General features: G+C 35.4%; 2 protein-coding genes across 25 annotated transcripts; one reads left to right on the top strand and one right to left on the bottom strand.

The window, feature by feature from the left end:
* The first annotated feature begins 15,062 nt into the window (after positions 1-15,062).
* On the top strand, positions 15,063-47,522 carry LOC105233740 (microtubule-associated protein tau). 21 transcript variants are annotated; one of them, XR_007421857.1, is made up of 11 exons: positions 15,063-15,191; positions 18,802-19,621; positions 19,821-19,864; positions 23,579-23,765; positions 25,494-25,696; positions 26,440-26,625; positions 30,619-30,657; positions 31,176-31,331; positions 36,156-36,218; positions 40,596-40,739; positions 41,389-41,899. XR_007421857.1 is itself a non-coding variant. In XM_049449752.1 (10 exons), exons 1-10 carry the CDS (start codon positions 15,174-15,176, stop codon positions 47,100-47,102), a joined length of 1,902 nt encoding a protein of 633 aa, XP_049305709.1. In that variant the 5' UTR covers positions 15,063-15,173; the 3' UTR covers positions 47,103-47,522. The 21 variants fall into 21 exon arrangements, 15 of the variants coding, with proteins under 15 accessions (XP_049305709.1, XP_049305711.1, XP_049305710.1 ...); XR_007421860.1 differs by lacking the exons at positions 36,156-36,218; positions 40,596-40,739; positions 41,389-41,899 and adding exons at positions 44,986-45,217; positions 46,917-47,137; XR_007421859.1 differs by lacking the exons at positions 36,156-36,218; positions 40,596-40,739; positions 41,389-41,899 and adding exons at positions 44,986-45,214; positions 46,917-47,137.
* Positions 47,523-47,864: 342 nt separating this feature from the next.
* On the bottom strand, positions 47,865-52,331 carry LOC105233741 (ras-related C3 botulinum toxin substrate 1). Of its 4 annotated transcripts, none has more exons than XM_011215895.4 (5): positions 52,034-52,331; positions 50,327-50,442; positions 50,032-50,264; positions 49,803-49,963; positions 47,865-49,748 (listed from the first exon to the last, which is right to left on the bottom strand). In XM_011215895.4, the coding sequence occupies exons 2-5, from the start codon at positions 50,440-50,442 to the stop codon at positions 49,671-49,673; spliced, it is 588 nt and encodes a 195-aa protein (XP_011214197.1). In that variant the 5' UTR covers positions 52,034-52,331; the 3' UTR covers positions 47,865-49,670. The 4 variants fall into 4 exon arrangements, with proteins under 4 accessions (XP_011214197.1, XP_011214196.1, XP_011214199.1 ...); XM_011215894.4 differs by having other exon boundaries at positions 52,029-52,330; XM_011215897.4 differs by lacking the exon at positions 52,034-52,331 and adding an exon at positions 51,059-51,571.
* Positions 52,332-72,089: the final 19,758 nt, after the last annotated feature.

Here is a 72,089-nt window from a genome sequence, read left to right on the forward strand (position 1 = left end):
GTTTTTGCGCAAAATTTAAATTAATGTAAATTAAGTCTTACTATTTTTTCTCATGGTTGTATTTTGCGTAGTATGTTTTAGCATTCAGTTGTAGGTAAATAAAAGTGTATGTGTACATATGTATGTATAATGAAAATGAATACTCTAAACTTGAATCTATTTGCAGCAGCCGTAAATACATATTTAAATAACTTCATGTTGATTATGCCGCATATATTTAAATTGTTAAAATGCTGAGATCATAATTGGAAATTACTAAAAATATAAAATATAAATATACCGATATATATACATATGTATATGTATTTTTGTTTACAACTTCTAAGCGCTATTTATTTAAAAATGTTGTATATTACATTGGATTTTGAATAGATTTTAAAATATGTCAGTGTGTATTGTCAATAGAGGTGACTCATACTCAAACTTGTATGTACATATGTATGTATTAATGTGATTATAAGCAAACCGTAGTGGATTTCTGAATGAAATCACATTTTATTAAAGCGGTAATTAATCAAAAATGATAAATTACAAAACTAAATTGACTTAATAAATATTCTCGTATTCGTCATTGTCTAACGAGCTTACCGATGTGGTTATTAATAATAGATCTCACTATTATGAGCAAAAGATAGTAAGACTTTGTTCATAATTTTGGAATTCTTAAAGGGTTATGTATAGTTAGAAGGGCGAAAAAAGCGAATTTTCCAGAACTGTAACTGTATTTAAAACTTTGTATTAGTAAAAATATTTATTTGGAAAGGAACTACAGCTGATCTCCAGAAGCTATCTCTGAACTGGATCCTTTAAAATTAAAAAATCAAACAGCTTTCGTTGAAGTAATGTTAAATGTAGTAATTAATCGAAGGCATAAACGAAATAAAATTTTTTGATAAAATGTTGGATTCTCAAAAAAAAAAAAAACCATTTTTGACCAAACTTTCGACCTTGAATTGTTATAAAAAATATTTATCTTCGATTTATTACTAAGAAATATATTAAAGAAGCTCGAGTTAAAATTTGAGACTAAGATTAGAGACAGTTTTAAAAATGAACAAGTTAAGATAAATGTCATTTCTGTAATCTTTAAAAATTGTGGCAAGACTTGGTCCATATTTCTTTCTAATGAAATAATGCAAGATACTATTGTAGGTATATCATAATCTAAAAATAGAAAGAAAGATTCATGAATCATCAAGTGTTCGAAAAAATTATACCAATGGAGGGTTGATTCCATTATCCTTCTTAAAGTTGTTACAAGTTGTCCCAGTTTCAGGGATATCACACTTAAAACAAAATATTTTATTTTGAAATGTCAGAAAAAGTCAAAATAACACTAAAATGATTTTCTCTTAGAAATGTTGTTTCAATAATAGTACCAATGTGAAACACCTGCGTATTGAACCAAACCTAAGTAAACAAGTAATTTCTTCACTTTTTCCTTGAAACCTTAAAACAACAGAAATATTAGCTTGACCAAAAAATTTTGTATATTTTTGAAATGAGAAGAAATCGTGGATGGTGCTCCTATTTTTCATTTTTAGGAAGACAATTGAGTAAATATTATGTTCAAAAAATGAAAAATTGAACACACGTCCTAAGAAAAAAATATACGGAGGATTTTTCCAAGTGCTATGATGAGTGGAAAATTCGTTAACATAAGTTTATTGCAGCGGGAGGGGATTACTTTGAAGGAAATAGATTGGATAAAATTCACCTTTCAATTTGAGTACAGTAGTATGCCAGCGCTTCTTTCAATCGTCGAAACACTCCTCAAACTCGATTTGTTGTCCGGCGAATATGGAGGCTGTGCTATCGTTACAGTATTGTTTTTGTCCAAGAGTTCGCGAACAAATTCTTTGAATCAATTGTTTTAACAAACGAAAATCGTCAGTATATAAAAACGCATCTAACTTTAGTGACTCCAACAGTCAAAGTAAGCAACTAATATAACTGAAAATTTTATCGTTCCTCAGGGGCTGACATACATGTCATACATAATAAAAATAAATTTAACAATTGGATTCTCCATCCCCCAGGGCCCCAAAGCCTTTTAGCTGGAATGAAAAAAACGCAAGTTAGAAAGAAAATTTTTTGAATTTTTTGCTTTTTGGTGATAGCTATTCACCAGTTCAACCTACGTGCTCGTGTGCGGCCACCTGATTTAAAGGGTGATTTTTTAAGAGTTGATAACTTTTTAAAAAACGCATAAAATTTGCAAAATCTCATGTTTCTTTATTTGAAACGTTAGATTGGTTCATGTATAGTTTTCCTCAATCCAGTGTACCCTGTTTAGGCCAAATGGTGACACGAAAAAAGGCAAAGTGCTTTTTATGCGGTTGCCACGTCCCTAGTAGTGCAAGACGGATGGTTTTGCCAATGAAAGCCCTGCGTTTCCTCTAGACGGTGCAATATGCTTAACCCACCTAACTCATATACTCTGCCCGCTAAATATCGTAGAAGGGTGCTACGGTAAACGGCCATTTTGCGTTCTGATGATTGCCGCGCTCCTGAAGGGGGTAGACGGGAGTTTGATGGTAATAATGGAATCCCTGAGTGTCCTCCAGGGAAAATTTTAATTTTAAAACTGCCGTTATTTTTGAACACACCTCGTGAAAATTGGTTTGGTCCATTACTCAGAAAACGTTGATTTTATTATATAGTGTATTACAAACAAATAAAAATACATACAGACTCTTGTAGGTCAATGCACCAATAAGACTGGTCAGCTTTTGTTTCATTGAGGTAGGTCCAAGTATGGCGCTGGCTTTAATTTATCATGGCAAACATCTGTCTGCAGTCTTCTCGCATGTTAACTTTGTGTTAGGTATAAACATATATACATACATATGTATGTATATAAGTATGTGGCTATACTTGTATATGAGCCCTGCAGTAAACAGTAAAAGTTTTTTGATGTGCAAAAAACAGCGGGTGAGCGCAGCGCAGTGTTTAGCGGGTGTTTGAAAGGTGCAAATTGAACGTCTCAATTACCGGCTAATTAAAAGTTCGATGAATTTAGTATGCGTTTTTCCACAGTTAGCACATGCAGTCAATATGGTGACGGTATGGAATACATACAAACACACAACAAAACTAAAAACACAAACACTTGTGACTTTAGCGCGATGTTGTTGCTTTCGTTTTTCAATATTGCACTGCTACACTAAAATATAATGTATGTATGCATCTGTAAGTGAGAGTGCTAATTGTATTTTTTATAGTTTTTGTATACATATGTATATGTATGCGTACATATTTAGTGTTAGTTAAAGTATAATATACGAGCCGCAGCTAGGGCATTATGAGCTTATAAGCTTAATTGCGCACTGCGCCAGCGCATTCAGCCGTCAAACAAGGTGGCAGTGATGACATCGCAGTGCATACGGTTTATAGTGTCATGCATACGTACATACATACTATATACATATGCCTGCATACTCTTACATATGTAATCAATGGCTTTAGTCGCCTAAGACCATCGTATGGGTCCACCCCATTTAGACAGCACCCTTAACTACATTGCATTCCCCCAAGAGTTGTTTGTGTTGTTGTTACACTATACATGTACTAGTGGGCTTGTAAGTATATACATATAAATGTAAGTACATATAAGCCTGCTGGCACACCCCGCTCACGCCGCGCGACGTCAGTGTGATTAGTCATGTAAATGGGGCAAGGAGCGCTTTAGGGAAGACATCAAGACCGAACTGAATAAGGAAGAACTTGAATAAAAAACGGAAGAGAGTGAAAATATTGTAATTAATTTAAACAAAAATTTACAGTATAACTGTACTTTGCTTCAAAAAGTACCTGCAACATAATTATAGTGTTTAGAAAGAAACCACAACAACAAAAGGGCTGCTGATGACATATAAAAGTTGGGCAAAGAAAAAAAAAAAAAAAAAAACAAAAACAAAACAAAGCCATATGTCTGCTACGGCTCTGAGGGTGACCACTGGCCACTCATTGTTGACATTTTCTAATATTCGCGTGTTCGGTTTATTCAATGGGGTTCGTGCTGGCTTGCACGTGTATGTGTGTGCGGTTAGCTGAAAAGAGTCAATTCGCTGAGAGATAACAGATAGACAATTAATTAACAGCGCCACTGTAATATTGAGCTTTCGCTTTTTGCTGACAGCTTTTTTAGTACATTCTTACAAAGCTGTGCTGCGGTGGCACTCTAGCGGTAAATGCGCAGATGTGTGTGAAAAGTTGTATATGAATATGAAAGCACTTCCGGTTTGCAGTACCGTTAGTTTTAATAAGTTTAAAGTTGATATATTACATATATTGAATGGATTATGTTAAAGTTTTCAACATTTTATTAATCTTTATTTTCTGTTATTTTCAGGTAAGTCTCATGATCTTCAAAACGCGGCTTCAATACTTGCACGACAATTATTTTGAGGTAAAGAGAGATTCATTGTTAATTGATAGTTACAAAATAAATAAATATATATGTATATTTTATAATTGAAATTACTATCTATAACTAATTATTTTAACAGCAATGAAAGTGAAAAGCTTATATAATGGATATAATGGAGAGTGTATATAAAAAATTAAGAGCTCTTTGCTACGCATACAAAGAGAGAAGAGACGAAATTTGAGCGATACTTTTTTTATAAAACTGATATAGGCGACGGTGTCTACGCCAATAAAGAATAAGAAGTATTTATAGGTCGCGAATCATAGCCGCTTTGTTGCTCATCAGACGGGAAATTGCTATTCGAACTTCTTCATGATCGGGCAATGGAACGACCACTCCATCGTCATCTAAAGGAGATCTCTCATCCGGGCTATTTTCTTATTTTCATTGGGGGTGTTTTTTATATGGCGGTTCCCAAACTTAGCGCACAACAATAAGGAGATATGTTTCGTCTTCTTACTTTAGCTCGCATTCAAACGACTTTTTTTTGGGTATCCAGAGGATATTTGGTCTATGAATATGAAGGATTCATAATTTAAATTTTTTCTTTAATATAAATTTTTGATAACATCTGAAAATATGCTCCCAACTTTGATCTAAAATTGTGTGATGTTAAAATATTTGGTTACAGACGAATTTAGTCCTTCTTACTTTTACCTTTAATTTCTGGCTCTTAGAGCAATCATCAAGTTATACAGTGAAACTTGAATAAAAATAACAACATTTGTTCATTAATTCACCGGCCAAAGACGATACAAGTTTTTTCTTTAACTTAGCTTTTTTTAAGACTATAGATCATACCATAATAAGATGTTAAATATATTTTTCAAAATTTATAAAAAATTGCCTATGACTTTCTTACCCTGATTAAGCAACCGCAGGTGGATTTCCTTTTCCCCAAACAAATTCATTTTCATATTTAAACTTTGCTTTTTTAGAGATGAAGCAAAGGAAATTTTTCAATTTCACAACTGTGCGAAACAAGGAATCGAACAATATCGGAATTTAAATGCTTTTAACATTGGTTTTGAAATTCCAACATAAAAATATTATTTTTCCGACTGCGGAGTTGCCTTTAAATAAAAAAAAAATAAATTTAAATCGCTCTATCTCCAAAATTATTTCTTTACCATTTCATTCCACACAAATTATGACTCTGCTGCCCAGACGTCCGCACAATAATCCCACACTTTACTGTGAAAACTTTGCCGACTCGATTTAATGACTTCACCAACAAAGAGTCAACCCAATAACGCCTCACCGCCAATACGACTTAACTCTTATATGTATATGTACAGCTATAAAATACACCGGTACCACCTGCCGCCATCCCTTCACAACTATTTCACTACGAGAGCTAAGCTATTTCGCCTTTCGGCTTTTCTCAAAGCGGCCCGTTGCACAAGTGTTCGTTTTGTTATGATTTAGTCACCTAGTTTACCTCCAACTACGATGGTTTACCGTTGTGGGGGCGTTTAAGGATGCATGTGCACGCATTGAAACTAATGCGCTACACTTGTATATCAATAGATATCCTCAACTATTCGTGGATATGCCATACAATTGTACAATGGCAATGCGGTGGGTTGGTCGGGTGTGTGTTCGATTGCATGAATTCGCCACTAATAACCAACAAACTGCGCAAGGACATTTTTACTTTACGAGCGCAGTCACTACTATGCCACTACGTCCTGCCTTTATAACGGTATGCGATGCGACCTATTTTGTTTGGGGTGAAGTGAGGTGTCTTAGTCGTTTATGTTTGCCTATTTCTTTTTCCAACAGTCTGCGAGTGGCGAAGAACCGCAAACGAAAAAATCAAAACAAATTTCTAAGAAATTCCATTCCTTTGGCAAATCGAACGAATAGTCGTGTCTGAGCGTTCGCGTTTAACGGTTGATTGTTTGTCTGCCGAAATTATTAAACTTCTAGAAGTGAAGGCAACTGATTGCAAGCCACTGTTTTTAGTAAAATTTCGTGTGTTTTGCGTAGCTTTTGGTGAATAGTGAATACAAATTAAAAAATACTTCGCGATATTCTAAAATTTTACGAAAGGACTCTCCAATATACAAGTGTAGCTGGTGCAGCTGTAATAAGAAATATACAAATAAATAAAAAAATATTTTTTGTTAAATCGCGTGCCGCTAAAAATAGGTCTGTTGTAGAAAATAGTTTGTGGCAAACGCAAACTGACCCTTCAGTGGGTTAAAGTGCATTATCCTGACTGACGTCGTGTGTTATTGCCCTGCCGTGGACGCATGAAAAATCGATAAATTGCATTTTAAGTTATTCATTGCTAATATTTTACACCTGCCGGCCTTAAAAATAGCGTTGACTTCGCTGATTGTTTAAACTATTATTTACTATGACTCAGTGCTTGATGCAGATATTTTAAGGAGTGTGGCAGGAAAAATATTAATAGCTTTTCTAATTGCCATTAACAATTACAGTAAAGTTCAAAGTTTGTTTTTTCAATAATATTTTATTTCGCCAATATTATTCATTGGCGCGCATTGCCACCAAATACCGCAGCAGTGGGAATACCAAAGTAGCACAGTGTTTATAATTGCGATTTTCACAAGCATTTTGTTTTTTATATGAGTATGTGAGTGAGTTTATTCTAAGCGATTGTGGAAAAAATATTTGCTTCATTTAATATTTTTTTGATGACATTTAAGGGGTTATATAGGTTCGTGGGGTGAAAAGCACCCTTTTCAACAATTGTTCTCATATAAAAAATTAAATACCTATTTTTATTGTCACAAACATACATTATTAAATTCTGAAATTTTGGAAAAAAAATATTTTAAACTCGGCCTTTGCTACGCAATTTCCGACGATCCCTCGAAAAAAATGCACTCGCGTTGACAGGATTACTCCTTAAAGGATCATCAAAAGTGAAAAAACTGTAAACTGGATTTTGGCAAACAGTTAAAAAAATGATAGTTTCAGTGAAAATTTTGCGACATTCGACAAGTCTTTAAGAATTGTATCTCAAAGAACTGTGTAAAATTCATCAAGATCGGCTGAGTGTTTCTCGAGAAATCTTGCCAATCGATTTCAAAGACACAGTTTCGAGAAAAACGCGTTAAAAGATGGCGCCCTTAGCCTAGCTAGTCTCGAGCTCACAAGTTCTCAAAGTTGTATCTCCGAAACTATTACTCGGATCAACTTGAAAATTTAGGAAAATATTTTAGAAGTGTTATAGAATTTAATACGGCAAAAAAATCGAGGTTTTGAAACCCGTAAACCTCGTAAAAATAATTATTTTTTATATTCGTTGTTGCTAACTAGTCTCCGTTAAGTATGGTTCAGACCATCGAAAAACAAATGACATGCAAAAAGGTGGTTAGTCATAGGACCACCCGTTGTATGCTGGATATATATTTGGTCGGGATCGATTCTGAATAAATAGGAGTTTAACCTTCTACAGTATCCAAAACGAAGTTTCTTTTGGTTACCTTCTACATATTGGATAGCTTTACTTTCAAAACATCTTTCAAATAAACAAATAGAATATTCCCTTATTCCAATAGGCTGATCTTAAACTATGTAAATCCAGAGAAGGTTTCACCACTCTACATACTATCAGGTAAATTTTGTTGTTCATTGTCGACTTTAATAAAAGAGTGATAGCATACTCGTACTAGTGATTCCGACAACCAGAAGCTTCTACAAGTTGCATGTTAATGGCACAGAGATGAAGGTCTTAAAAAAAGTAGGTCGAAAACTTAAGACCTTGAGAGTTGTAGAAACTCATTTCCAACGATTAAAGCAAACTTCTGTCAATATACTTTAAACAATTTTCTAATCGCCTTAAAGAAGACGAACATTTTGAATGCCAATTTGATATTTTGAAAGCTGAAAAGTTTTACTTCGAATTCAAGTTCCCTTTGGAGATGCAATCTTCGATGAGGCTAAAATAGATTTTCACTGCTGGAATGATTTGGTCTTCTCCACACTCTTTACTAGAAGATATTCAGTATACAATGACCTATTGTCGTAAAAAAACATAAATTGAAAAATTGACAAAATGGCGCCATTGAAGAACAGGTGAAATTTGTAAGGCAAACTATATATGAAACATGCGGCATCACTCAAGCAAACTTGAACGTTTAGTGATAAACTGATTGAGCTAATTAAACTGAGCGGCTACACTTTATAAGACTCTAACCCAGAAACTATTTGAGACATCGATTTAAAATTTTAATATGTAAAAAATCGATTTTTGTATTAATAATATTATTGTATACGATTTTTCTTACTCATATTCACCTACACAACGCCACTGTGCGACAGCAGCGCCGCGCCGCGCTGCCGATAACAATCAAAAGTCGATTGCCGCAACAATGGCGTCGAAAACTTTACCGCAAACTGAAATTATTCGTGCAATTCGTACCCGTCAGCCATTTGCGGTTGTAGTATTAGATATCCCTATGAAATACGTACATACACACATACATATAAATATGTTTACAAATAGAAGCCTGTTAGTTGCTCATATGTATGTATGCCTAATGTGTGTGGTATTGAAAGGGTATTTATGGCGCGCGTCTAACTCAGCTTTAGCTGCGAAGCATTCGGCTGTGAATGCGCATTCTTGTTCAATCGCCTCAAATAGAAAATCGCATGCAAATTAGCAATAGCAAAGTTTTTTCAAGTTTCAATAGTTCCAACTTTCAACTTTATTGTCAACATGAAATGCAGCCAAGCTACTCCTAACTCGTAATTCTCTTGCTGGTGAACATCCAGCCACATGTGTGGGTCGTAAAAGTCGTAAAAAAGGAAATGTTTTGCATACAAGTTTGTAGGTCAAAAGGCGAATGGCAAAACAATGCAGAAGGTGTTATCCAACGCATTAGAATATGCTAAGTAGCGAATGACTTGACTGCGCGCCTGCTCAATGAGCATTAATGGTCAACGTCCAGTGTGTTTTACGTGGGTACCTGTTGTCGACAACCTTACTCCACGGCGCTCAAAAGCACAGCGGATCAAATCAATGCGTTGATCAGCGCCCTGAGAATGCTAAGCATTTTCAGTACCAATTGGCAGTGTGGAATGGACACACTAACCACCTTGGTAGGGTTCGAGGCCCATCTAAAACCTCTGCCGTGCTTTGGGTCCGGCACCCGGTTGCAATGCAACTCCACATTCAACTGACAAAGTCAGTTCTTCCCGCGATTTGGGTTTCAACCACAACCACCACGATACTCCCCGAGGGGCCAGTCCGCATGAGCAGGTTGGAGTTACCTCCAAGGGCTCCTGCTCCCCGTGGTACCAGAATTAAGTCTCCGGTCAGACGTCGTAGCCGAAGCTATTACCAGTTGAGCTTCCATACTGCTCCGGACTGGTGGCCAGCAAAGAAGGTGAGGTTGGACCCCACTAACACATAAAATACCCCCAACGCAAACACCTAACACTCATACAAAACTAAAACCCTAATTTCCAGCTAACCGCCTTCGCCGCTTAAATAACTCACGCGCAAACAACCCTAACTGTTCGGTATTCCGACTAGTGGAGATCACACCACTAACATCTAATCGTCCATCAGTCCAGCTAATCCCCATACCACCCAGATCCCTAATGTCCGAGTACATCGGGCACTCCGCAATTAAATGCGACCAACTCTCAAACTCCGCCCCACAAAAACACCCTGACGTATCTGATAGGTGCCTCTGATGCAAAAATGCATTCAGAGGCCCATGCCCCGTAAACAAGAAACCCAGACTTAGACAGAATCTAAAATCTGGGTTATCCTCAACGAACCCCACGTCCCGAATGTACTCGTACGTCACTCGGCCGTTAGGACTATTGTCCCAACGTTGTTGCCACCTACACCTAACCCTATCATCTAGGAGCCTCTTGCTCCCTAGATATCCCTCCCTCTCCACATCATCGTCGGAAATCCAATCGTTCCGCAGCAATGACACACTCAAACCCCTTCTTAACCTGAATGCAACAGCTCTCTGTATGACAATCAGGTCAAGAGGGGGTGCACCTAACAAAACCTGCATCGCATCCGTTGAGACGGTGCGACATACAGGCAAGCAAGCAAGCATCATACAACGCTGTATTGAGAGGAGTTTTTGAGACCCCATGACAGTCGTGGCTGCCTCCCACCATACAGGGGCTCCATATGTGGCACAGGCCACAAACAAGCCACGATATATGGTGCGGACAGCACGACGTCCGAGACCCCAATCGCTCCTCAAAATACGTCGTATTTTGCCTACGGTTGCCTGCAGTCGCTCCTTCACGCTCGCAAAGTGTGGAGTAAAACACAACCTTTCACTTATGGTCAGCCCCAGATATTTGACTTGCGTCACATATCTGATGCTGACCCCGTTCACACGGACAATCGGTGGACGAGACGGCGACAATCTACCCTTCAGCAGCATTGCCACCGTCTTTTCCATCGATATGTCAACCCCCACACCTAAGCCCCAAGAATTAACGATCTCTAAGAGATCTCCTCCCGCCCGTTCTAAATCCAACCTCGAGCGACCTTCAACCATAAGAAGAAGGTCGTCCGCATACGCGCAACATTTACAGAGTGGCTCGAGCTGCCCAAGCAGAGTGTCCATCATAAGGTTCCAAATATATGGACCACAGATGGAACCCTGCGGGCAGCCTCGAACAACTCCAATCTCCACACTCCCATTCATGCCGACCAGAGAGGCCTTTCTGTCCGAAAAATAACTCCGCCAAAGAGTAATTTCCGGACAGCCAAGCTCCTCCAGCCGTTGCAACACTCGATCCCAGCTTAGGTAGTCAAATGCCCCCTTGAAGTCAACAAATATGCCAAGGACATACTTGTTGACATTCTCCCTAACGACATTCTGAACAAAAAACCACGCATCCTCTATACTGCGTCCTTTCCTGAACCCAAACTGCCTATCCGACCACATACCCCGCGTTAGCTCCTGAAGCCGTTCCACCATGACCCTTTCCAGCACTTTTCCAAGTACTGGAAGGAGACTGATGCCCCGATAAGATCGAGGATCGCTCCTGACCCTATCAGGGGACTTCAGGAGAGGAACAACCCTAGCACTTTTCCACTCGCGTGGAAAGTATCCCTCCCAGACGCACTTATTATAAATGGCCTCCAGGTATTCCGGAATGAACTTCCATAAGCTTTTACACATCTCTCCGTTCAAACCATCAAAACCTGGGGACCGTTTAGACCTAACCAGGCCAAAGGCGTACCCCAACTCCCCATCATCTAATGGAGGGACAGGCACCTCTTGTGCGTGAGGAACCTGCACCTCCGACCTAGGAAAGAACGCACCTAACAAAACCCCCGCACACTCTCTCCACGACGATAACAGAGTGTCACCGACGCGAAGAGAGGTGATATCCTCCCTCCTACGACCCCTGCAGATCCTATAGACCTGACCCCAGGGGTCGTTCCTATTTTCCCTAACGAAGCTCCTCCACTCATCTTCCTTAACTTTAACTAACATCTCCTTGTATTCCCTATCCGCACAACTAAATTCCCGCCTAAGCTGGGACAGCCTATCCGAATTGGACCGTCGAGCACGTTGAAACTTTCGCCTCAAACGCCTGACAGTCCTCCTCTTCAAGGTTAACTCATGCGTCCACCATTTAATTTTACTAATCTTGGAACACTCATACCTACCAAAGACCCTATCATTTGTCCCCCAAACAACCTCATAGAGACGAGCAATTTGCTCGTCGACCCCCAGCTCCTCAAACACGCTAAGCGGTATACTAAGTACCGCTTCCCTAACCGAGAGCCCATATTGGTTCCAGTCAGTACCAGCGGTACGCCATCGCCGCAATGGACTCTCATAAGGTGAGGGAGGAGATCGAGGGGTAACCACAATTTGAAGCAAATTATGGTCACTCAATCCCCACCCTCCCCTAACCGCCCAACTAACACTAAAAGCCCTACTTGCTGCCTCGTTCATAAGCGTCACGTCAATGTCGCTCACGCCCCCAGGCCCATCGAACGTATACCACTCGCTCGGCTCATTCAAGACGTGGAGGCTATTAGCCACCACCCATTCGCTTAGTGCCTCGCCTCGACTGTGGCTTTGGTATCCAGACGAATGCCGGGATACCTTACTAAACCACATCGAGGACGAGGCATTCGCATCCAACCCTAGGATAAATGGGCTACTACTCGCAAGTAGTAGTAGCTTATCCATGTAGCCCAGGTAGGGCTCTAGGGGCTCGCTATATTTACAGTATAAACTAGCGACAATCATCCTACCGAACTCCCCATCTATCGCTACACATATACCTAGTTGTGAAGAATCCACAACTACGCAATCATAGCGTGGATTATTCACAACTATTGCGGCGTTAGCTCTAAGGTCGGTGAAGACCCTAAAACCCCCAGGAAGACCCCGAACCACACCATTGGTGGCGTAGGGCTCCTGGAGTAGAGCAATACCGCACCCACCCTCTACCATACAACCCCCCAACTCACACATTACGGCATAAGAGCCCTGACAGTTGAGCTGGATAATACCCCCCATCAGTGTCTGGCGAGGGCGCGCTCAACAATGCCACAGTAGATAGGGCAGACAGCTGACATCATCAGATGCCCAGCTGGCCTACCCTTAAACTCACAGTTGCGACAATGCGGAGCATTGACGCAACCGGCAGCTTTGTGGCCTTCTTGACCGCACCTCCGGCAGACATCTGACCTAGCCCTACACTCAGCCACCCTATGATCAAATCCCATACACCGGAAGCATCCAGCGACGGGGCTGTCCGGCCGCACCCTGAAAGAAAACCACTTAATGTAGCACCGACCTGCCTCCAAGAGGGCGGACATCAATTTGTCCGTACCCTCAAGGACAACATTGGTGCTACCATCAGCGGCCACCTTCCAGGGACGACTGACCATCCTCACATCAGTCCTCTGGGATGCCGGGCTGAAATCCTGGAGGTTCAGCCGGAGTAGTTCCTCCATGAATTCTTCATGGGGGATCTCCGTATGGACCCCCTGGACCACCACCCGACGACCCAACTTCCGGTTGACAGAGACGTCCAACCCCACCTCCCCGAATTTCTTGTTACTCGCCACTCTCTCCCTCTCAAGGACGGAGGGAGTGCGAATAACCGCCCCACCACCCTTGATAGGCCTAACCTCGTGGACCCTCACTCCAAGTGAGGGGCCCACCTCCTTCACCACCTTCTGAATAACTTCCTTAGAGGAAGTTGCGGGCCCCTTACTCCTGACCACAACCGACCAGGTCTCCACAGGCTTCGGCGTCACCGGTGCAATTGCCTCAAGCACAGGTGCTGGAGGCGCAGGCATCGGTGCCGACGGAGCCGGCATTAACCTGCTCGGCGCCGAAGAGGAGGATCTCCCACAACTCCCCCTAAGGGCATCTACCTGACCGCGAAGATGGGCATTCTCGGTTATCACCGTCATTAGGAGCGCCTCATACTTTGAGGCAAGCTCCAACAGCCCCTTCGCAGTCCCTACCTCAAAATTCTTCGACTCGAAAACGAGCTCGTTGAGCTCCCCCGTAATTCGTTTTGCAGCCGCGACATGGCTGACTGCCCCACCCCCAACAACAACTGCCCCCCGCGAGCACTCCCGCTTTTTTGCGGCCTCTTTGGCACGCCCGGAACCCGATTCTTTGCCAACCGTCTTTGACGGTTGGGCAACCGTTTTCGCAGTGGTGGCCACGCTGGCCTTTCCACCACGACTTCCCTCGCCTTCCCCCTCACGCGCTACCGCCTTCTCGGTGGAGGCCACGATGGCACTCCCGCTCCCTCCCGCATTTCCCCCAACGTTACGCGGCGACCCCGCACGCGTAACCGCCTTCTCAGCGGAGGCCACGTTGGCACTCCCGCCACAACTCCCGCTCCCTCCCTCGCTTACGTCGTCTTTACGCGGCGACCCCAACCGCGCCTTGCTCCTCGGTGGAGACCTTACCACTCCCGTCGCTCCCGCTACTTCGCTCTCGCCGCCCGACGTGGAGTCATCCACGACAGTTGAAGCGGCGGATTCTCCGCTTCCAGCGAGGGCCTTCGTCCTCCTCTTCCGTCCTGGAGGCATCCTGCTTCCCGACTAACCCTCAGTCGAAACTGATCCGCTGGCGTACCACTAGCGTAGAAGGCTCACGGACAAAACAGATACTGGAGCAGCCGCTCTCCAGATACGTACGTCTGAACGCGCTGAAAAGTGCGACCCACGCAAAGGCCCGCTCAATAGCAGCGACCACCCAAACGGTCGATTAAAGCATTAATGGACATTAATGATGGCAGCGCTTCGTTGATGTGTAATTGATATTAGTGGGCCTTAGCGCAAGGGTAGAGAAGCGCCGTGTATTTATAAATACAACGAGGGTTTTATATGCTACCTTCATAATGCCTAACTTGTTGGTGTGTTGAAGTTTGAGCGTGCTTTAGAGAAGCGGAAGTGAAATCATTTCATTGACTGACCTAGTTCCAATTATAGATATTAATGTTTATAACAAACCAATGGTAATATATTTTTTAGTTTTTATTTTTTTATTGTAAAAATGGATATATCAATATACAAGTTTATATACAGAGATCGCTATCTTAATACGCCCATGAATTTCAAAAAATAAATAATAATTATACAGTAGCATCGAAAATACTTAAAAATAAATACTTAATAAACAGTGAATTAAAGAGAATTAAAAAGTGCAAAGTTTTTGTGTGAATTTAAATTAAAAATAGAATAGTAAAATTTGAAAGAAAAGTCGAATTCATTTGAATTCTAGCAATAATGGGGGACGCAGAGGCGGTAAGTTGTGAAACGTTATTTAAATTAGTCAATAATATGTACAGTAACATATGTATGTATGTGCGTTTACTAAAGGACATACTAAGTTTTCAAAGTTTTTACTGAAACTGTTACAAATACTATTGAGAATATGTGAATTAGTTCAATATTTCACTCCAATATTTCACTAAACGCGATATACTTGTAGTCACTCAGTTGTTGAGATATCGAACTGAAATCTAGCACACCTCCTTATCCCCTTAAGAAACTGCTGATTTTTCAGAATCGCGTTTAACGGATCACGATAGCATATATATATATATCGAAAGATCTTTTTATATCCCTTTATTCAATAAGAAATGCATCTGCATAGTCTTGGAACGATTGTAAGTGAATATTCTGACCCTAAACTTTTGTAAAACTCATGTAGTCAGAGAAAAGTATTCTTTATCTATAGATCTAAGCGATCTTCTGAAAAAATAAATCCTAAAAATTACAAATCACAGTTAAAATGGGTTTAGAAAGGTACAGATTTATGAATTAGCGATAATTAAGCTATAAAACTCAGTGGAGGTCGGAGTATCTCTAACCTCTAATAAGTTGAACTATGTACCAATTAGGATAAATTTCATGGTTATTAAATATTTAACTGAATTGGATCTAAATAATCGTATTATGTTTTTATGTTATAACACAAATAGTGGCTTGGCTAAAAATATGAAACAGTTCATAACATTTTTAGTCCTTAACTACTATATATTACATAAAGGGTGATAAAAAAGTACCCGGTAATAGTTAATAAAACAATAAAAAAATTTAATTATTCATCACTATTTATTTTGGCGCAATCAAATAAATCCCCACCATATGTAGCATAAGCATTTATGCCAACGATTTTTTCAGTCCTCAAAACACTTTTCATAAGCACTTTTTGGAATGGTTTTCAGCTCCTTCAGCGAATTGTGTTTGATTTCGTTCCATTCCGATGATTGTTTACTTGTTTCCATGTCAAACTAATGAACTATTTAAACCCATGTCTTATGACTTGAAGAGTTTTTGTTGGATTTGAACAAATTATGGTGCATAAGATAGAACACACTGAATTTTTTTGAATTTTTATTTCGTTATATTAATTGCTTCTTCATCTGTACACTGGAAAGGAAAGAGTCAGATGAAATATAAAATTGTGTTATATGGGAAGTTGACATATTTATAGTCCGATTTCGCGCTGTGAGATAAGAATGTGTGAAGAATGCCACGTACCAAATTTGATTGAAATCAGTCGAGCAGGTGCTGAGAAATGTAATTTTTGCTAAATGTGAGCGGCGCCACGTCCATGGTCCAATATTTACATCAGTCCATTAGAGGGCTGGGTCACACCCACTTTTTCAAAATTTTCAGGGCACAGGTGCCCATAGTCATTGCGACCCCATGTGCCAAATCAGAATTCTATATCTTATTCTAGTGCTTAGTTATGGAACTGTATAAGTTTTCGGGTAATGTCCTTTTGTGGGCGTGGCAGTGGTCCGATTATACCCATCTTAAAACTGCGATTTACTTTTTTGAAAAAGAACATGTGTAGTTTCATCATCATATCCTAATTTTTACTTAAGGCACAGCTTGCACGAACAGACAGACAGTCACTCGATTTCAATTCGTCACGTCATCCTGATCATTTATATATAGTATATGCATTAGGGTGTTGTTTTTTTTAACTACATATTAATTTTTTTCAGTCCCGTCGCGAAATTTCTTTGGAAATACCCTAAAACAAGTTCTCTGAAAATTTTAGCCCTTAATATTAACGTTAAGAACTGGACCTAGGCCTGCAAAAGTTGTCCATAGAAAATACACTACAATTGTGAGTTTTTATCTTTAAATTCCTACAGATCAGAGGTAGTTTATAGCATCGCTATGACTTTAGACGCATATTTCTCAGAATTGTTCACTCTACAAAAGTGCCCAGTGCAACAAAGTCGAGGCGAGGTAGTACGGAACTCTAATCCCGATTTTTACAAAAAATTCGCATTTTTTTGTATTTATCTCGTAAATGACAGGAGCTATAGAAAAAATGTAGATCACAAATTTGTTGGAAATTTTATTTGCTATAAGGTTTCGAGATAAAAATCGCTATCTTTAATACTTCTCGAGATATTCGGCTTTTGAAGTAAGGTTTGTAGAATTTTTATAGATGGTATGTAAAAAAAAATCAATGAAAATAGACCTAAACTGATGAAGTAATTCAAAGCACAATTCAGAAAATTTTTGGTTTCATGATAGAAACACTCACATATCTATGTTCAACTCATTCCTTAAGGGATCGTATCAGTGTGACCCTCCCAAAAATCACTGTCGCTATCGCGCCATAGAGAGTTTTCTTTTTTTTATTTAAAATTAGGTTCATGTAGAAAATCCAAATATCAAAACATGTGTCATTGAAATTTCTATACTCGTAACTACATAACAAATTATCCGATAGCTGTGCAATTTACAGACGTGTCTGTTGAAGGTTTACTTTAACCACACAACACGTGCCTTCAATTTGAGTGCCTTCCACACATATATACGGCACTTTCAGTTAGCCTGATAAGATCAGAAGATAGCAATCATAATTGTAATCGATTTACAATTACATCTAATAATGAGTTTTCACGCCTTTGCTGCTTCTTTACTGCTTTTATTAGCAATAAGAAGACACAGAGAACACAGAGCAATAGTTCTTTGCAATATGTAACATTCTGCGGTTGTCAGTTCCGTAATACACAAAGGTGACATGTATTGAAGCCTGTATCGAAGCTTTCCACCGTTTCGCCATATTCCGCAGAGCTTTTAACCCTTTTTTGTCGCTTGATTTGTATACAGATTTGTGTCACCGCCATGCAAATTTTGTGCACAAGAATTTGTTATTCAAATGAGGCCGTAAAATTGTACGAAAATAAAAATCGTACTTTCGATATTCATTGTAATAATGACCTTGTTGCAGCCGACGTTGATTTATGGTGGCATAGGGTTAAGAAACACAACAGGCAATGTTGTTACAAAATCATTTTGCAGGACTTGCTCGGTTGTAATGCAAATATATTCTAATTTTTTATTGAGCAATACATTGAAAATGCAACAAATAAGAATATTTTGGTATACATTTCCGTGTGTATGTGTGTGTGTTGTTAGGTAGGAATATAAAAGTCAACATTTGTTGAATCAATAAGCGATTTGTAGTCATTCGTTCAGCTCTGATTACAAGCGCAATTCATTATTCAGGTCAAATCTCCCACTCTTCACCAAAATGTCACTGGATGAAACACGAAATACGATACCATTAAAATATAAACAAATTCGGTTAAATCGTGCGACAAATGCCAGTAGACAGCCAAGCAAGATTTACATATTTATAACAAGCTCAACATACTCTATATAACTACCTACAGCTATGAAGAGTGGGGCACTATGTAGCTTGACATGCCTAAACAACGGAACTGTTATGCGCTTTCGTAGCTTAGAAACATAAAGTTGAGGTTTCCCGAGATTTTATTATACCTTTTGTCCTTCGCACATACAAACATATGTTCAGAGCATTTATTTATATATATTTATCTCGTAAACCTAACGAACACAAATTGAAATCATGTAGATGCGACCACCCATAAGTGGACCACGGCCACCGTTCCCCGGCGGTGGCATGCCGCCACGTCCGATGGCTGCGCCACCACGCGCTCCCATGAATATGCCTGGAGCACCCGGTGGACCGCCGCCCAGAGCAATGCCACCACCATTGCGTAATACAGACAGCAGAGGAAATCTGTTGATGGGCCCTGGACCGGGTGGCCAACGTCTACCACCACCACCATTACAAAATATACAAATGCGTCCGCCGAGCGGTAATGGCGGGCCGATGAGTCCACCTGGACAAGGTCAACCACGACCGCCCGGCGCATATCCATGGTCCGGCGGAGCACCAGGACAACAAATGCCTACCGGTCGTCCACCAAATCCCTATCCGGGCAATCCACCCACACGCCCGCCATTTGCACGTCCACCTGGCGCACAACAACCACCGCCACGTCCGCCTTACCAACAACACGCACAGCCGCAGTCACAGCCGTCGCAGCAACCGCAACAACAGCAACAGCAGCCATACCAGCAATCACCCACACAACAACAACCATCACCACGTCCGCCCTCAGCCGGTTCAAACAATAATGAAGATGACGATGATGTGGTCATGGGTCAGGCGATAACACCACGTAAAACGCCGAATCTGAACGAAGATCCAATGGGTCCAGCGCTGTCGGAAGATAGAGTGGACACGCTCAAAGATACCTACGGCATGGGCGAGACACTTGCACCCATAGCCGAGGTGAATGCGAATGGTGTGAAAAAATTGTCGAGCATACAGGAAATGCTCAGCGGTGGCGCGGAGAACGAAAAGCAACAAAGAGACGGTGTACACAGTAAGAATTTGAAATATTGCTAAGGCGTTAGTTAAAATTAATTTTATAAATTGCCCATACATCATAAATTAAGCACGTATAAATAGAAGCGCTTACCTTTCGAGACGTTGTTGTGCAAGTATTGGGGCATCTTCTTATTTGCTTTTATTTTCTCCTCTCACTCTTTCAATTAAATACTAATAAAACCATTTCGTTGCAGAGGGCGACAATGACAGCGGTGTTGATGAGTCTACTCAAGAGAAGGTGAGTGCATTTACGAGCATAAAAGCGTTTCCGTTATTTTATATTTCGACGTGCATATGTATGTATTTATGTATCCGGGATGTTTCGAAACACCAAATACTTTTTTGGCGAATTTCAGACAAATTGACCAAACAGCAATTAAACGATTATTATATATAAGCAGATTAGGTCTAACCCAGTAAGCATTTTTCTATATTAAACCTCGAGTCAGAAATATTCATATAATTCCGAACTTTAAAGTTGTAGATATTTGGTGATGTTCTTTTGTTAGCTATAACAAAATATATATATATATATACATGCTCTACGTAAGTGGTAAATGTTTTTTTTTTCGATGAGTTTTCTTACTTTTTCTACCAATCAAAAATTCTCTCAAAGTCCATCAAAAGGAGTGTGTTTCAGTAGCATCAGAGATTCATACTATTGTAAGATTTGTATGAATATTTGTTACGCAAGATCAGTGTCAAAATTTTGCAAAACCAAAAGACCACCTTATGGGCCAGACTTGACACCATGAGGAATAATTTTGCTGCGGAAGCTTGTGAAAATTGACTCTCTCCAATATTTGTCAATAGGACCCTCGCTACGAAAGTGGCATTATGAAATACCTTCAAAATGCCACCAAAGAGTATGCGTAATTGAACAAAACGGTTCAGATTTGACTTAAATCGACTTGACTTAAACTATGCCTTGCCCTAGGCAAAGGCACACTGAAATTCTCCACTGCTTAGATTGCATTTCTTCCAACCTACATAACGGCATCACATAACTTTCCTTCGCGGCTTACACACATGCGACGTATTAGTGAACGGGCGAAGAAGTTGGAGGAGGGGTGCAGTGAGCATGTTAACGGAGACATCGAAGTTGATAGGGACAGTACGTGGAGTTTTCTGTCGTGAGCTTTCCATCAACTCTTGTTTTAGATCATCAAACCACTATAGCGCATTCCTGTGTTGGACCATTAGAACTCAAGTGAACAACCAGAATTTGTGCAACTGGGCGATCATTCTCGCACGGATTGAACCGTATGAGGTCATCCGAACTACTGGCTCTTAGCAAAGTCAATCTCGTCACAATTATACACAGGTGTTCTGGCTGGGCACTGCGCAGTAAGTTTACACGCGATTAGTATTCTGTCGAACGCTCTTTGCCAAAGCTGAAAAAAGGAAATCGAGGTGGTCTTGTCACTTTTTCCTCGATTGCTCAGCTGTTGATGGACTGAGACTGCAATACCGAAGTTAAAAGGATCGATATTTGCTGCCTTAATAAGTTTATTGTAAGCACAAAACGGTTCGCCGATCGTTAAATAGCTGATGATCTATCTTTTAGGAGTTTTAGGGTAACACAATAGACAAAGATGAGGGTGATCCTTTTTGAGATCGCCTACTTTTTTATAGAAAAAATACAGACATTTCAAATTTAAGGAGGAATGTTTATTATCATTCGAAAGAACATTCTTTGGCAACAAAATGTTTTGAAGATCTCTTTCAAATGTTGGCCGTAACTACATCTGAGATGGTCCATCCGTTGATTCCAATTTTCGATTATTAGTTCGACTGGTAACTGACGAAAGACACGCCTGATGTTTTGCTCATCACAGAAAAAGGTCTCACGGTGTGATATCCCACGATTTTCGTGGCCAATCGACCGGCCAAAAACGTGAAATTTGCTTCCATTTTTGCATAAACTGTATTCGATACGCTTTAAATTTAAGATCTCGGCGTAAAATTAACCGAGTCGTTTCATACGTCAATCTGAGTTGCCGCGAACGGCGCCGAATTGACTCTGCACAGTCTTCGAGTACGCTCTTGACGCTCTTGAACTTGACAAGGCTATTAAAACAAGTACCTATTTGGATCAGCCGTTAATATACATAGAGGAACTTATTCCCAGTAGCACCTTATCTTATTAAACCAGATTTCTAACATAAACCAAGCTTTAAGAAATGTTGAAGATCGTAAAGTTCAGTCGCCTTCAAAATTTAAGTTTTCTGTTAATTGCTTACTGGGTAACTTCACTAAGGAAACGCAAACGATTTTCAATTAATTTCTTTGCCTTTTTAAACACAACCTTAAAAGGTAAGCGGAATAATCATGAAAATGTGACATATATGTTCATATATATAATTGAGACAACGAAATGAAAGAAAAGCGATTGAGATACCCAACTACAAACACACACAGCACATATCATACTAGCGGCCCACACATACACGCATCCGTCCTAAGGCCAGACGCACGAAAGTTATGCTCATCTATACGTTTGTACAAATGTACTATAGGTGGCTGTGGTGAACAACGGTGATTCTTGAATGATGTTGCTCAACGCTGAAATGGCGCCACGCTTCAATAGCTCACCCGCCCACATGCGACACATACCAAAAACCAACGGAGCTGTAACACACGCGCACAAGTAGATATGTCTGGTTGACCTGCCTTCATTGAGGTGGCTGCCTCGCTGCTTTGGCCTGAGAAACGGTAGTTGAAAAATTTCCTCCATTCCATTCTAAAACTCAGTGTCGAACGAGCGATCTCAGCGCTATAACTAAACAGTTATTTTTGCAAACCAATTTTTAACTGCTGTGCAGTAATAAAATATTAATAAATTTATTTTGCATTTTATTGTGCGCTATTGTGCCCTAACAATATTATTGAAGGCTTATCGACATACCGTTAAAGGGCAACGCCAGAACAGGTGTGTAAATTTCAACAGCTGTTCATGGTGATACGAACTGTCGTCGCGATAACTGTTTGTCTGTTTGCAACGAGAGCGGGAGAGAGAGAGAGGAGGCAGGCAGCTTGTAACGGTTTTTACCTTGCCAATGACACGACAAGGATGTTTGCGTTGTGTGCGAGCAACTTGAGTTTGGAGTCAAGAAACTTTTCGCTGAACTAAATAAAAGTATAGTAAAACTAACGGCAAAGAATCACTTGGTAGAAACAAAAATAAAAAGCGAAGACGGAGAAAAAAACTCGCATAAAAAAAACAAGTAATCAAACAAGTCGACATAAGCCATGAAGGATAATTCGAAACAAATGTTTATTGATGAGTAGAGAATGTAACGGCACATCGTTAATGGACGCGGTGAGGGGCACCAACGTAGCTGTGCGCGAAACTATCATCCTCGTGAGGCGCGCGAAGGGTGTGGGCTTATTATTTATGTTTTTCGCATTTTTGCTACAGTTTTTGCTGTTGTTGTGCTGTGTATATTTATACGTTTTTCTTCTGTTTTGCATGATATTTTATTTAACTGTCTTTTGCACCAAAAAAATAAGAAAAAACCAAAAGTGGTACACTTTGCGTCGAGTTGAATCGATAAAACAATGTGGAATTCCTGCAAAATCACATTCGTCCTTTGAAGTCATAATGCTCGATTTAGTCGAAATGTCGAAGTGTACACAAGCGGTGTAGCAAAATAAGTTGAATAAATCTGCTTAGCGCACGATAAAAACTGCATTTAATAAAAATATATATATTTTAGCGAATTTTCGTGGAATTTCGCGGAATTTGAAATGCGCGAGAAAATGCATTTGGTGATTACAGCCGATTCGAGTTTTGTAGTTGTAGAACGGGGTTTGCGCATCGAACTGGAAATATCACGCAAACAAATTTATATATATTTACTTATATATATGAAGAGACGACGGATTTATGCACTCCAAGCGCTTCGAAAACTTGTAATTTTCTACTTTTTTCTTTTCGTTTAATTTTTAGGAACGCAACGGCCCAGGTTCGCCCAGCTCTCCGGCTAAGACACCGACGTCTACCACTTCAAAGGGCGAGAAGACAGGCGCTTCACGTCCGCCGAGCGCAACACCATCGAACAAATCGTCCAAATCACGTTCGACATCACGAAATCGCTTGTCATTGAAGACTCCCGAACCGGAGCCAGTTAAAAAAGGTGAGCGAAAGCTTTTCAACTATTTATTTTTTTATGTGCAAAGTAAATTTTCTGAAATGGTGTGCAGACAAGGTAGTACATTAATTATAGATCTCTTACTGAGTGCTTTCACAGAACCTCATTAGAAAGGTTAAGAAGCTTTCATTCAAAGTTTACGAACCTGTCGTCTATATCACTCATGAACTGTAGTCTACAAATTCCTGTTATATTATGTATATATATACTTATATATATATTTATACAGATATATGCTATAGTGGTCCGAACTGAAGTATTTGTTCAGACCTTGTAGCTTTGACTTAGACCATAACAACAGTTTAAAGTAATTTTGCAACTGTGATGTTGAAGACTGTTTCTTGGTAATTTTGGGTTACTAAAATCGAGAATGATAGCAAAATTTTCTTACACGTAGGATTTTTTGTGGTATAGTTAAGGTGGATGTAGGGGTCAAACCTTCACCACTGATAAAAATGACAAAAATAGCTGGATGTATTAGAAAACTCGGCAATAACGCGTAAGTGGTGTCTACGCCAATAAAAAATAATAGAAAATGTTTAAACTCAAATTCGTAATCAGGACTCCTCAAAGACCCCACAGACCTCTTAGCACATTAGTCGCATATTTTTCCTTCAGATTTTTTAAGTAATGTAAGTTATGCCGAATTTCATAGAGATATTCTTGTTCAATGTTTTTATACAAAGTCTTGATTTTGAACATATTGTGTACCAGATATATCATAGAGTGATGTCGGTCCGATTTCGGTTATTCCGATACGAGCAGCTACGTGGGGGAAAATATGTCGAGCGAACATGGTTAAATGATATGACTAAAAATTATATAATAAACTTCTACTTTAGACCCATGAACTCTATAGTTCGCTCTAGAGATCAAGCTTGCCTTCTTTTACCAGACAAAAGTAAAAGAGAGCATAACACCAATTTCAAACTTTCTTTAAACAATTTCTTATATACCCATGGTATATTAAGTTTGCCATGAAGTGGAGTCGAAGATCCAGCTCTTTCAGCTAATTTGGTTATATCTCTTCGATTGACTGAAAACGAGTTCCAAGGAGCGGCAATTTCAGTTTAGGAAACACAGAGCCAAGTCTGGTGAATACATTGGTTGATCGATGGTATTCATTGCGACTATGGCTTTTAATTCGGTCGAAATCGTATTCTTTTTGAAAAAAGTTCAGGTTTATCGGGACGAGTCGAGCAAGAACCCAAAATATTCACTAAAATCATTTCAACGAACTCACGAGAAATATCGAGGTCTCTTGTCATCTCTCTGCCTGACGAGTTTCGAACACCATATTCTTCACTTTTCTAATATTTTGGTCAGTTGAAGAAGTCGAAGGACGTCCAGAAGGAGGCATATCTTCAACGATCTCTCGACCGTCTTTGAATTTCCGTAAGCCTTTTCCAACATTCGCAACGGATCCGCACACCAAATTTGGTTAGAAATACAAGATTTGAGACAAATTCTTTCTCACACAGCTTATTCTCCCCTCTATTATTCATCTGTCAGAACCTTGAGATATCGGACCACTATACCTATATACTATAGCTGCTATAAAAACTGGCCGATCAAAAGCAAGTTCTTAAATGATCTCTAGTGTATCATAGCTTGCAATCGAAGTAAAGCTTTTTACTTGTTCTTGAAATATATTTACAAATCTTATAAAACATAATTAATAAGAAAACTATTCAAAAATTTATTTTTCCACAGTACCAATGAATAAAATACAAGTCGGTCACGCTCCTTCACCCAATCTCAAAGCCGTGCGTTCCAAAATTGGCTCGCTGGATAATGCTGGCTACAAACCAGGCGGTGGGAATGTCAAAATCGAGAGCAAGAAGATCGAAATAAAAGCCGCGCCCAGAATTGAGGCGAAAAATGACAAGTACACGCCACGTGGCGGTGAAAAGAAGGTAAGATGCAGAGATCTAATATAAAAGCATACATATAGTTATAAATAATAAAATCAAGTAAGCGATTTAGCAACAAGTAGGTGAAAGAAGATTTTGCAATTTTTTTAAGTCTTCTAAAAATCTATTTTTTTTATACATTTAAGTTGAAAAGACACGAAAATTTATTTCTAATTGTAGTTTAGCGAATTGCAACTTTTGTGTCTTCAATATACTTGTAGTTTTGAATACACTTAAAAAAAATCACCGATTTACACATTTACTTATATATATAGTATATATATAGTATACGTATGATTTCAACTATTGGCTTGAGAATTCTCACCTTTTAAGAATTGTAGTCTCTTTTTTCTTTTATCATTCATCTTATATACATTTACTACTCGCATAAACATACATACATACAATGTTGTGGTGAAGTAATTTCACACTTGATTGATTTACCGATTAGCGCTTTATGATTTGAGACACCATTGAACATATGTTGTACTTTAACGGTCGATTAGTTTGCGGCGCTCGATATAAAAAAGATTGTCTACAGATATAGTATGTAAGAGAATTGGAAAAGCTTACATAAAAATTCTTTGAAGAATTTTTTTTTCTTGAAATCATATATCGTTGATGAGCTTAAGCTCAACTTTCTATACTCTAATACTCCCTCATAGCCTTATATATGTATTTAGCAGTTTTAAACCATACAAAAATGCCACTTTATACTTTAATTTGTAATATTATGGGCAACACAGATCATTTCGACAAAGCTACAGTGGAACGCCAAGTCGAAAATTGGCTCCTTGGAGAATGCCAATCATAAGCCGGGTGGTGGCGATAAGAAGATCGAAACAATTAAAACGGACTTCAAAGACAAAGCCAAACCGAAAGTCGGTTCGAAGGATAATGTTAAGCACGCTCCGGGCGGTGGTGATATTAAGGTAAGGTGTTCGCAACAGCGCAAACAAGATTTGAAAAAATTTTAATATCGATACAGTCAGGCGATTACAAACATACATAAGTACAATTGTATTTGTTGAATGGTTCGGCAGCATGCTCGAGTTACATTTTCTAATCTACTACATACGATTTATCTGTATTAAAATGGAATGCTCTGCTATGTACATACATACATATGCTCGTTTTGAAGTTGGTCAAGCAATTTCTGTATTTAAGCATATTTTTGAAAAATTTGCATGCCCAAAGCGAATTGGCTCTGCGTTGAAATTTGAATGTGTTTGGTTTGATAACTTCTTACTCAGTTTTGGCTGCGTACTTAGCTTAATTGGTTTTATAGCGTTGCTGGCATGTAATTCAACTTGAATGAAAATTAACTGTAAATATACTTGTATAAGCTGTATTATATACATATGCATAAGTAGATTTAGTATTGCTTTTAGATAATTTAGGTATTTACCATACTTGGATAATCATTCATATTGTATTTGTAAGAAGAAAAGTTTCAGTAAAAATCATTTGTATTTTTTAATGAAAGAAAGCGAAGTTTTAGGAGCAAAAAATATCGAGATATTCAATAGAATTAAATTGTTTCAAATTACAAAATTTATTTATATTAATCTATTCCGAAACAAGTTAGAATCTTTAAAACTGTGTGAGTTTGGCTTCAAACATAGGGTCCGGCATGTAACAATAGAGTTGGGCATAATTGAAACAGCGAATTCCTCATTTCCTTTTCAATTTATTATGGGTCAGTTTCTTCTTTTAATTACCCACAAGTAGGAACATTAATATTTGGTAACTTCTTCCGCTCATTAAAATCTTTTTCGAATAATTCGAAATACTAGCCGACCAAGGGTATATTTTTCATACAATATGAAGAATTTATAAAAATTTTGAAAGACCGCTTTTAAGCAATTAGAAAAAGTTTCGATGTCAAATAATTTTGGAACAGAAATTGCAATTTTTGAAATGCCTCGTTCCCATTGTTACCTGTCGGAAAGTGTTGACTACTTTCAAATTACTTTAAAGACAAATTAAATTATAAGTTTAAGCTCTATACTTATACAATATATTTATTAATAGTACTTTGTGACAAAAAAGGACTCGGAAATTTTGTAAATAAAACGCATAACATTTAATTTTTCATCAATATTTATTTTGTCACCTTCAATGTAGTCTCCACCAGATGTAATGTCAACAATTTTTCCATTCTTCGAAACACTTTTCATAAGCGCTTTATGGGGTGGACTTCAGCTCCTTCAGCGAATTTTGTTTTATTTAAGACGGATGTTCTCACGGAAAGGCCTAAATTTGGCCAAATAGAACTCTTATTGACCGTCTGTTCCTCCGGAATAAATTCATGATGCACCAAACCACGAAAAAACAACGAGCATCACCTTGATTTTTGAGCAGCTTTTGTGTGGCCTTTTTGGTTTCGGTTCGTTTTTTCACTACATTTCAATGGTTGTTGACTTGTTTGCTTTCCGTGAGTGTGGGGTCGGGATTCGCCTTGTCTAAAGAAACCTGTTTACGGTACTCTTTTTCGCGGCGTATCTGATCAAAAATGTCCGCCAAAAACATTCTCTTGCCATACCTGCCTGACGATTTTCAAACACCATATTCCTCACTTTTTTAATATTTTCATCAGTTGAAGAGGTCGAAGGTCGTCTCGAGGCATGTCTTCATCTCTATATCATATTTGAAGGCTTTTTACCACTCGTAGGCTTGTGTTTTTGATAAAACTGAATCTCGGTAAGCCTTTTCCAATATTCCCAACCATTCCGCACACGAAATTTGGTTAGAAATACAAAATTTGAGACAAATTACATTTTTCATTGTAAAAATCACAACGGACTACTGAAGTGTACCAACTTAAACTGCTGCTATAAAGAAACTGCCTGACAGATCTCGTTCATATATGACATAGTTAATAAGGAAACTCCTACCAACTTAGCAACTCAGGGTACTTTTTTGTCACAATATAATATGTCTAAGAAAATTATTGGTCTTCGTCAGACTTTAACACATTTTTTTTCAAACTTCTTGTTATTATATATTATTCATGTTGTTATATTGTTGATAAAACTTTTAGTTAAATGTAGGAGTCCTTGGGTCGCAGTCGGTTAAAATAATGCAAGAGTCTCCCGAAATGAGAATAAATATACTGTGAAGCTTGTTTTATGAAGTTTCGAATATTTTCTTTTATTACCACGTAGATATCGCTATAGGGATTTATAATAAACATTTTAACATACATAAGCTCATTGTAAATTGTAGTATATTGAGGTTTTAATATAAATTAAGTTTGTTAATTTATAAACAATTAATTATAAAATTGCGACGGATTTACTCAACTCCTTAAAGATAACAACGTTGCAAATTTGATGGAACTGGATTAATAATGAACTTACGATTTCCACATAATGAGACCAAAATCAACCAAAAATTTTAACAAATGAGACCAAAATCAACTAAAATGCCGAAATAAGAATTTCACACTTCAAAATCAATAAATTACTGACTAATTAAAATTTGAAAATTCCTATTTGTGCTTTGATGATGATCATACAATAAACCCAAATAATAATGCTGGGTATTATCGCTTATAAAAGTCATGTATATGGAATCTTATGGTAGTTGTGGAATCACTTTCATTTGGAGTCAAATGGATTATACTTCCTAATGTGTTGTTTTTTAGTTTAGGATCTTCATTATATATCTAACTACAAGCTCGATCTTTTGAACATCATAGTAATTGGAAAGTCCGTTAAAGTTTATCTTTCACTGTCAAGAGAAAACTTATTGTTAAAATTACATATTCCATCTATATAACCAAAGCAAAGGAAAAGAGCGGATGACGTTCGACGATCTGGTTATTTATTGATTTTAGACGTCAGTGATTATCACCAAAAAAAGAAATATGTATATAATTACTAGATAAATAATATTCTACGCTTATTAACTATCAGTTATATTTGAGGTAATATAGATTAAAATATAATATCTAGTGCTAGTATCTGAATAACAAAAAATATAAAAAATTACTATCAAGTGACAATCATATAAAGTGTATTATAAATATATTTTAAGACTTAAATATGTCTATGTCCAAAACTATATTCCTGCTGCTTTTTTCTTCAAAATTGAATATTTATTGAAAAAAAACACATACAATAAAAATATTCAAAGTATTGCAAATTCGAAACTAAAACATTTTGCCATCATTTTGGCAATTTGTGGACTCCATCTCAAAAGCACTCCGCCAGGCTTGTGACCAAACATTAATGAAGCAAATTTTTGATACCCTGTTCGGTCCTAGTGTGGACACATACGAGTATGGTAGAGCGTTGTCATCATGGTAAATTCGGCAATTGATCTCTCATTAAACTGATGAGTTGTTGTTTCTTGGCACACCGCAGGAATAGAGTTATAGGGCCACTATAATAATAACTGTCTTCGATTCGCCAAGTGTTGTTCTCCAGTGAATTGAACAAACTATAGTATACCAGATCAAGCAAATGAGGTATCCGCAATTAAATTAAATTCGATAACATTTTTGTCGCATTTACATACATGAAAATTTTTTGACAGGACAGCGGTAGCGAGTAAAAAAATGGCGAATCGAAGACTGCTAATATAATAGGCGCATTAAAAATATTTAGTTACACATGTACTTATGTCATTGTATATATATTCATAAATATGAATTTAATTTATAATTATGAGCTGTAGCGTTTTTCGGCATTCGTTTTATTTAACACTTCCTTAGTATTTGATTTATGGTACTTCATTTGTTTCTTCTCTTTTTCTGCATTTTATGTTCCGAAACTAAACAAACTTTGATTGATTGATACTGGCAAACTAAAATCACAATAAAAAACGACAATAATTATGATTACTTGAAAAAAAAAACAAAAACAAAATAATTATACTTACGAACTCGTAAAACTTAACAAACATAAAATTAATGTAAGAAATCGCAAATCTTGAAGGAAAGCACAACCGCCAAGGATGTAAGTAGTTTGTGTGAATTTCATAAATATGTAAAAAAAATGAAAAACAAAACTTTATTTTTTTGTGTGTACTGTCCTTAGCGTATTATTATTATTTCATAAATTTGGCATACAAATGTAAAGCTAACGGCACAACACGTTGCAACAGCTCACAAGCAGGCGCTGTAGATGAGTAGCAAAGTGTGTTGCGGATTTTTTTCAATATTTTACAACAAATTTTTATTAAATTTTCTCTACCACAATTTTTGAATCATTCTGCGCTTAGAATTTTAGTATTTCGTACTCGTAAAATTCGCACTTTCTTTGCACCATTTGGCCGTTTTAGGTGTTTTTTCTGCGTAACTTTGAAATCTCACTCTTTTTCATGTTTCGTTTAATTTTTTAGTGTCTCTTTTTCAACCCATACAAAAGAAAAAAACAAAAATAAAACAAATATTTGTGTCCACATTACACTGCTGTGTGTTAAAATTTTGCAAATTATAGATTTTCAATACAAAACCAAATCGGGTACTTTTCAGATACAAACTCAAAAGATAGAACTTAAGGCACAAAGCAAAGTGGGCTCTTTGGATAACATTAAGCACAAGCCCGGTGGTGGGGAGCGAAAAATTTTCGATGATAAGGACTATCTGAAAAATGTTGAGCATACAGTTGCACTGACACCACCGACACAGGTAAACACCATGTGATTAACATTTCTGATACTTGCAAATTATTTTGGAATTGGAATTGTAGCAAATACGAGTTTTTAGTTATAATTCTCGTTTCGTTTTTGGCATTAAGTTTCACCTACTTCATTTTTGATTATATAATAAGTAAAGTTTATGCGTTTAAGATAATTTACGAAATTAATTAATTTTTAGAATTTGTTTTTTGGTTATTTGGGTTTTGGCAGTAATAAAAAATCAAAAAGTACTTACTCTGCAATTGAAGTGAGGCGGTGTTAAGAGAAGTTGTAAAGAGAAATTAGAAATTGAAAATAAAAAATATTTTTTTTTATAAATTTTAAAGAAAAGATGGAGGTATTATAAATTTTAACAAAAAAATATTTTTTTCATATATTTTTAAGAGAAGGTATCAAGAGAAATTATAAATTGAAAAAACAGAAAATATAAATTTTTAAGAGAAGATGCTAAGAGAAATTATAAATTGAAAAAAAAAAACAAAAAAAATATACATTTTTAAGAGAAGGGGCCGAGAGAAATTAAATTGAAATCAAAAAATATATTTTTCTTTTTTAAGAGAAGGTATTAAGAGAAATTGAAAATTTAAAATAAATATTTTTTTTTAGAAAATTTTAAGAGAAGGTCTTAAGAGAAATTATAAATTGAAAAAACAAAAAAAATATAAGTTTTTAAGAGAGGGTGCCAGGAGAAGTTACAAAGGAAAATTTTTTTTTTTATTTTTTAAGAGAAGGTGTTAAGAGAAAATCTAAATTGAAAATAAAAAAATATTTTTTAAATATTTTTAAGAGAAAGTGCTAAGAGAAATTATAACTTGAAAATAAAAAACATATTTGCTATAAATTTTTAAAAGAAGGTGTAATGAGAAATTACAAAATTTTAGATAAAAAATATTTTGTGTTAATTTTTAAGAGAAAGGGTTAAGAGAAATTGTAAATTTCTCATTTATCTCATTTTTAGAAATATTAAAGAGAAGGTATTAATTTTAATAGAAAATATTTTTTTTTAATTCTTAAGAGAAGGTCTTAAGAGAATTTCAAATTTAAAGTAAATTTTTTTTTATTTTGCTCATTTTTATTTTCTAATTACCAAGAGAAAATATTCAAAATATTCTTAAGAGCCGGTATTAAGATAAATGGAAAAATTTAATTTTTTTTGTAAGGAAGTTGTTAAGACAAATTGCAAATTTAAAATAAAAACTCTTTTTTTTTTTTTGGAAAATTTCAAGAGTAAGAGTTAAGAGAATTTTAAATTAAAAGTAAAAAATTTTTTTTTTTTTTTATTTCCAAGAGAAAATGTTCTTTTTTAATTCTTAATAGAAGGTGTTAAAAGAAATTGCAAATTTAAAATAAGAAATATTTTTCACCAAATTGTTTTCAAAACTATTTTTTCTTAAACCGCTCCTCATTTCAATTGTACGAGTTTTTTTAGTATCACATCTGTTGAAACGACATCCATGCACCCTGTATCGCAATAGTGGCTTGCTTTCGTTATACCGGCGACTCCATTGAACAGTTCAAAATTTTTTTTTTTTCATTTAAATGCAACAAACTTCCGAACCATAACAGAAGCAAAAACAAAAAAAAGACAATTAATTAGAAAATAAAATTCAAAAATAATTTTACAAAATTCAAACCCGAAAAAAATTTATAAAAATAGTCAATCAACTTTGTTTTAGTACTAATTTGCTTAGCAATTAGAAAGAATTAAGTATTAATAAGCTCGCACAACTACACTAACGACACTCATATTCACCATACGCATGCGAATTTAGCGCACATATACATATATACATCTATATGTAAGTAATCGCACACCTGTTTCCGAAAAGTAATGCAAAGTTTGCTAATTGGTGCAAGCTGAGTTCGGTTACTAGCGTTTTGAGGCAAAAGCAGAGCGTAGCATTTACTGAATAAAAGCACCTTAAAGCAATACAAATACATACATAATTACATTACTGATTACTAATTAAAACAAAATTACCTAAACATTACTAAAATACTAGTACTTAGTGGATATACTTAAAAATTGCAAGAAATTCGAAAAAAGTTACGCTGTATTAGTTATAACAATAAATATTTACAAAATTTGTCCATAACCTTTTTTTTCTAAATAACGGTCTACTAATTTAATGATTATCAACATAAGCTTATCATAGCACTAACAACTTAAAAATGAATAGAAAGCAGTGCCGCCCACAATAGACTTATCGGAGTCGAGCAAAAACTCATAAATTAAACTCAAGTTTCTCAGTTTTTACCCTTTACTTCCCACTATAATTTATTTATTTTGATTTTGGTAAGTTTTTACTTAATATTATTTTTTTATTTTTTATGTGTGTATTCGTATGCAGGACTTATGAAAAAACAAAATAACAATTTTTCTTCATATTAAAAAAAGTTTAATTCGACTTGTCTGAATTTAAAACATCAAAAATATTGCAGTTCAAGAAGAGTAAAAAATGTGATAGGATTTTTTTTTTTAAATATGTAAGTTAAGTATTATACATAAAAGTCTCTTCTCCCCACCAAATTACCTGTGACCTTCCTTAATATACATATCTACTTATATATATAACACTTTCGCGTTCAATTCTGTATTTAAATCTAACGATTCCATGACAGTTTGATATTCGTGATGTAAGCATTCCAGTCTTATATAATATATTGGCCTTGGACTACTTCCGAAGCGATATTTTCTAAAATCGTTCGAAAATTTCTATAACGCTACTACAAGAAACAACTTGTTCCACCGACATCGAGTACCCATACCCATGCAATTTTTATGTTCAATAGGATTTGCTGCCACACCTCGAACCTTACCAAATTATTTAATTAAAATCATTTCTTTGATGGGGGTGATTTTTATAATACTACGTCTAGTAAAAAGATACCCATAATTTCTCAATATGTATTACGCAGTATTCCATATGACATTAGAAAGAAAAGGCGATAAGGTTTCGTGATAAAAAAAAACTTCTCAGACGGTTTTGTGATTATTTGACTCGTTATTGTTTGAGCACGCGTCATAGAGAGAACACCCCACATCTTACACTTCTACTTCGATAGAGGCGAAAACACAAGGTCGAACTGGGTTGAGTCGCTACAAATGGTAACCAAGGCAAGATTGACAGTCAGAAAGGTTTTGTGTTGTTTTTGGTGGAGTCGGCAGCGAATCATTTGTTATGAGCTGCTCCCTACGGCCAGTTTTGACCAAAAGAAGAGGATTGTGTTCCAGCAGGGCAATACCAGGCCACATACATCCCTAATAACTCACTAGAAACCTGAAGAGCTTGGTTGGGGATACTTTTGTATTCACCTTGTAGTCCGGAACTGGCATCAAGCGAATATTACTTGTTTGTGTGTATGGCGAATGATTCTGCTTCGAGCGATCCAGTTTTTGGCCAAGAGGAACGAATGTAGCTACGAGAGTGGAATTATAAAATTACCTTCAAAATGGCAACAAGTTAAGGAACTAAACTGTCTTTATTTGACCCAAATCAAATCGCTCTAATTATGCAAACAAACCTTCAATTTAATGAAAAAATATTATAATATTTTTTTTACTTTTAGTTTAAGGTTAGGTTAGGTTAATCTAATAGGCCAATGAGCCACGCAAAGACCAGTCTTGGTCCTTGCGATACCAGATGGAGTACAGTTACTAGGTCCATTAGGAGTACTCATCCTTTAGGATGTCTGAGCTTGACGAGAATTTCAATAGATTCTGTGACCTCACGATCCAAATCTCTTCCAGCGTATCATACTGTGGGGACCCCAGATACTTACATCGTAATCCAATGCGGGACAAGTATACAAGAAATGCTCTTTTGTTTCTTTGGTGCCTTGCTGTAGATAATTTCTGCAATTTTCTCGATCTATCAGCACCATTTTGCGGGCAAGTGTCGCCACCAGACTGTCAGTTTCGATTCTATTGAGTGCCAATAGGAGTTTTGTGTACTTAAGATTTACCGTTTTGCACATGACTTTTTTAGTTTTGCACTCAGGTAGCTCGTTTCATCGGGTTTTGATTTTCTTAACCATGCTTCTTTCCAGATCGTCATATAGACAATTCCAATATTGATCACGTTTTCGGGCCGTACACCATTCTTGGCCATATCGTCCACTATTATATAGCCCTCGATGCTGTGATCTGGCTCCCAGTAGAAGTGAAGGAGCTTGCAACACTATCATATGCTGACCTGCTTCCTAAGGCACTACTGGCCGATATGCGTTATGAGGTTACTTTTTGTATTGCTGCTTGGCTGACTACGTAGATGTTGACTCCGGAGATGCCTGCAGGTACATTAGAGGCTAGCTCGGCGGCTTTCGGAATAGCAAAGACTTTAGCTTGAAATATAATGCGGTGGTCCGGCAACTAAAGAAGCCTTAAAGTTAGTCGAAAAGCTCCCTAAGTCTAGCCGGCAAAATTTTTCTCCAAGCTTCGAATGAAATTTTGAAATCAAACTCCGTTTGAGTAAATCAAAGTGATGGAAAGCGATCGCTTTCATTCAATATCCTGCATACGAAATGTTTTAATTTTATACCCATATTTTTGTCACTAATATTACAATATTAATCAATTGTTTTCCACCATAAAGTTTGTTGTGCTTATAATTTTTTTAAATAATTTACTTATATGTATAATATTTGTAACAAAAGAGATTTCCGAACAAAAAAAAACTCAAAATTCAACTTTTTAATACAATCCGTTAAAATTCCATTTAATTGAATTTCAATGAAATGTCAATTCGTTAACTATACAACCAGCAACATCCCGTACTTCTATTCTTTTTTCTCTCTTTACTTTTATTTATAGTTCCCGCAGGGACGCCTTATAGCCACCATCCACCTAGAATTTGGCCTTTGCAATTCAGACTGTGTGTGTAATGAAATATTTCAATCGCTCTTTAAATGAATTTACTTGCAAAATGCTTTGCCAAAACAACTACAACAACAGCCATTAAGTTTATATTTAAAAGAAATACATACATATATATTTACCTAGTAAATTCATAACAAATAAGGCAAAAACGAAGTAAAGATAAAGCAAAGCGTAAATTTTAACGAAAGCAATCGGGCTAAAATAGCAAATAACTAAAAATGGCACCTAATTTTGCGCAATTAGCAAAATGCGATTTTGTACCTTTAAACTTAAAAATTACGTCACAAGAACGCTTAGCTCACTAGCGCAACAAATAACTAGATAAAAAGCAACAAAAATTTGCATAGAAAATGAAAAAAAAGTTGTTGAAATAGAAAGTATTCGAAATGAAATGAAAATAGACTAACTGATAGGTCCACAAAGCACACAAACACACAAATTCAACTTAGGTTCGCTCCAAGTGAACTTGGGAGTTTTCAGCTCAAAACACGCATACACACACACACAAAAACGGAACGGTTAACACAAAAGTTGAAGCAAATTGTACAAAAAGAAAAAAAGAAGAAAATTATTTATGCCAAATGAGAATTTATTCACTTAAACTTAGACAATATTTGTTTTGTTTGTTCAAATGCAAACCTTAAACAGAACTTACTTACACTAAATATGCTATATACAATCCTACATACAAATGTATAGACATGCACACACATACATACATATATCTACACATCTACTTAAGTATACACGTAGGTGACAGTATTTTCTATTTCTAAGTACTTAGGCTAGCCAATTACGTCAGATAACTATTTTAAGTGAGACGCAAAAGCATATACTTACATACATACATATATAACTGTTTCCAACACTCGTTAAAGTAGCAAAATAAGCGCTGGGTGGCAGCTAAAACCCGCCTGACCTGCCAGCAACACGCTTTCTTCAGCGTCATTTCCTAAGTTTAAGTTAATTAGTGTGTAAAACTTGTAGGTATTTATAACAAAATTATTGAATTTGATCTTAGAGGAAATCAATCAATGCAAGTATTTGCTTGGTTTTCCATATTAACTATTTTGGAAATCATATTTTAAGAAAACCCTTTTATGTGTGATCATTTGTAGTTTAAGAACGCGTGAGATTATTTTTATTTTTTATTTTTTTTTATTATTTTAGCAATTTTTTTCTACACTGACAAAAACAATCCTGCCAAATAAACATACTCATCCACACATAGACATTTTTTAAATGTAGCTGTCTTAGTGCCTTACTTAGCATTTCCTAATTGAATTTACGCAGATTTTTAATTTTTTTTTAATTTTTCAATTTCAATGAAAATTTTTTAAAAAATTTAATTTTTCATTTTCATTGTTTAAAAAATTAAATTTTTCAATTTCAATGAGAATTTTTTGAAAATAAAAATTTTCAATTTCAATGAGAATTATTTGAAAAATAAAAATTTTCAATTTTAATAAAATTGTTTAAAAATACAACTTTTCAATTTCAATGAAAATTGTTAGAAATTTTTTTTAAATTTCAGTGAAAATTGTTTAAAAAATAGAAATTTTTCAATTTCAGTGACAATTGTTCAAAAAATAAAATTTTTCAATTCCAATGAAAATTGTTTAATAAAATTAAATTTTTCAAATTCCATTAAAAATTTTTTAAAAAATAAATTTTTTCAATTTTAATGAAAATTGTTTAATAAAATTAAATTTTTCAAATTCCATTAAAAATTTTTTAAAAAATAAATTTTTTCAATTTTAATGAAAATTTTTTAAAAAATAAATTTTTTCAATTTTAATGAAAATTTTTTAAAAAATAAAATTTTTCAATTTCAATAAAAATTGTTTAAAAAATAAAAAAATTCAATTTCAATAAAAATTATTTAAAAATACAACTTTTCAACAATTAATAATAAAATTAAATTTTTCAAATTCCATTAAAAATTTAAAAAAAAAATAAATTTTTTCAATTTCAATGAAAATTGTTTAATAAAATTAAAATTTTAAATTTTAATGAAATTTGTTTAAAAAAACTTTAAATAATTTGCCCGATTAAAGCGGTTTTATTAAGATCAAATATTTGCAACAAAAAATACCGTTAGACACTAAACACTAAAAATTTAAAAAATAATAAAAAAAAACATATTTTTTTAAATCAAAAAACCTAGATCATTTTAAATACTTAATACACAATCATCAAAATTTAAAAAAAAATTGTTAATTTGTGTATATAAAATCGGTTAATTAATTATTTTTTTGTTATAAATATTTAACTACTATACAAGTATTATATATAAATATTTAAAATTTTTCCTTCACTTCCGTTTAAAAAAATTATTTACTCTTTCAAATTAATTGAAATTATTTTTCCATTTTTTCTTAATTTATTTTGTGGAGCCTCTATGGTTTTTCAATTAAATTTCCTAATATCAGCCAAGCCTACGAAAACTAGAAAATATTAGCTTAAGATAACAGAAAAATCTATATAAAATATTTTTGGTATTCTAACAATATAAATTTTCGAATTTTACTGCCAAAAATCAGAAAGATTTTCGTTTCAAATTAAGACATTTATTTGAATACCCGCTTTTGCACAATTATGAACTATTAATAACAAAGAGCGAAACTTTTAACATATTGTTGTTAAAATTCACAAATAATTCATAGAAAGCTCTTGCATAACACAAGGGAATTAATATGTTTAAAAATATATAAATATCAGCCGATTTGCTTAATGATAATCATTCCTACTAACTCAACACTAGCGCCATCTGCCGGCAAAACAACCAAACGAAGTACCCTTGTTTAGAAATTGTTGTGATCTCCGTGATTCCGGTGGTTCCGTGTAGAAATTAAAACCAATTTATTTCTTGAATAGAAATCGAAAAAGTTTTGAATTTGACAAAATGGCGATGTTTGTAAAAAACATGTTAAATATTATCCAAAATATTCCTCGTTCTTGGCCTGCCTCAATTTTTGATTAGATCAAGAACTTGCAGCTCATTGTAAGAAGAACTAATACTATGTGCAAAAAATAGTAAGACTTCGATCATAATTTTAAAAACTATGTCGTCCGCCTAAAAGTAATCAATTGTTAAAGACAAATCAGGCGAATACGCGGCATCACATTGGTTGAAAATTTGGCGAAAAACTCACTAATCTATGCAGTGTGCGACGGTGCATTATTGTGGTGCAAAAACTAAGAGTTGCCAGACCACAATTCCGGCCTATTTTTACGAAAAGCTTCGCGCAAACGTGGCATAATACTAAAATAGTACTCCCTGTGGACAGTTCGGCCGATCGGAAGGGATTCGAAGTGCAGCACAACTCGATAATCTACATAATTTTGATTTTTGAACTGCTTTGATGTAGTTTTTTCGGCTTCCGCTTACCTTTGCTACGATATTCGACCAACTGATCAGCTGTTTTCTGTCGTAAGCATGTATCCAAGACATACTGGTTGTCGGAAAGCACTGTTTTTCGTAAAAATTGAGTGATTTTTGGAACCAATGCTGCTTTCAAAATGATTTTCACTGATCCTTCTTCCATGTCAGTATGATCTCTGACTGTTAATCGTCGATTGTCAAGCAAAAAAGTGGACAAAATCTATTTAAAATCTATAGACCTATCTATCTAATATCTGTATATCCAAAACATGCAGAACAAATTTTATAGTGATCGGCTCATATATTTATGTATCTTCGAATAATCGCTGTAGAAAACTCAAAAAAATGTTTTTTCGACAGAAAAAGGCGATTAAAGGTGAATGGAGGTTGAAACTCAAACACTATTTGAGATACAGATCGAAATTTAAGCATGCTTTTCAAACGTATAATCTATCGAACTACATAAAAAACAACCTTTAAAAATTATCCACTAAAAGAGTTGTTTAAAAAACGATCTTAATATTTAGATATACACCTCCTAAACACCTTCCAAAGTGAGCTGGGGTTGTAAAAAAAGAGTCTAACTTCAATACCTTTACTTTTTGCACTGTATTTGTTCGATATTTAATCGACTTTCTTGCTACTCTAACTATTTTTTTCCTTATACATCCATCTTTTTAAAATTACGAATGAAATTTCTTACTTTTATCAGCTACTTAAATACTTATATATTACAGCTATATGATGTCGTTTTTTTTTGTTAATAAACTGATTAATATTTTTCTCAAACTTCTACATAAACACTACATTCTTCAATAAATTAACACAAATTAACTTAAAAGTGGTAACACTGGTCAACCAATGGTTAGAAATAAAACGTCCTTAGGTAGCTTAAGAAATTGTATAACTAAAAATTTTATTTAACAAAACAAAAAAACTTATAATAATTGTGCGTAACAGAGAAATAAGTTAACTATTTATATTTATAGGAATATTTATATACCTTTTACTGAATATGCATATGAAATATTGAACTGATAGTCCCTAACTGTCATGCGAAACTACCAAAATAAAAGTATATCTGCTAAAATATAAATATATATTCACACAACCAACAACAACCAACGTCTAACGTAAGTTCGAAAGCATATATGTAATTAAAAAAATAAAAAAAGAAACAGCGTAAATGATAATTTCATGCATAAAATGACTAATGTCTGTAGAGACCCTTCAAATAACTACTAAGCAGACACAGCTGCGTACTACTTGTTGCTCCTTGAAAATACAAAAGCCTAAGTCTATAACACAAATAACTGCATTCGAACATTTTGTACCTGCGATCCATGGACCCTCATTTGCTTTAAACACATGCATTAATACAAGTATCTGTTTATATATATTATATATGCCATATATATGTATACTATATACTACATATATACGTGAAACTGTACATAGCAACACATAAATCGTCTGAGTGGGTGCTCTAAATGTTAATGAATAATGTTTTTCATTTCCACTTACCATATACCATATACTATCGTATGTAAAATAATTCATCAGACTGCATTCCATTCTCCTCTGCTTCTACTCATTTTCGCATATTTTGCTTAATTCTTACTGACATTCCTCTTTAATGGTTTTACTCGTCAGTTGTTTTTTTTTTTCTTTTTTTTGTTTGTGGGAATATAATTTTTTTCAGTGTAATTTTGAATGTTGAAACTTGTGGTGATAGTTTATGATTTGATATTTTTTATTTGAATCATTTCTTCTTAAACGCAGAGTCCACAACCATCCATGACGACTTCAACAACTGGTGCCGATGAAAATTTAAATCAGCAGAGTTAAACAAATTAAGCACGAAAGAAAAGCAAAAAAACAAAAACAAAACAAAAAATTATCAGCAATTTAAAACAAATAAACATTAAATACAAACATATTTACAAAGTAATAAAAATTAAGAACAAGAAATACATAAAACAAAAACAAAAAACAAAACATACTTCATTAAAGCATTATTATTAGCATTAATTGCATACGATTGCATACATAATTATTAAAACAGAAAAATTACAAAAAAAAAAATATTTAAAACATTTTGCAGTAAAAATTCAAAATTACTTGTATACATACATTTGAGCAACACTGTAATTGTTGAGATTGTATTATCACCAAACACAAAATATGTAAAATTACCGTATTGTATTTGGAGAAACAGTTATTACTCGTAAAAAATCGGTGTGCATTTGAAATGTAGCAAACAATTTGCAAATAATAAAACATTTTTCACAAATTTCACGTTTTTTCACTTACAAATTATTTCAAGCAAATATATATTTTACACCCAAAAGTAGTTTTTCCGTTGAAGACTTGCTTAGACACCTTAAGTTAAGCGGCAAACTTTGAGTTTTACATAATGCAACCATTCATATATACAGTGAAACCCGCTTAAGTACACCCTCTTAAGTACCGAGAAGTCTTGAAAGTCGCTTGGAAGGACTTAAGCGCACTTTTTAAGGGGTTACATGGGTTTCCTCACGTAAAAATCAGCCTGATGCGCCCAGGATCATCTGAAGTGAAAACATAATTGAAAATTAGTTTTTTTCCTTCGTCCAAGTTTTTTGTTAAGGTTTTAATTCAAACACTTATTCTTTCACTTTAGATGATCCTGGGCGCATTTTTACAAAAAAATTAAAATCTCAGTGAAAATTTCGCGACTTTTTTTCAAATAGTTGTAATCGAAAAAAATCCTTCTTCTTTATATCTTAAAGACCTGGGTAAAATTTCATGAAGATTGTTTGAGTAGATCTTGAGGAATTTTTCGAAGGACTTCAAAAACACAGTTTCGAGAAAAGACAGTGCATTTAGCCTAACTAGCCTCGAGCGCAGAAGTTCTCAAAGGCTGTATCTCCTAAGCTATTACTCGTATCAACTTGAAAATGTAGAACAATATTCTAGAAGCGTTGTTGAATTTAATAAGACAATTCGATTTTTTGAAAGCCGTAAATCCATATAACCCCTTAAACCAAAAAAATTTCTATCATTCATATATTTGATCATGCTTCTTGCTTATGAAATATTTCTATGATCGCCAGAATAATAATGATGCCGTAGACCATAATCTCATGTTCTACAAAATAACATTATCTAACAGTTAGTAAATTACTTTCAAGTTTCGAGTTTGTGATATGTACGAATTTTTAAGGCGTTCTAAGGCAGTTTTAAAACTAAAGTATGAATAAAAAGGCAAACATCGAGAGAAGTTCGGTCAAATATGTGCGAATTTAGAAATAATATTTTTTTGGGGTTAAGGTGAACAGTTGCTTCCGTGGAGAGGATCATGATGCTTTCATATACATAACCACATAAATTAAAATTAGGTCTAAACTTGAGCTTAGGTTAATCTGATAGGCCAAAAAGTTACGCATAGATAAGTGGGGTCCTTTGCGATACCAGATGGAGTTCAATTGCTAAGTCCAAGAGGGGTAGTCATCGTTTAATTGCCTGCGCTAGACGCGAATTTTTGCAGACTCTGGGTTCTCACTGTCGGTATCTCCTCCAGTGCATCATACTGTGGGGACCCCTGATACTTACAGCGAAATCTTGGCAATGCGGGTCAAGTGCGCAAAAGATGCTCCATTGTTTACCTGGTGCCCTGCTCTAGCCATTTCCTGCAGTGTTCTCGATCTAAACTATACTTAAAGCTAAATTTGAAATAGACTTCGAGCAGTAGTTATTTCGAAAACCTCTAAAGCCTGACAAACATATATAATATTAGAATTACATAAAATTACTTTTTTATAAAGCATAATTTTTTTTATACATAAAAACAAAAATACAAACATTTTCTTGGTTTGAAAAAAAGCAAAAATAATAATTAAATCTTGCAAATATTTATGCCTACCTATTTACTCTCATACAATATATTATACATAAATATATTCATCTTAGGCAGAAAGCTACTATTTACCCAAAAATAAAAATAAATCAAATATATATGTATGTGAATGAACTGTTATGTAGTAGTCTATATTAAAGAAAACTAAATATTATTATATATATTTACAAATGTATACACCTAAATAACTGTTACACTTATATATACAAGACAAGCATACATGCCCTGTAGGGAAAAGCTGGTGTGTTCAAATATCAGTAATTATAAAAAGTAGAATGAAATAATATTTTGGAAGACATATCAGCTTATTTAAGAAAATTTTATAAAAATTATTATTATTTTTTTTTTTAATTTTATAATTTAATAAACATGTTTTTTTTTTTTTAATTACATAATATTTTCGTTTTGTTTTTAATAATTTTTTATTTTGCATTGTTTTGAATTAATTTTTGAACTAACAAAATTCTAAGCGTTAAAATTTTGTTTTCCCCAAATTTCAATTAGAGTTTCCTTGCAGGGCTTCAATTATACGAACAACATACAGTTAATAATATTACAGCAAGCAGTATTGCTTTGAAACCACCAAAAGTAATTCAATCACATACATACATTGACACTTTCTTATAATTTCATTGATTTTAAAAATTCCATGACTATAATGCCTAACTGATTTAATAACTAATTATATACCCATTTTGCTTTAAGCTGGGAACATAGTGGAGTGTGAATGCAATAACGATGACAGCAATGTGAGAGAGTCAAATGATTATCGGCGAAAGAGCATGTCGTTTCTGCGGCAATGAGCATACAGAGAACATATTATATATACACATAAACCTCCGTTCTCTTGAGCAAACTGTGTCTGATTGCACCTTGTTTCACTATGTTTTCAGCCTTATATGAAATCTTTAGTATATGAACGAAACTCGCAAAACAATTTATTTTTTTTTGTTTAGATCGCTATGCGTATTTATGCGCTCAAATAGGGAAACTACATAAATAATTTATTAACTTTTGAATAAAAAAATTAAATAAAAAATAATATTCAAATTACCCTAAAAGTGTCCCAATAGTAATTTGTAAGCAAACTACATATAAACAAAAGACAAACATAATTTCCACAACATTCTTCACACTCGCGCCTTTGCCATTAGTAAGTTTTATTATTTTTTTATAAGTGCAAATCCAAATTTTTTAATATTAATAATTTTTTTAATGAAACTTGTATTATGAAAAGTACACACTACATAATTAATTCAATTTAGATACATTTATATAATATAAAATAAAACACAAAAAAAATCAAGAAAATCGAAAACTTCATTCATATAAATGTGGGAAATTGTAAACTAACATTGCAACAAATAAAAATTGATTTGTCTAAAAAAATTATGAAAAATGCACTTCTTCTTTATTATAAATATATTTAAATTTATGCATAAAAGAATACGATTTTTGCAGAAAAATTAGTTTTGCTTTAGTTTTGTAGCGAAATTTAGCCACAAAGTGAATTTTATCCACAAAATTTCATCGTCATCAAAAATTAGTAGCGGTATTTGTATTTAAGCTATGGCATATTTGTGCAACTACACCGTTAGTAAATAAAAACAACCACACCAGCAACAATCTATATGTATTTGCAAGCCAAGGCAAATGAAAATTCGGCCAACTTGAAATGTATTGGTAAACAATTTGCTGCAACACGCTGAGGTAGTATGTTTTTTACTCTATAATATTTTTAAAATATTTATTAATGTTATATACTTGTATATAAATAATTTATATAAATTGAAAATAATAATATTACATGAAACTGAAGATATATAAAATAAAAAAATAATTAACAATAAAAAAAATAAATAAATAAAAAACAAAGATTGAAGAAAATAAATTAAATAATTATTGTTAATATTAGTTAGCTAAAAAAATTAAATTAAAAATAATATAATACAAAAATTAATTTACCTAAGAAAGAATAAGTAAAATAAAATTAAAATAAATAATTTTAATAAAATAAATAATTTTAATTAACAATGAATAAAAAAAATAAATAATTATTAATAAAAAAAATTAATTGAATTAAAAAAATATGTAAATAATTTTGATTGTAATAAAACAAACTAAAAAAATAAATAAATAAAGTCTAAATAATTCGTTTAACAAAATTAAAAAACAACGCATTTTTAATATTTTCCATCTTTGAACTAAAGAAAATAGATTGAAAAATTGTTATAAATATTAGTTACCTTAAAAAAAACAATATAATACAAAAAATAACTTAACTACAAAAATTAATAGAAATAATTGTCATAAATAAATTTAATTAAATCTAAAAAAATAAAATATAATAAATAAAACATAAATATTTATTTAGTTTTATAAATAATATGTAAATAAAAAACAAATAAAATAAATAATAATTAATTCCAAAAATGTTTATAAAATAATATAAATGATATCGATCTCCAGTTATATATGAACATAAAAAAGTTAGTTTAATTAAAATAAAACTAAAACGCGAAATTTAAAAAAAAAAATTACGAACATAAAAATACAAAAACTTAAATAAAAAACTAACAATAAATTCAAATAATATTTAATATAATGGATATTGATCTCTTAATAAATTAATCAAAGTATAAAAATATACTATAATTGTAGAATATGTACTTAAAAAAATACTGAACTTCTTCAATAAATATACATAATTTATAATAAATAAATAAATTATGAATATAAAAGTGCTAAACATATAAAATTAAAAAAAAAAAAACAAATTAATAGAAAAGTTAAAAACCAATTAAAAGCTTAATAAATGCCATTAAATATTATTAAACAAGCAAAAACAAAAAAAAAAAATAAATAAATAAATAAAATAAAACTAATTTATTAGAAATTATTAAGTTGAAAAAACAAATAAGCAGAAAATTTATTTAAATACAGAATGCGAAATATTCACAAAGGAAAGTGAAATAAAGAGCAAAATTAAAAGAAAAAAATAACAAAACAAGTATAAAAAAATTTTAATTCTATAATTTCAAAACAATAATAAAAAATTTAATGTTAAAAAAATGTAATAAAAATAATAAAAATTTAAAATAAAAAGATATTTTTTATATGATGTATTATTAAAACATATTTTAAATAATTTTAAAATAATAATAAAAAATATAATAATAAAAAATATGATAATAAAAATAACAAAATTAAAAATATAATTTTTTTTTTTTATATTACAAAAAAAAAAATATAAAAACCAAAAATTCAAAATAAAAAAAACACATTGCATGCATTTAATTTAATCTGTAATACTTTTAAACACACTCAAAGCCTTATCAATGCATATTTAAACATTAAATCTAATTTGACTATTTTTTCACATTCCTCTTCAAACACGAATCACTTCGTATAGCACTGGAAGGTGCAGAAGGTTCAACGCGCCACCACAATCACCTCATCCATGTCGCTGCCTGCCGAGTGTCTGGTGCTCTCGGTTTCAATGCCATCGCTGAATGCGGAACAGAAACGTCCGAAAAGTGCTGGGCCCAAGAAAAAACAAGGACAAGTGGTACATCCAAAGCCCTTCCGTCTATACTAGATAGAGCTATACTTACATTTCGCATACATATGTATGTACACAAAAAACATTAATTATATGAAAGAAACTAGTCAGCAGCACCGTTTCGAGTTCCAGTATGCGCCAGGCATGTCTTCAAGAATTTAAATGCAAGCAAAAACCATTAAATAACAACACCGGTAAATGCATACGTACATACATATACACAAATTGTAAAATATATTCATCGTGTTTTGTGAAAATCATTTGCGCAGCCGCAAAGGAGACTTCAACAATACAAGTCGCGATTTGTGAAAGACAAAATTGAGCGAAAAGGCAACGAATTCCATAAAATATAGTTAAAAACAAAACTTAAATATTCACCAAATTTGCATTAAATCAATATGTCATTAAATTACAATCAAGATGTTGAAATAAAGAAAGTATATTATTTATCGTTAATTGGGCGTTTTTCTAGTACTAGTTCTAGGAATAAATTTGCCTAAAAGCTGAACATATTTTCTTTCTGAAAATTGTCGACAGCAAGTGAGTATACAGCACCCGCTCAGCTAGCGCAACATTTTTTATAAAAAAATTAAATATTATTAAAGAGTATTATACTATAGCTTTTTGTTGTTGTTGCAGCGGCAAAAGCCATCCTGAAGTCATTTTGAGAAATGCCGCCGGTTTGACAGTCCTTGGCCGGATAAAAAGCGGGGTCCATTCTGGTTACGTAGACCCGACAGTCGCGGGAACGGCAGCAACATAATATAGTTTAATATTTGGAATAAATTCACTATGCACTTTTGTTCATTTTACTTTATTCTTTTGCATATATATATTCGCTTCGTTTCACAGTAGCTCTTCTCCTCCATTTTGTTTATACATACATTATTAAATCTACTTCACTGCCGTTACTTTTCTTATTTTTGATTTTTTTCTTTTACTATTATTACAATAATAATATATAAAGTAAATATGTATTCATTTATTTTTCTCTTTATCTTTGTTTTTTACTCATACAAAATTACAAATAACATTTAAATACATTTTTCAAAATCTTTGAGGTTATAATTGCAAAAATTTGTTTACAAGATGTAAAATATTAAAAAGTCGGAGTAATGCATGAGTGTGTGAGTGTGAGTTTGTTGAATGCATAAGATAAAGGAGAGATTACATATTTTATTTTATTAGCGTTTATTAACTTTTTTTCGGTTTTATAAAATTCGGGTAACGAACTTTTTTTTACATTATATCTTCACATTCTACATAGTAACTGTTTTGCAATAATTAAATCATAATGTTTATGCATACATAATAAATAGTTAAAATGGCAAATGAAAATACGTTTGTTATAAAAAATATTAAATTAAACAGTCGTTAATGTTTAGTTGTGACGTACATATTAGTTTATACACACATAAATATATGTTTGCAAACATATTAAAAAAACGTAAAAAAGAAATTGATATGAATAATATGAAATTAATATTTGAGTAGTGTAGCTTACTAAGCGAAATACCGCTGCAGCTGTGTGAGCGCAGGGCTTGGAGGACGATGTATGCAGTGGCGTTTGGTGGCAACATCGCATTTCTGTCACCATGCTGTCAAAAATTTTAAAGTAAAAGAAACCATTTTCCTTTTTTAATGCTTAACAAAACTAAATTCTTTTTAATAGTTTACTAATAGAGTGTACATTTGTGCATCGTGCTACAAATGTAAATATGTATGTCTACAACAAAAAAATTGTTATTAAAATAAAAGTTAGAATATTAACTAAAGTGGGTGCTATAATTTGCTGTGTCACAACACATAGTGACAATTTGTTTTTGTTACTTTTGTCTAAGCTCAATTCGGTATGCGCCACAATGCGCTCAACCAACTTCTTATCTGTTCAATATTCTTTAATTCTTTATACAACAACTTTATATACTTAGCTGTTATTTAGCTTCAACTTTTCACTTAATTTTTAATTTTATATTTTTCATTTTTCTCATTACTCATTACTCAATTGACTAGATAAGCTATTTTCTTTTGTCCAGTTGCAGTTCATAACAAAGAGTAATCAGCTGATTAAATTTGAGACTTAAAATAAAACTTGTTTGGTTGCTGCTTCTGGGCAGCCGAAATTTTCCAAACAAATACTAGCTGCACAACGTTAATTAGCTGCTGCTTGGTTTCAATATATCTGTAGACAAGCTTATGCTAAGGCAGTTTTTCATTTGGAGCAACTGCGCTGCAACAACTATTGTCTACAGTAAAAGCTGCCAACTAAAAAAAATTATGATAAATGCATATTGTACTCTGAAGGAGCGCGAAAAAATTCTAATTTTGCAGTTATTGAAGAAATTAACTTTTAAGTAAAAAAAAATTAAAAAGTTAAAAAAAATATAAAACCACAACACATTTTTCAAGTTGTCGCTGCCTACACATTTGATATTCGCCGACTTTAAACTTTTATCAGTTAGTTAATAAATATTCGAGTTGTATTTCTTAGACACGAGTTGACGCCTTGATTGTGTTTGTGTGTTGGTTGCCGTAAGGTAAGTGAGTGGTTTGCTTTTGTTAAATATCTGATGTTTTGTTACACTATAGCAAAAGCTGTATATCTTACATAACTATACACTTTCGTTGACGACGCTTTTGTGGTTCTGGCCTGAGCACAGCTCTCACAGCTTCTTCAAAGACCTGCAAATATGTAATATATAACAGAAATCCACTTCATGTATGCATTTTACATACTTGTTTCAATCCTCTTTGCGTAAGTGCCGAACACTCCATATATTTGACGGCGCGTATTTTATTCGCCAACTTTTGACCCTGCTCACGTTTCAACGGTGCCAAACCCTGTTCGGCTAGTTGACTGAGCGTTTCGCGATCATCGCGCAAATCAATTTTGGTACCTAAATAAAGCGCAAACATTTAAATTGGAAAAATTATTTTGAAGTAGTTTGCATGTTGTGCTACTAACCGACTAATATAATCGGTGCATCCGGGCAGTGATGCTTTATTTCAGGATACCATTTCGATGTGACATTTTCAAATGAGGATGGACTGGCCACGCTGAAGCATATGAGAAATACATCGGTTTGTGGATAGGAGAGCGGACGCAGGCGATCGTAGTCTTCTTGACCCGCTGTATCCCATAAACCAAGCGACACTTGTATTGTATCCACAGTCATGGGCGCAGAGTAGTTGTCAAAGCTGTGTGCAAAGTAAACAAAGTTGAAAAATATATGACTTTTGTGAACTTGATTAAAACTTACACTGTAGGCACATATTCGCCGGGAAAACTATCTGTGGTGTATGAAATTAACATGCATGTCTTGCCAACGGTTCCATCACCAACGACGACACATTTAATGGGCCTTCCTGTCGACATCTGCGAAAAAGAATAAAGAACGTATTGTAATATATATATTTTTTCAAATGTAAATGTGTGTCAGTAACTTGAGTATGAATGCAAGCTGGTGTGGCCAGTAAAATTGTATAATCAAATAAATTAAACTTCAGCAACGAATGTGGAACAATGGAATGTATGTAGCTTGCCGCGTTGGTGGAGTGTGGTACATTTAATTAAATACAATTTGCCACTTGAGCACATTTACTGTCTTTCATTTTTCTTTGCATGGAATGTCAGAAATAGTGTTGCCAAACAGATAAGTATATATGGGTGTATGCATACATATGTATGCCTATCCATAAAGAACAAATCATATGACATTTTGTCACAAGTTTAAGGATATTAACTTTCTGTTTAATTTTTAGCAATTAGTAAGTACGTTGTAATAAAAAATGTATTAACGTATTTTATAGGTCAAAATTAAGTATAATTTCATTTATAAAGAAAGGAAAAAGGGTGCACCGATGTGTTATTAACGCAAAAAAAATTAATATCACTTTTAAGGAGATTTTATCTATTTTAACAACACATACACATTTAACTCTTTATATATTGCTATAAGGATAAAAACGTTGTGCTGATGAGTTATTATCACCTTTTGTAAGCGATATATGTATTCACCGATCCTTATATTTTCGAAATTTGAAGCAACAAACTATACAAACCGTAGACTTTAAGAACCTACGAAAGCACACAACAAAATAATGTGCAATGCACGCAAAACAGCTTTAAAAGCTTAACGTTAAGAATATAAAAACACGCCTACACCACAAACAACAAATGAGAAAATCAAACACAACACCACAAAAAGAATAACAAATCAAAAGAGCAATAAAAGACGAATTATAATGGGCATCTGTTTGAGTGAATAGCTGGCTACAAAGCAAAACGCGAACGTCCGCCGGCGACATGATTCGCGAAACACACAAAAAAATATAAGCGGCACAACAACCGAAATAGATCTTGTCCCCCTACAAGTTAAGCACACCGCCCTGGACGCCAAAACGTCAGCGTCAGCCGGCGATTGTAGTGGCAGCATTAATGTTCTATTTCTGCCGGCGACGTCAGTCCGATGGGGGGAGCCACATTACTGTCGGCCAAATTTTCTATTTTCGAAATGAACGCAATTAGGTTTACTATCAGCGACATAATCATTGCGACTATCACAACATCGAAATCACCTAAAAGCGCTAGTTTTCCGCAACAACACCAACGTAGTATAGCTACTGGTGTAGAGGGTAGGTTGTGGCAGTGCGACAGTGTGGCACCAACGTTTCCATTCCAGCGTTTGAAGGCTGATGTGATTCAAGTGTTACAGCATATTGAGTCAGCGTATTCAGAAATTAATTTTTGTTATTTAAGACACTGTTCCTTCACCAGTTCAACGGCAGTATTTACAATTTCACCATATAAATTTATATACCTATATATGTGTGTGCATTCATACATATGAGAAAAATGGACAGGAGTGGTCCGCCAATGGTCACAATTCTTACCATATACACACAGCCGCTTGCATATGTATATAAATATACTTCTTTTGTCGTGTATTTTTTTCCTATTACCTTACTTTTGCAACGCACTCAGCTCCTCCGCTGCACAATATTTTGTTGTTTTCTTAATCCACTTTTTTGCGTACTGCTACTGGTGGTGCTGCTACGTCGTTCCTTTCACTTTTCCCCCACAATTTTGTACTAAAACGTTTTCGATTCACTTTACTCAATCGCTAAACTGATTGTTTACCATAAAATTCGTTGATAATATATTAATTTTTATTTAATTTTACATAAAAAACTGTGTAAAATAAATGCTGCTGCAACTTTAGCTTTGCTACTTTTTTTGTTTCTTAATTCGCTTTTAGGCCTTCATTTATCGCAGTTTTGTTTTACCTATAAATGCGTGTGCGCACTCATACACGCACATTTACACACACCCTTTTCGGCAAGCAGTGCTGCCAAGTTATGAGTTGTAGTGTGTTTATTTGAGGCATTTTTGCGGAAACCTGCATGTAAAAGTCATTATTGTTTAAATTAAATATATTTATTAAAATGTTATGTTACACAAATATAAAAATATGAGTAAAAATTAATAAAATATTTTGTTAAGTTAGTGATAATGAATACAACTGATAACTCCATTGTTAAATATAATCAGGCGCAAGGAAATATTGTGATATTGGTGTTTAAGTAACTGGAGAGCTATTGAAAATTGTTTAAATAATTTTTTTCAGTGATATAATCAGTTCAGGATAAACAATTAAAATACATAGATCAAGCTTAATTTTTGCGTTTACGTGGGTGCGTTCCGTGTTGACGTTTATTTTTTCCATTTCCATTTCCTTTTCCTTCAGCTTTTTGACAGTTGTCTTAACGAAATTAAATTCCGTTCTAGGCGCCTATATTGAAAAATCCAGCTATTTTTGTGTTTTTATGATTAATGGACCACCAAAAAAAGGTTGGCAGTGAATAATTATTTACTTTTTTTGTGTTATTTGCTTACATACGCATGAGTAAAAATCTCGAATAATGCTCTTCTCAGCATTTAATACTCCTTTCGAGCGCCAAGTTCATGGAGATCTGAATGTGAGTGACTTACTGCCTTTAATTCCATAATGCACAAAAGTAAAAAATGTGTAAGTACGCAAATAAATTGTAGATTTTATAACAATTGTTGGAAATTGGTTAAGTGCTGTCATTTAACCTTCCTATGGGCATTACTCCATCAAAGAATTTCTTGTCGAACACAAAAGTCGCGAATGCAAAATTATCCTCTTACATTATTTCTTTTAACAATTCTATGGGCAAAATTATTCGTTATTATTCAATATTTCATTTAAAACTTTTATGGTATTTTCATAATTCATATACATATGTATGTATGTATCTACCGAGCGAGTTCATATTAAACGGGGCATCATCACTCTGCTGCAGCAAACAACTATAAATATGTACACGGTGTCGAGTTGTATTTGGTTGGAATTCGAAATCACACACAAGCTTCGTAATTTCCTCAACCTCCAATATTTCCAAGTCTACAAAAGTTACAACGAAATAAAACTTTCTATGCTAACTTACATATATGTATGTATTTGTATGCATGGATGGACCAACAACTCCTTCCAAAAAATTTGCTGATTCCAAACATATGTCCACACTTTAGCCAAATTGTGATTGATGGACACACACCGTTTGGTAACTTTGTAGCCCCATCACTTACGCAAAATGCCGACTGTGCGACGAAGGGTGCAGGATTTTATTATTGGCGTTGATATGATTTGGACAAATTACAACGGGTCACTTGGTGGTATACACAGAGTGTGTGATAAAGGGCGCGCAGTTGAAGCGGGGAGTAAAAGTAAGGGTAGTGGTGATCTGGTGATTAAATTGTTACTTCGTACTGTCAAGTGTCAGCGAGTTGCACACAGTGTCCGAATGTAAATATGTGTACATCCATACATATGTATGCGTATGTATGGCATTACTAACGGTTTATTTAGAGTATTGAGTAGCTTTCGATATTTATAGTTCTTTTATTAGGCAGTGGAGAAGATTTTTTGTTAATGTTAAGCATCAAGCCTATTTTCAAATTAAATTTGCGCATTTATATGCCATACAAACTGACAGAACAAAACCATGAAAAAATATCCTTTTGAACCCTTTTAAGCTAAGAGGAATGTTTCTGTCTACTGCATCATAGCTTCATGGCAGCCGAAATTATAGTTTTTTTCTCGTTTTATTTTTCAAGTGCTGCTATTTGACCACAAAAACTAATTAAAAATGCTTCAAGCGCAAACATTAACTTCCTTCGGCCAAACATTTTTTGTTTTACAATAATTTTTTGTCGTTTTAAAATTCAAATACATAGTGGTATATATAAACTTATGTGCTCATGTATGAGCAAGTGTACGTACATATGTATATAGGATTAATCGCAAAGGAGTTGGATAGACATGCACCGCTGGGAGATGCTTGTGACGATTTTAATTTAAAAGTTTTATGTTCCAATTAACAGTTAGAACTTGTGGGCAAGAATGGGTGCAACATGCAGCCTTGACGGTCTGGAGCAGTTGACTGAGCTCGCGCTAATTTGTAGATTTGCGCAAATGTGTGTGAGAACATACTTGTATATGCACATATGTATGTATATTTGCAGTCGTGTATACGATTATCAGAGATTAAACTTGTCTTTAATTAAAAGCTGCTAATACAAATGCAAATTTTAACGTGTAAACTGCTTTTTATTAAATTAGACGTATGTAAGTGGACTTAATTTTCTGTGAATGCTAATCTGAAAGTGCAAGCTAATTGATATTACAAATACGTAGGAGAAAATGAAAGAAAAGATAAGTGCAAACAAATTACAACAACAATATAAAGAAACTTGTTTGAACAAGAACTAGATAATAAACTACTTATATTTGAAATTGATAAAGCTATAACCATATCGGAATACATGTGATAAAATAATTGCAAGTGTGCACGTTAATTGCAATTTTGCTATTTAAAAAAAAGTAATTTTTAATTAGCTATAAAGTTTATTATATCGTTATCATGATGGCTGCTAGCTTAAGAGAATATATACTGTTTTTAATGTTCATATATTTAAGAATACACACAGAAACTTTCATATCGTTACGGTGAAAATTTTCGAAGTTACACGCAATTTTGAAAAGGCGTTTCAGAGTGCTTCGAAGTACAATCCAAATTTTAAACGCGTTTTTCTCAAAACGGTGTTTTCAAAGCCGATAACCAACGAGCTTTTTAAATATATCTTTTTGTAACCAAATGAAGATTTTTTTCTCACCGATAAATATTTTTTTATAAACAATTTAAGACCAAATTTCGTCAAAATATTTTATTTTGCTTTATCCTTCGATTTGCTTTATTAGATTTAACACTACTTTAATGATCTCTGTTTTTTTTAATTTCAGATGATCCAGTTCTGAGATATAGTGGTCACTGCAAAACGTTTTTTTGAGAAGTGCTTCCGGAGATCAGCTGTAGTTTCTTTCAAAATAAATATTTTTACTAATACCTTAAAATACGATGAAAAGATACCATAATACGAGGTTTGACAATTAAGTAATGAGACTGATTTTATTGCCGCGCTTGTGGTAAACTGTGACCTTGAAATTCCCTTTCTCTTTTTCCGGCATCCCTCCCCTCTCCATTGATATACGTACCATCGCTCTAGCTTACTTAGTTCGCCTGCTGCGTCGAGTTGAGTAGACGTGTGTTTGCAGTGCTCGTCACGAAAATGGAAAAACGAAATCAAGAGCAAAGCGTCGCGATAAAATTTTGCGCCAAATTGGGCGAAACAGCTTCGGAAACGTACGCTAAAATTGTAAGAGTGTATCGTGATAGATAGAAACCAAACGCCAAAGCTCACAATGGTTGTCTCCGCGCGCCCCCCGCCCGAATAAAGCTCGCATGAGCAAGTCGAAAGTGAAAGCGATGATTATTGCCTTGTTTGATAGCAGGGGAATCGTCCACAAAGAATTCGTTCTACCGGGGAAAACTGTGAATCAAGTCTACTATTGCCAAGTATTCGAAAGATAGCGAAAACGCGTCAACAAGGTGCGCCCAGACATCGCTCGTAACTGGATCCTTCATCACGACAACGCGCCGTGCCACACCGCCCTCAGCGTGTCCTAGTATTTGGCCTCTAAAGGGATCGCCGTGTTGCAACAGCCGCCTTATTCGCACGACATGTCACCCTGTGACTTTTTTTTGTTTCCTAAAACAAAATCGTTGGTCAAAGGAACCCATTTTGAGTCGATTAGGGACATCCAGGCGGCCGTGACGAGGGTATTCGCGGACATCCCAGTCAAAGCGTTCCAGAAATGTTACGAAGCATGGAAAACGCGCTGGAATCGCTGTATAGCTGCCCAAGAGGATTACTCTGAAGAGGATGGCAGCGTTGTAGAATAATTTTCAAATGTCCCGTTTTATGTTATCAGTCTCATTACTTAATTGCCACACCTCGTAGATGTAAACATTTTTGGATCCATAAATTTAAAAATTTGCTCAGAAAAACTTCGGGAAATTTCGATGTTTTTCGGCTTTCAAACTGTATATAACCCTTTTGGGAGTATATACTCATTATTGAAATTCTTAAGTGAAGAAAATAAAAACTTCGTGAATTTGATATTCCCAAAATCGACTTCATCTTTCAGGCTTCGAGTTCTGGGATGCCAATTATGTTATTGGTGTTGCATCATCGGTACAGATTTCTTCACTTTAATAGACCATAATTTCACCATCCAAACATTTATTATATTATATTTATATTTCACCATCAGACCTTCAAATAAATAGCTCAATATTGTCAAAAGTGACAATATGTTCACTTAATTGCAGACACACACATACTCTCACATATATAAATATTAGCTTGATGTTAAAATTTAATAAACTACCGGATTGTGCTCTCGCGATGACCCCCAACCAGTGAAATGTAATATTAACTCATTCGTATGCGAAAACAGTAGAGCGTCACCCGAAAAAAACTCGACACAAAAAATTGTTGTCATAATTTGGTTACGAGGCTGTTTGGTGCATGCAACAGGCGCTATCACACACACAGCCACACAAAAGCGGGCAATTGCTGAACTCATATGCACCACAGGATCCTGCTTATTGCTCGAATGTCAAACAATGGGAATTTTAATTTCGGCACACACCAAAACCCCCCGCGCCACCCGAGTCTCCTCACCCTGGCATTCAGCTCATTTGTTGATTATACTCGCATAAGGCTGTGTGTGTGTCTTCCCACCTTTGATTCGTGATTGTAGCCAAAAGGCACAAAAACTGCGTATTAAATGCGTTTGCGTTTGCTCATCATTCATGTGTGCATATCTTTTGTGCGCGAAAAAACAAAAAAAGAGGCGAAAAGTGTGCAAAAAGTCATATGACAAATATAATTTTGCGCCTCTGCGCTTTTTTACGCCACTGAGAAGCGTGGGATTTTCTGTGTGGAGTTGCATTGTGCCTCCTTTCTCTGCGCCGCTTTTATTGACAGTGATTTTGTGGTTTTGCCTGCCAATGGTGGCTTATTAAAATTTCGATTCACGAATTCCTTTCACCATTGACACTCGCATACATACATATGTATGTGCGAAAAAACTCTCTTCGCTTGTGGATATTTATTTATTTGCTGAACTTTTCACACACAAGTGCGCATTTATGTGAAATTTTTGATAGTGATGTGTCGAATTTCGGTGGGATTAGCACGATTTTTTGTGATTATTTGGGTTTGAAATTTTCTATACGTTAATTATTTCCTTGAAGTGATTTCAATGGTATTATATTTATATTTATATAGCTCTACTTTTTTTGAGAAAAAAACCGAAACTTCAAATTTAAAGGATAATGTTTATTATCATTCGAAAGAACATACTTTGGCAACAATTATTTTAAGATTATTTCTTTCAAATATCGTCTACTTTTCAGATGGTCCATCCATTGAATCCAACTTTCGATTACTCGTTCGAGCATATCGGACAGGAAATAGTCCAACGGTGTGATATCACACGATCTGGGTGGCCCATCGAACGTCTCAAAACGTTTAATTATTTGTTCATTGAAGTGTTTTTTCAATAAATCCATTGATTTATGCGCTGTGTGTGAGGTGTCGCCAAGATTACGACCTTTAATGTCAGTCATCAAATTGTCAGTTATCATGGCGCGATAACGGTCTTAATTGACGGTTCGTTCTCATCGGCATCAAGGCTATTGAAAAAAGTACGTATACTTGGATCAACTGGTTTAAGTATCAAACTAGCGATACCTATACTTGGATCATCTGCTTTAAGTCTCAAATGACCAACGTTATGAAAAGGAAAAAATTCCAGGCAATATAGTCAGATCTCAGTGACTGTGCTACTTTGAATTCAATATAATCAAACGAATAATTCGCCTGTCTATCTTAACGAGTTTCATCTTATCAAACCAGAAAATCTTTTGACGATCTCATGGAGTTTTAGCAGTCCGAGTATCTCTAAATTCAAAATTATTAAGAAAAATTCTCGGTAGCTCCGTGACTCCTTTACGTCCGAATTCTACTTCGTCAAACGCTTAATTCTCCTGAATACCTAAAATATTGAGTTCCAGTGACTCGTATATCTTTAACTTCCTTTAGTAATAGAAATGTGATTCATAGTGTATCATACTATACATACATATGTACATATATATACATACTATATATTATGTACCAAAAGTAAAAATTTTCGATGAAAACCATTTGTATGTCCGAAGTTTACCAACAGAGGGAAACCCAAAGTGATTCGATGCATCACTATTTATATTCAAATTATTCGCTTGCCGCTCATGTCACAGGCGTATAAAATAAATTCACACATACATATGCATGTACACGTTCATTTGTTGAAATACTCGTATTTGCATTGCCGCATTTATTGTTGTGCGTGTGAGCGTTGTTTTGCATGTGATTATCCTTGCCGCAGCAATCAAAGCCAAAATTGGAGAAATTAAATTAAGTTGCCGCTGTGGCAATGAAATTATTAGCCCCAATGAAGTAAGGACAATAAATATATATATTTATGCGGACACAAGTGCTAATAATTCCAATGACATCCTACATGGCGAGCCAAATGGACGGTGGATGGTGAAGCGTGCGAAGGTCCTTGCGCGCATAGCCATGCAACAGGTCCACAATCTAAATGCATTCCATGAAAATTCAAGTAAAATTTAATTTTTTTATGGCTTGGTGGCTGAAAGTTGCGCTTTATTACGCTTGAGGCAACAAATTACTAGTTCATTTGGCGCAAATCCGCTGTGGTTTGCTCTAATTCCTTTTGTACGCACGCACATACATGCATATATATAAGTATAGTATAAAGGGTGTGTGTGATGAAGCAGTGCATATGTTTGCATTTGCTCCATTTCACACACTAAATTTTGTGCTGAATTCCTTTTTTGACAGTAAGCTCTGTGCTTCATACGTCTATGGGTGTGCGTTTGATTTTTTGGCATATAAGTGTGTGTGTATGTGTAGATTTGCTTGGCAATTTAATTGAGATAGATTGCTTTTACAGCTATTAATTGGATTTTCCTCCTTTTAAATTCCGCTTTCTTCAACATACTTAATCGGTTGTATGTGGAGCAGATAACTGGATAGCGGTACATAAATTTAATAGCTTAAATTTAATTCTTGGAAAGTGGAGGCAAGGCTTAAAGCTCCTAAACTTAATGAGCGCGAATACCACAAAGGAGAAAAACTAATATTTGAGAGATATAAAACACATAATGAGGCGGCTAATATATCGATGGATAAAAAATTTAGTGAAAAAATTTTCCCAGCAGCAATTGCCGCTAGAGGATGGAGCCGTGTGTAGAAGTTCACGCAAGTGAGGAAAGTTCTCTGAGCGCCCTTCACTGGAAGGTGGTCACAAACGCTTCTTTTACAAGCAGCTCACGACTTCCGGCCTTAGACCTTAGTATCCTCTGGGTAGCCAAAAAACATCAGTTCGAAGGGGAGCTAAACTGAGAAAGTAATCACGAAAAAAAGGACACAACTGCCGCTGATTTCCCAATCGATTACGATGGAGCAGACCTTCTATTACCTGATCATGAAAATATTCAGCAATTATCCTTCCGAAGAACAAAAAAGTGGCAGAGGCCGATGGATTGCCAGCCGAGCTAGTAAAATATGGTAAAAGAACTGATAAGGAGCATGATCAGTTTCTTTGTAGAATATGGTTAGACGAAAGTATGTCCGATGACTGGAATATAAGTGTGCTCTGCCCAATCCACAAAAAGGGAAATCCCATAATCAGCGCCAATTATCGAGGCATAAGCCTCCTCAACATCGCATATAAGGTTCTATCGAACGTATTGTGTGAAAGATTAAATCCCACCGGCAACAAACTGATTGGACCTTCTCAGTGAACAGAAAGGGTATAATCTTTACATATACAGCTGCTGGCGTACGCCGATAATATTGATATCTTTGGCTCTAACAACCGCACCGTGAATGAGACGAAATATCTCCTGTTCCCCTGGTTCCCACGTCACTGTTGACAACTGTCGAGAGTGTTTTACGTGGGATCCTACCTGCGAAGGCCTAAATCCACGGTGCTCAGAAGCACAACGGATCCATACAATGCGTCGATCAGCGCCTTGAAAATTGGGTAACGATTTTCAGTACCAATCGGCAGTGTGGCATGGACACACTAACCACCTTGGTAGGGTTCGAGGCCCATCCAAAACCTCTTCCGTATTATGTGCACGGCGCCAGGTTGCAATGCAACTCCACATTTGAACTGACAAAGTCAGTTCTTCCCGCGATTTGGGTTTTAACCACAGCCACCACGAATCTCCACAAAGGGCCAAACCCAATGAGCAGATTGGAGTTTTACCTCCAAGGGCTTACTGCTCCCCGTGGTACCAGCTTAAAGTCTCTGGTAAGACCTTGTAACCGAAGTTACTACCAGATGAGTTTCCACACAACTCTGGACTGGCGGCCAGGATCTTAGTTGCCTCTTACGACAGGCATGCCTTACCGCGGGTATATTCGGTTCCCCCCCTGCACCAAGGGGGTCCCCCTTAGCCGCAGGGGGAGTCACTGTTGATAGTCATAACTTGGAAGTCGTAAATAATTTCGTCAATATTGGACACAGCATTAACACCAACAACAACGTCAGCCTCGAAATCCAACGCAGAATAACTCTTACCAACAGGTGCTACTTCGGACTGAGTAGGCAATCGAGAAGTAAAGTCCTCTCGAGACGAACAAAGACCAAACTATACAAGTCACTATACAAGTATATTAAGTATATGGCTATATGGTGCAGAGACATGAACGATGACAACAACTGAAGAGTCAACGTTACGAATTTTCGAAGAAAAGGTTCTGCGGCAGATTTATGGTCCTTTGTGCATTGACCACGGCGAATACCGCATTCGATTGAATGATAGCTCATCATCGAGATATATGACGACATTGACACAGCTTTGAAAGTATTCGACGCAGTACCCGCCGGGGGAAGCAGAAGAAAAGGAAGACGTCCACTCCGTTGGAAAGCACAGGTGGAGAAAGACCTGCCTTCGCTTGGAATCTCCAATTGGCGCCACATAGCAAAAAGGAGAAACAACTGGAACGCTGTTGTTAACTCGGCTATAACCGCGTAAGCGGGGTCTACGCCAGTAAAGAGGAAGAAGAATGTATACCAAAATTAGGTAAACTTCCTTCACAAATTCGTATATTCATACACACATGACGACTATTCGTATTATAAACTCATTCATTGCGAAACGACTGATGCAATTTCAGGATTAAATTGACCCTTATGCAATAAATAAATTTACATAGCAAATCAATGCAAATGCAAAGTCTTCTATTTCAAATTAAAACGGATATGCAACGAGACGTATGACTATCTCAAACCATGCAGTTTGACGTAATTTACATAAGTACATACATACTTGTATGTATTGTATATCTCGTATATAGGAGCGATGAAGCCTCGACTGCATTTGATGCTGTTTGGTATTGCATTATGATTTCATATAAAATATGACTCATTTGAGAGGATTGACTTAACTTAAAGGGTATACTCTTTGTGCTTTAATAATACATCTACATATGTGATATACATACATACATATGTGTATTTCTAATTTCATGATAAAGAAAAAATATGACTTTGACCTTTGCACACTTGATTTATTTAAGCATTCATGCAATTTACTTAAGTACGCCATTATAATGCTTAATATGCCCCTGCGTATACATATTTATAACTGTATTCATATATTCAACGGAGAAAAATTAGATATTAGCGCAATAATAATCAATTGCCTACATTTATTTCATCTACTTATTTACATTCAATTGAGTTTTGCGCTTTGGCCTGCCCTCCTTAGTCGCTTGGGCGTAGATTTGGAGTTATGTCCTTTCGCCTGCCCGAGTATGCACACTCTTGTGTATTACTTAAGCAGCACAATAAAAATGAATTGGCGTAAAAAAGTGCAGAAACAAAGCTTTCCAGGAATTATATAGACACTTGACAATAACTTTGAAGTTCTCTCCGTTAGAAAAGTTACTGGCGAAGAAACCTAATTCGCAAATTGACTACAAATAATTGAGCAATTCATGTGGCAATGCTGAAGACGACGTAAAAAAACTTTGTCGTTCTCATATCCTTTCAACACTATTTTTTGTGTGATTGTGTGTGTGCTGGTGGGAGTTGTGTCTCGGTAGGAAAAATTTGTTATGAATGTGTAGTTTAAGGTTAGTTTTGTGAAAAGTATACTACATATATGAACGGTGATCATTGTTATTATTCCAACCCTTTGACCTGCAACTAGCCACTGGAAAGCTCAAAACTAAAAATAATGTTTGCTCGGATCGTATCCCAGCAGAAATTTTGAAAAAAAACTAACAAACTACTATTGAATATGTACAACGCCTACAAAGTAACGGCTGGTGCTAATGAGTAAGAGAAAAGAGGATCTCAACTTGCCATCAGCATACCACTATGCATGCGTGATACAGAAGGAAAGCTCTATGAAAGGCTATTTAAACTCAGACTCGAAGCTGAAGGACTCTCTCCTAGACAACTTGGTTATAAACCTGGCAGATCAACTCTAGGATCTATAAAATGCGTTATTGAAAGTGAAGAAGCCGCATAGCGAAGATAGCATAAATACAAAAGAATAATGTTGCTGGCGATTTTAGATATCCAAAACGCCTTCAATAGTGCAAGATAGCTTCATATGATCGACGTCCTGGAAGAAAGCTCCCCGACTATCTCAGAGCTATGGTGCGGAGCTACTTTAGTAACAGAAAACTGCTACACCAAACTAGAGAAGGATCACGCCAGATAAGGGTCACGTCAGGAGCAGCACAAGGATCCATTCTAAGCCCAGACTTGTGGAACATCAGTTACAAAAATATACTAAAGCTCGAAATGCCAGACGAATAATACTTAATTGGCTATGCGGATCACATTGCAGCAGTAATTGCAGCACGAGACACAGAAGGAGAGCGAATAAAACTTAATGAGGTCATGATACGGACACTAGCATGGCTCGACTCATTCCAGCTCGCAGACAGAGCTACCTAACCTAACAAATAAGCATATACCTCTCGAAATAAGTATGCAAACGACTACCGGTATTCCTGGGATACAAAAAGCAGTAAATTACCTAGGCATAATACTGGACCCCAAACTAACCTTGTGGGTACAAATCCTGCACCCGTAGGAAAGACAGCGAAAATCACCTCCCGACTTAGCAGAATAATGGCCAACATAAGAGGCACCAGCCAATGAAAGATAAGATCCTCATCTCGACGACAACCAGCCGCTTATTATACGGAGCTGGGATCTGAGCATATGTGCTTTAAAAGGCTCAGTTAGAACACTTAATTTTCATCCTAAGTTTTTTTTAATAAATACCCTATCAGATATTTGCCGGCGAAGCTCATTCGAGGTAACTTATTCTGGTTGAACGCCATCCCATGATATACTTAGAAGATATACATACAAACTATATTAGATCTCTTAGAAGATTTATCATCTATATTAAGTTCCAAATTCCTACTGGGTCCAACTTCGCTGAAGACCGTGAATAAGTATGCACTTCCACTGCTCTTAACGCACTCCTATAACCCATTCTTTACGCTTTTCTTTCAAGCATGTTAAAGTGGACAATAGGCGGACAACGAACCAAACGTATTGGTCGGTTGACTAACTGCTCTAGTGAGCGCTTGAGCACCTAAGTGTACGACAAGAATACCGTAAGTTATCTACTTGTTCAAGTAGTTTGTGAGTGCGCTCACGTCACACACTCAACTGACTATGTGTTGGTGGTGTGTATGTGTGCGAAAACGCTGACCGGCTGGCCCGACCTGCTGACGACCTTTATTGCCAGTCATAAAGTATAATCTGTGTTGGCAGTGCGCACGCAGCAACAAATTCAGGATGTGCGAAACTGTCCTGACCGCAGCGAAGCGAAAATGGATGGCCACTGCTGCCACTCATCTCTAATTGTTATGTTAGTGCTGCAGCTTCTTTCATTATTATTGTTGTTGCTGTTGTTGTTGTTGTTGTTAATGTTAGTATTGTTGCTGCTAAGCGGTTGACTAGTCGATCCAACAACTTGGAATGTCGTGGCAACAGCGCCAACCAACGCAATGCTCCAGTGCACAATCGCACGCGGTCGGAAAGGATCCGTGTGGACGGACAGTGCTTGAGCGCTGCGCTGCGCAACGCATCGCAAGGATTTCGCAGCGGAAGCGAGGGTCATCCATTTAAACGTTGTCTACAAGCAACTTGCGAAACTTACGCAAGCGGCAACCTGGCAGCGGCATCTTTGCCCCAAGTTGCAACTTGAAGTGTGTTAAGTTTGGTGCTCACCTTTTCCGTTTCCCACAGCGTGGCAGCGTGTGTATGCTGGCATTTCTTGTAAAATTCTTGCCTCTTGATTTTTCTTAGTTTTCGTGGCGCCACAGTGGCGTGGAAATTTGTTTTAATCGATTAAAGTTGCCATCATCTTTGCTGCTTCTGTTGCTGCTCCAACTTCTGAAGATTTCCTCGCCGTGCGTTTCAGTGTGAGTTGACGGGAATGTTTGCTAATGTGTGTGTGTGTGTTTATGTGTGTTCCGTTGGTGGCTTGGCATTTGTTTGGAGCAGTTTAAGTTGGAATCACCGTTAGCAAAGCTGCCTCAATAAACATGCCAATTTTTCGTTAAGGAAACTTTGTGTGAGTGTCGCCTTCGGTTGTTGATATCCTCCTTTTACTCATTAAATTACTTGTAATATTTATGCAGTTTAGCAACTGTATTTAAGATTTACTAAACTCTTATCTTTTTTAAGAGGGTTTTTTTTTCAATTGGTATGATGAAAGGAAAATACTTGACTTCAAATATTGGCTCGAGACTGTTAGAGTTTTATCATAATTAGAGCGATTAGAATGAAAAATCCAAAGTTACATAGTGAGGAGGTTAGAAGAAAGATAGGAAGACATTAGACATCTGATAGATGACATTTCCTAGTTTCGAATAAAATATTGTCATTGGGAACAGTCACGAGCTTAATATTGTTTCTGTGTTTATGAAAATTGCTGGCGAAGCCAATAATATTTAAACTGTTTCCACTGCATTTAGGTCTACTGAGCAAACATTGTCAATTCGGCAACATTTCACCAAAAACACCAAAATCACCGCCATCTTTTATAAAGTGAATGTCGAAAGTAAAAATCAATTTCAAGCATGGTTGAAACTAGTACACCATAGGTAAAAGTAGGTTACTTTAAGAGGACAAACACCGAAGTGATATCTTAGCTATCCCAGTCAGATATTTGTCATTAAAGAAAAGTCATCATTGCATCCCGAAAAAATTACGGTTTGGTGATGATTATGTGATGTATATAGAGAAGATGTGTTAACCGAACGCCATTGCCAACATCGGTTAACAAAATTTCATTCCAGCAATTTCGATCCTGAGCATGCACCATGTCATAGAATCTTGAAGCTGACGTGGGACGAGAGATTGCTGAAAGATTAAGTTTGTCTAACGCAGCCATTCACAAGCACATGAAACGTTTTAGGACTAATACCGAAGCTTGACATATGTGTTCTTCACAGAACAAAATTTGCTTCGTCACATTAACGACTGTGATTTGCTTAACAAAGGTCAAAAGAGTGATATATTTTAAAATGCAAGGTGATGAATCACCTTAAACTACTTCGAAGGCCGATAGCACCAAAGAAAGGTTATGTTGGCTGTTTGGTGGATTTTCAAAGGGATCATTTATTTTAAACTTTTGTCCGACAATATCAGTAATAATGCTTGAGTAGCTGCACGAATTGAGTGATGTACTTAAACAGAAGAGGCTAAAATTGATCGGTAGAAAAGGTGCAGTGTTCCACCAGAATGATGCGAGGTCTCATACAAGTTTGATGACACGCCAAAAGCTGTTGCAGCTTGAATGAAATCTCTACTACATCCACCATATTCTCCTTAATTGGCACCTTCGGACTGTTACTTGTTCTGGTCTCTACGAGATTTTCTGGTTGGGAGAACCTTCATCTCAAATCAGGATGCCAAAAACCACTTGGATCAAAAATTCTATGAGTGTGGAATCAATCCTTGCCGAAAGATAACAAACGGTATTGGATCCAAATGAAGAATACATAATTTCGTAAAATGTTTTACGCGACAAAAAAATCTTGTTTAAATAGCATTAAAAACAACGAAATACTTAGTGAACCTCTATCTGAGATTATTCTTTGAAAAATTAAATTTTTTTTTAAAAAATGTGTTTTAAATGTACAGCTAATATACATATTGTAAATCTCAGCTCCGTTGTGGACTCTGAAGATTGGAGTACTTTCTCATATAACTAATGCGTATTTTCAAACAAACATTTCTAACGATTAAGTCATGTCTGTTACTTGCCTAACCTTCCTGCAGCAATTTGAAAGTCACTCGCGAAATGTATTGCATTTATACTCAGTGACGTAAGGGGTTGTAGACTCCACTGAGCGTATATGTATACAATACCATTAAACTCGAATCTAAAGTGCTAAAACGTCCATCGATTCTTGTCCACTCACTTGGCCTTTGGCAACTGTTGTCAGAATTTTTACTGCTGCTGAATGGCAGCGGCTTGCCGACTGGAACAAATTGTGTCTAATAGACTGATTAATAATGAGGATTATATGGTGTAGTCGGCACTTGATTATTTTGGACCTTTTTCGTTTTTGCTGGAATTCTTTCGTAGCCAGCACCCGATTTTTGGTTTTTGCTTCAGTTTTAGCTCGTTCCTTTCGTTTCGTCTCTGGTTTTTTTGTTTTTGCTCATTCTACTGCGCCGCGTGCAACACGATTCTTGCGGATAATATATGCTCAAATTGATTGATTGCTCAAATGATGAATAGCGATTTTTGTTAGTCGTTTCTTTTCACTTTTTCATGCAATTTGGCATTACAGCTTTTTTCTTTTGCTCGCTCTCTAATACTTTTTCGGGTTTTCTATTGATCCAAGTGACCGAGTGACTTATTGTCGGCTAGCTGTTGGCTTGGTGCGCATGGCTGCACGTAAGCTGTGCGCTCAGGTGATTAGGTGGGCTAGAATGGAGTGACTGAGTCTAACAAAGACTATGTGGCGTGGATTAATTATGGTGAGCAATTATTTTTTTGTTTTTTGGCGTTTTTTGTTGCCTTTATTTGGTGGCTGGAATGCAGGTAGATACTTTTTTCGAGCGTGTAAATTAAACACTTGCGCGGGTTGAGTGCTTTTGTGAGTTATGCGAGTTATTTTGCGAAATTTTTGTACGAGAATGTCGGGGAGTAGCTCGTACTGCCATATTCGGGTAATTTAGTAGGCGGGCTTATTAATACGCCTTAAGTTCAAATGTCACTTTTGCGCTGAGAATTGCGTAATTTATCAAATTTCGACACAATTTATTGCAGAGACAAAAAACTATTCAGCAAGTCTCAGCAAATTTCAGAAGAAAATCTTAAACGACGGTGAATAGAAGCAGCATAACTTAGACACATATGTAGTTAGTAATATATATGTAAAAATATAACGGTAGACGCTAGTTGTGCCACTACATAGTTCACTATAAATATCCTCATGCGTAAGTAGTGCCACTATTAACATTTCCCTGCTCTCCGCACCGACTAACACTCCATCGTGAAGTTGTGCTTTAGCCACCTTAAGTGAAACCGGAAATAGTCGGTTATAAAAAAGAAATATTACCCATTATTGTCTCATGGAGACTTACCGGCGACAATATCTTTTAAACTAATGCGGTAACGAGACGCTGGCATAAAATAATCCTGTGCCACACCACAGTTATCCTTTGCATACAGGTACGCATACATGGACATATGTGCTGTCGTGTGTTTGTGTGTGTGTGTGTGCTTATAAAACAGTTTGCTTCGTGGAAAATGGCAAATTATGCGAGTTTTGCGCAAATTGCTGAATATCGTTAAATTCAACTGCGCGATAGTTGTGTGCGAAGGCACGAATAGTCGCGTGTATGGCATAAGCTGGAGCTTATAGAATTGCGATGAAATTCGTCACACAATACCGCTTGAGCATTTGAGTTCGTTCTAAGTTGATTGTGAAAAGTTTGCCAATAAAAAGTGCATTCTGTGATGAATGCGTATGTGGAAATGATGAAAATATTGAACGAATTCACTCAACCATTCTTCCATTGCATCTATTTGGCATTTGGGTGTATGCATGAAAGCTATTATTAGTGAGTATGAAAGCTGTTATTAGTGCGTATGCATGCGTTTGACAAAAATATGGTGGTTGAGTATTGGAATCATTTTAAAATATTTTTAGCTGGTAAATATTTCACACAATAGTTGCAAATATGCTATTGAGTTGCATGTTTTGTGCGTGCATTACAATGTTCAAATGCAATTTGTTTACAACAAGCGGTATTTTTAACAAAAGCTCTCTGCTGTGAAGTTAGCTGTTAAAATTCTAAAGAAGTAAGAACTCCTCTTCTTCTTCTTTATTGGCGCAGATACCGCTTAAGCGGTTATAACTGGGTTTACAAAAGCGCGCCAGTCGTTCTTCTTTTTCGCTGTTGTCGCCTTGTCTGAAACCTCATTTTGGTATCGAACGACTCTGATAGGTCCTTCCCAATCCGGATGGAGCTTTTGGTATTACTCAGCGTCAGTTTACACAGCCGTATTAGTTTTGCGGGGATATCAAATTCAGACAAGGCGGCATAAAGGCTTCTCGCGCTGTCAAAAGAAACTTTGAAATCAACGATGAGGAGTGTCGATCCTCTTTTCACAGGTCTTCTCCAAGATTTTGCGCATGGCGAACATCTAGCTACACTGATATTGTCCAATCATTTTGTTGATTGTGAACTTTAATCTTTCACAATGTACGCTCGATAGAACTTATACGCGATGATTAGGAGAGTTATTCCCCGGCGAAGATTGTGGGGTCTTCCTTTATGCGGATTAAACAGAGCATACTTAAATTCCAATCGCCGCGTATAACTTCGTCCAACAATATTCTACCGAGAAGGCCACCGAAGCTTTGTTGGTGTAATGGTTTCACTGACATTCAGCAGGTTGGAGAAGTGTACTGTAGCTGTACGTAAGAAGCTTGAAATGCCGCCCCAAAATGCCCTTATCCCGAGTTACTGATGAGTGCTCTCAGAGAGCAGGAGTGCAAGTCGAGTAGAAAATCGTTCGGGTGTCTGTTACGTTTGCAGCTTCTCGACATCGAACCTTGCTTGTATTTGTTGAGCTGCACAGAGGTGGGTACATATTTTGTCTGCAACAAGATAATGCTCCGAGTCAATGCTAGGACTTCGGAGCGTACTCACGTCTAAAACCCTGGAGACATGACTTTTTTCTATCACAACATGATCGATCTGGTTAGTGGCTTTTCGATCCGAAGAAAGCCAGGTAGCTTGACGAATTTTCGTATGCTGGAATCTAGTACTACAGATAACCATATTTCGGGCCCCGGGGAAGTCCATCAACTTCAGAACTCCTCTTCCGAATTTTATATTGCATCTGGTCACATAACTGTTATACTTGCGATACCTTTGAAAAAACAAGAAAAATATCGATATTTTAAAAGTTTCTCTTATTTAATCTAAACCTGTGGACTATTTTTTACCACTTGTAAATTAGTAAAATCTTTCATCCGATGAATGAGGAACGTGATCTGAAACGTTTTACTCGAAAATTTCTTTTACAAAACGATACCCACAATTTCGCAGGTTCTACTAGTTCAATTTACCTGAAATGCTTAGAGAGTCTTCTTTATAGACTTATCTATGCCTAGAACTATCTATATCGCCAAATTTAAATTTTTACTATTTTTAAAAAGTTTGCAACAGTCGAAAAAGTTGTACAAAGTCACCATTTCGTTAAAAAATGGCATGAAAAATTTTCCATTTCATTAAGACATTATTCTAGATTAATATTTATATCACGACCAGGGTATATAAAGCTTACCACGAAGTTTCTAACACCCTGAAGGAGAAATGGGAGACTATAAAACTAGCCCCACAATTTTTGAGAAATCGTTCTTAAATTTTGCACACGTCCATTTCATTCCAAGAAAATGCTCATTTGTCGGAGCCGCCGGCATCAGATCACTGTGGCATATACTTGTATGTATATATGTATAACTTCCATACAAACTGAACTATCTAAATCAAGTGCCTGCAGGCAAAACTTTTTGAGTTGACGAGATATACTTGAATTTGTGACATTCGGCATGTGTTATTGTCTAAGGTCATGGTACAATCTCCGAAGGAGTTTTCCGTATTGCTAGGAGGGTTCTTATCATGCATTGTTCATTATGTCAATGTTTTGAGACCTCCACTTTATCAGCTGCTGATTTATGAAATTTTTTTTACTCTTTTTATTCTTTGATATTTTCCTGTATTCTTGTAATATTTATGTTCATCCGAGTGAGAAAGAAGTAATTTTCCGACGTAGGTCTAACCATTTGTCTCATTAAAAAAAAAAAACTTTGGCAAAGCCATTGTGAGAAATTAAGTCAGCAGCCTTAAATCTATTTAGTCACTACAGAAGAAAAAGTCATATTTCTTAAACTAAATAATTTCAACCGTAAATTAATACATATAGGATAGCTGATATGAGGCAACTGTCGGTCAACATTTATTCAAAACAGATAAGTTCGAAATTTTCTAAAGCGGATATGGAAGCAAATCGAAACAATTTTACTATAGCGTCTCAAGTTGAATTTTTTGTATTGTGAACACATTAAGGACACTTGTGAATGGTTGAGTTCTCTCACTCATGGCATTTCAATAATTTTTTTGTCTGATGATAATAAACCTAAACTCATTTAGTCAAATACTTTACTTTTCTCTAAATACATTTACACTCTGAAGCATATACATATAGTAAGTATGTATGCATAACCACACACCTTGGTAGTGTTGCATTGCAGTCAGTTTCATGCGGAAACCCGCTCGTAAACTTCCCAGCTATTCTGTGTGGCCAAATGAACTCATCAGTTTAAGTGAAGAATATGCTTTTAGGTGGCCATAAAACACTGAGCGCGTGTGACAACTGGAACTGTTAGCCAAAGCTGCAGTTGCAGCGCGCCAAGACATTGCAGTGCTGCGCTTATTTATGAAATTATAGTTTTGGAAGAATAAGAAAGGTCGTAAAAGCTGAGTAAAATTTGAAATAAAAGGCACTTGTAAGGGACTAAATGGTTGGGATCGTAAACATGGAAGCAAATAATGAGACAGAATTATTATTTCAAATTTGATGAGATGAAATTTTAAATTGAATTACTCTTTAATGCATTTTCAAGTGTTCTATATTCGGAAGGAGATATAATAAATAATTACTTATGGTCTATAAATTGTATCTTTGTTGTGGAGAAACTGCTGGAGGGATTATTTATGTGTCTTCCGAAACTAAATGAAAAATTTGTTGTGCCCACTTTGAAATGCAGTTGATTATTGGTGGTAATGGTGATTGGTTTATGATTATTGTGATGATAATTCAAAAAGTAATTTTGAAAATTATTTGAATATTGGTTGTAATGTTGATTATCGAATGATTCATGGTAATTCAAAGAGTAATTGAAAATTCAACTATATATTGGTAGTAATGCTTATCAGG

The sequence above is a fragment of the Bactrocera dorsalis genome, chromosome 2 (genome assembly GCF_023373825.1).
Source record: "Bactrocera dorsalis isolate Fly_Bdor chromosome 2, ASM2337382v1, whole genome shotgun sequence".
Classification (NCBI taxonomy): Eukaryota; Metazoa; Arthropoda; class Insecta; order Diptera; family Tephritidae; genus Bactrocera; species Bactrocera dorsalis.

Excerpts from the sequence above, each read along its gene's own strand:
- LOC105233741 (XM_011215895.4), bottom strand. The coding sequence starts at position 50,442 with ATGTCGACAGGAAGGCCCATTAAATGTGTCGTCGTTGGTGATGGAACC. Across the intron at positions 50,265-50,326 it reads GGCGAATATGTGCCTACAGT|CTTTGACAACTACTCTGCGC; the intron begins GTAAGTTTTAAT and ends CTTTGCACACAG. Across the intron at positions 49,749-49,802 it reads CGCAAAGAGGATTGAAACAA|GTCTTTGAAGAAGCTGTGAG; the intron begins GTATGTAAAATG and ends ACATATTTGCAG.
- LOC105233740 (XM_049449752.1), top strand. Across the intron at positions 19,865-23,578 it reads ATGAGTCTACTCAAGAGAAG|GAACGCAACGGCCCAGGTTC; the intron begins GTGAGTGCATTT and ends TTTAATTTTTAG. Across the intron at positions 36,219-46,916 it reads GCCTTTGCAATTCAGACTGT|CACTGGAAGGTGCAGAAGGT; the intron begins GTGTGTAATGAA and ends CACTTCGTATAG.